Source organism: Theobroma umbraticum, unplaced genomic scaffold (assembly GCF_002168275.2).
Source record: "Theobroma umbraticum cultivar Fairchild unplaced genomic scaffold, ASM216827v3 scaffold_30.0, whole genome shotgun sequence".
In the NCBI taxonomy this organism is placed as follows: Eukaryota; Viridiplantae; Streptophyta; class Magnoliopsida; order Malvales; family Malvaceae; genus Theobroma; species Theobroma umbraticum.
Genome location: NW_018397254.1, coordinates 6547481 through 6612675, shown reverse-complemented (window position 1 = coordinate 6612675; position 65195 = coordinate 6547481). Strand labels below are relative to the sequence as shown.

The window sequence follows — 65195 nt, the reverse complement described above, 5'->3', positions numbered from 1 at the left end:
TTTATCATTAAAATTTTTTTATTTGACATATAATCAAAATAAATAATAATTAATTAATTTTAATTTTTATATTAGATGAATAAGAATTTGAACTTTACTTTTTATGTTAAATTATATATATATATATATATATTAATTAAGGAATCAAATACTTGATGTTAGGATATTTAGAAGACAAGTCTTAATTGCAAACTTTTGTAACGACTCTCATCTATGGCTTTTACTGGCACACAAGTCATGTAGACAAACTCACATACACATAACCTGGCAAGCCCTTTACACCTTATTTATTTTACCATTATTTTCCTCTTATATATTATCTTTATTATTTCAATTAATTACATTAAACATCGATACAACTATCACATCCATAATACTCACTAAAACAATATTAATTAAGTTTCTATCACACTTTGACTATCATATCAAAAAATTTCAAATATGATACAATGTTTTTTAAATAATATAACTTCAATTTTAATTTACAACATCTAAGGGTCTTTGTCTAAAATAGCTGTAAACACATTACTTCTTACAAGTTGGAAACGACTCGATGATTGGGCAGTAGAGTGACACAACAGACAGCTAGGAGCCATTTACCTACACAACTACAGAAGGTATCCTCACCAACAATGTCCCAAACTATTTATTTATTTGCACAATTGTATATGTGGATGAATTTCACAGTGATCATCGGCTTAATGAGCAAGTAAAGAGAGGAAACAAACATAAGGTTGGAGCATTTATAAATCTAGAAATAATTGATGAAAATATAATTAATTAAATTGAGAGATTTTATGCCTTACAAGTCTTAAAAATAATAAATTATAAGTAAACACATATGGAAATAGTTATAATTAGTATGTTGAAATCTTTCTACTCTAGTATCCTTTCAATAGTAAATCCAATGGTAAGTATAAAATGAGAAATCTGAAACATAAAAATGTAGAATAACCACTCACCAATGAATACATAAATTTTACTTGCCATGTAAAAACAAAATTCAAGTATTACTTGCCATGTTTAATAAAAATCAATAAGTGAGCATCAACTTCGGGTAGGTCTAGTATAGCCTTTAGGCTTACTCTTTCGTGTCAATAACATCATCACCTACTTGTAGGAACTCCCCACGCCGTCAAATATAAATCAAGACTTTAGGTCCCCTTTTCCCTGCTCGTGGGAATTCCCTATGCCACTAAATATAAGTCGAGGTTTTAAGTTCTCTTTTACCTACTTGTGAGAACTTCTCATGCCACCAAATAAAAGTTGAGGCTTTAGGTCCCCTTTTACTTACTTGTGGGAACTCTCCACACCACCGGAGGCAGAGGGGAAGGGAGGTTAGTAAGGCCCCCCAACAATACCCTTACAAAAATTTTAAAATTTTTCTAACCTATTTTGTTTTTTTTTAATTAATTTTGTCCATACAATAATTTTTTATTTGGTAAGATGTCTCACAACAATTAGTCAACAACTAATTTTAATAAGATTAAAATAAAATCTAGTGCAATAGAATTATTTTCAAAATCCTACTTCTCCAAAACCTCACAAACACCCTATTGTTCTCTTTTTTTTAACCAAATATTATAGAAACAAAAAAAATCCATTTTTTTTACACTTTTTTGCTTGCCAGTATTCTCTATGTAGAAAACTTATAGTCAGTAAGTCAATTTTTATGTCACGATAATTAGTAAATTTGGTTTATTTACTTTTTTTATTTTTAATATTTTCAACTTTAAAATTTTTCATTATTTAATAATTTAGGATTTATTATCTTAGTCATTTTTTGTTGAAAGCAACAAAGCAAGGATTTGATTAAGCACCTAAAGTTAGTTATTACTTATTTATTTAGAGACTTTCTTACTGCTTTCTTACTAATTATTTTTTTTTATTTGCTTAGATTCTTGTGAACAATTAAGTTTTTTATTCGGAATTGCTTCTTCATTAAATTGTTTATTGATGTTATATTTAGTTTTGTGCTTAATTTTAGGGAATTACTTCCCATTGAAGTATTTATTGATAGTCCTTCATATTTTTTAAGGAATTACTTTCCATTGAGAGTTTTGTTATTATATTTGTTAATTTTCGTTTGTTGTTAAGCTTATCTAGTCTAGAAATTGAGATTATTTTCATTATTAAATTATTTATGATTATTAAAAAAATTATTTATGATTATACAAAAAAAATTATTTTTGATTATAGTAGTTAATTCTTTTAAGTAAATTATTAAGATTGATTCTTTCAATAATTTTCATATAAATTTTTTCTATCTAAGTTGCTTTATATTGTCTTTGGCTCTTTACCTCCCAAAGGTGAAATCCTGGCTCTACCACTACATGCCACCAAATATAAATAAGGGCTTCAGGTCTCATCTATATTTACTCATGGGAACTCTTCGCACCATCAAATATAATTCGAGACTTTAGATTCCTTTTTTATTATAAATATCAATAATCAATAATCATTACTTTGTACACAAAGACCACATTAACCTAATGTGGTAGCAAATCTTACCTTCTGAGTGTCTCCATTTTATTAAAAAATATATATATAATTTCAATGCATTCACGAAATGTGATAAAGCAGTATATAGTATAATTATAAACCAAATGTTTATGCACAAATTTATTTTTGAGAGATGGCACTTTAACCAAACAGCAAGCATTGAGGAAAATAGCAAGTAAAATTGTCACTTTCCATGAGTCAAACAATGACTATTGACCAAAGAACCATACAAACCTTGCAAGGCAGATTTGAAGTATAAACTTGTCAAAGTTTTGTTCCATATTTTTAAAAGCATGTAATTATATACATATATCTTATAAAAAAATGGATTTAAAATCTTTATCACAATCACAAACAACTTAGGGCTTTTTACCAACTCATACTTTTCATAATTTCATTTAAATATTAAGTGTAACATATATAATATATTTTTAGAAATATAGTTTTGAAATTTAACATCCACTCACCTCAATTGGTGGGACTTCTCACCAATATTTTGTCCATGCTAAATAAAAGGTTTTAATCAGAAAGTTTCCAGCAACTTGTATTTGGCAGTAAGTGCTTAATTAAGCATCTATTATACCTAGGGGCGCAGCTATCTTAAGCCCAAAATTTTTAAAATTTTTTATATATTTCATTAATAGGCCTCTCAAAATAATTTTTTATTTAATAATTAATATAAATAAATAATTATAAAATAACTTCACATATCTCACCCAACTTTAAATTTTTTTCTTTCAATTTATATTATTATTTTTATTTTTATTTGTTTATTTTTTCATTTCTATTTTATTGGCTTTTACATTCAAAGTTTTTATAAATTTTCTTTCCCAACTTTCTACAAACTATTAACCATATTCTTTTTCTGTTTTTTTTGTTATGTTGTATGTGGTGTCTACCTTCTACTTGTCAAGTTCTTCTTTTTTATATTACGTAAATTTTATTTTTATGATTTTAATTTTTAAAAATTAATAAATTATTATATAATTTTTAAATATAAGTTGTAATGTTATATTTTTACTTAAAATTTTATTAATTTATCTTATTTTATTAATCTTGATTATGTAAGAGAAAATTAACTTGAGTATATTTTTTTATATGCTTTACATTTTATATTTAGTTGAAATGAAATTATTTTGAATATATAGTTTTTAAATAATTCTGATTATATAAACAAAATTATTAATCTTATATGTCATTTTTAACTATTTATATTTTACAAACTATAATTTTATATTTAATTTCATATTTCTATTATCAAAATGTATTTGATTGTTGATTGAATTTAACATACTAATTTTTTAAAAATTTTAACCTTTATTTTTCTATGTTTAGCTCTTCAACAAAAATTGACTAACTCTGCTACTGTTTGTACGCAATTCGCAGCACACAACGTTCATTTCTCAGTACTAGATTCAAACACTACACATTATACAGTTTGGGCAGCAAACACAATAGCAATTATATTTTGATTTGAGCTACTTTCGTACCTTCACAATTCTGCCAATTTCAAATACTAGTCCTCAATAAGTTCCAATTGCTATCTTATTTCTATGTCAGCCTCCTAACAATAAAATGGTTCTAAGAACATTAATGAATTTCATTATCTCCGTTAAATAATTTCAGTAAAAAAGTTCAAACTTAAGTCTTATTTTCAGTCACCGTTCTTACCCCTCCAACTAATCTTCACTAACCTCCCTCAGCCGAGAGTCCCTCATTTCTTTCTTAGAGTGCATGTACATGGGTTCTCCAAGAACCTCTCGGCAGCAGCTTCTTCCTACCAAGTAGATTTGCTTAAGAACTGTTTTACCTCCCGTTTAGTGGAGTTTCTCAGCCCTTTGCTTCATCCCTTGGCTGCATTACAACATTTGAAAATTTAAACTTGGAACTAAGCTTCAAGAAGGGCCGGTTTGAAGGGAACTTCAACTCACCTTAACTAGTAGTACACTTACCATTTCTTCTCCCTCTATACGGCTTCCTCCGCTTTAACTCAAATGTCCAGCTTTTAAGATAAAAATTTTGAAAATTCAAGTGTTCTTGGAACACTAGAGAGAATCTAGTTAGGGCAGAAAATTTCCTCCCTTTTAGTGCTTTATAATTCCATCACTCATCTACTCTTGGAGGACACTTGAATGCTCTGGGGTTTTTCCTTGGTGAATGACGATAGTGGCAGCTTTTGAAAGGACTAAAAATGAAAATGGAAATAAGGTTCTTGAACTTCTTGGAGATGTAGAAATGATGGAGAAACTTGAAGAAATTGGTCGAAGCTCTCGGCTGCCAAAGAATGTGTGGCCGAATGCTGAAATTTTCAAGGGGAGGCGGAATTCTCAAGGCTCAAGGCTTCCTTTTATTATGTTTAATTTGTCTAAGCTTTTCCTTGCCGCCCATGCACCACTCCACATTCTTGCATGCAACATTTCTTCCTTTGACTATGCGGTCAAAACATCATGAAAACTATTACCAGCTTTTTGTTTCCTTACTTGCCATGCGTAAGGACATGTGGCCATGATATAGAATTTTATTCCTTCTTTGCTCCAATTTTTGATACATGACCGCATGGTTTGCAAAACATAGTTTTTCATATTTCTTTATTGAATTCTTTTAATTTCAAATTCAAGTGTAAATACATTTAAATATACTTTTAATTACTTTCACAAAATTCTCCAATTTGTAAGTTCTTTACTCCCCACTTTGATCGAACTTATTAATAAAATTGTATTATTCTATTATTACCTGATGTTTCTCATTGATAAGAGCCATAATTCATTTCTAGTGGCAAAATCTATCTATTAAATGAACACCATGCGATTTTATAACTTTGATGGAGATGTAACGAGAGAACAGTGAAGTTCATATGATGATGAAATTATAGGATATAATAATCTATATATAGCATTAGGCAAATAACATATGTGTATCACAAAGTGAAGCTAATGGACTCAAAGTGCAGGTTCTCTGCCAATCCAGATGCACAAATTTTTGCAACCTCGTGGCGCATCTTCCTTGGTCCGCATGCAAGCACCCCTATGTCTGATTCTTTTAAATCGAATAGTATTTCTGCAATAGTAAGAGAAAAACTGTCAGTTCTGCAAATTTGTCACTTCCAAGCTGGTTTTACTGTCAATGTGAAAGCCGCAATAGCAGTATCAGCTTACTCTTGAGATCAGGTCTTGAACCAAAATGCACCTTGGTTGCTTGGACAAGGGATTGATGCGGAAGGCTTTCCAGCTCTCTGTCTGCACCACAAAACCATGATCCTGATGTTGTTGTTGGTGTTGGTACTTCTGTGTTCTGAATTTGGTTCATTTCCATTGCATTCTGTTTCTTGCGCCAGAAGAATACTAAACTGGAAACGAGGAAAATGCAAGCACAAACAAGGAACATGTCCCAAAGTGCTCTATAAGAGAAATGGTAGATCTTTCCCGTGTTGTGATCTATAGGATATACGTAGTAACGTGTCACGATGCCCAAAAGCAGCAGGAACATAATGAATGATGATGAGACTACGGCGCCAAGCCATAGCCAACTGTTGGGCCCTAGCGTTGCAGAAATGGGTGAGTCTAAGAGGCTTGGCTTGAACCATATTGTTTGGAGAGGTTTCTGGGTGTCAGCGTTTGGCTGATCTTTCTCCCTGGTGATATATGCTTCAATCTGAAATTGTAATTGGGAAATTTGTGCAGGAGTACCAGAGATGGGAAGCAGCAAGTCAAGCATGGCAAGGTCAGCTGAGTTCTTGAAGGCACAAATCATAACAACACGTGGAACCTTGAAATCAGGCTTCTGGCTTTGGAAAATTATCTCTCGGATTATGGATATAAAAGGAGTAATACCACTGCCTCCGCACACCAACACCAAAGACTCATGCCTGTAGAAATAAAAAATAACCAATCTAACTCAATGAACAAAATAATTCAAAGCTTAGTAGGTAATATTCTGTTGCCAACTTCCGACTGACCTTAGAAAATGATCTGAATGAGGTCCATACGGTCCTTCAGTTGATATTTCAAGATGATCCAAATTAGAGGAAGAGATTTCTTGGTACAACTTCTGAGACCAACTTCCTCCATTTTTTATGATCACGCTGAGCTTATCCTGTTCCATGTTGCAATTGGAAGCTATTGTAAAAGGATGCCACTGCAGCTTGGAAATTCTCGGCACATTCACAAATAAGACGCTGGTCGGATTATAATACAACCCTGCAACGTCAAAAAGAAAAAAAAAATCAGTAAAACTAGTATTTAAGCTGAATTTCGGGGGATAAAATCAACAGGTGAGGGGTAATTACCAGGAGCCTTGGAGAAATTCAGTTCAACGACGCCACATGGCAAGACGCGTGCTGACAATAGTCTGGCACGGTGTCCGGATTGCAAGAATCTCAAGAATCGATCAATGAGGAAAAGGAAGATTCCAGGAAGGATCATGCAGAAATGTGCATCGCCAACATGCAACACATAGAAGACCATGTATAAAAGGTAGAGATGGTGGGTGTAGAAGAACACTTCAAACATCTTTCGCCTAAAGCGAGGCAAGCTTGTCACCCACATTGGTATTGCAATTACAATTGCAATCACTCCAGCTACATTTGATACATATGTTTTGCTCCATTCAATCATCTGCACAGCCGATCTTTCACTCAATCTTCATACTACAAATGTACACTCGAGTCTCTACGTAACATTAAATGCTAATAATCATGTTTTCTCACATGCATATCTGAGTCCAGTGCCCCTGCCCTGCTGCTATGGTTCTACCTCACGGGCCTATGATTGTTTCTATGGCCCAATGCCTTTTGAAATGTCACACCCATATACAAAGCCCGATACCATATATTAAATTGGATTTCTTGCATGACTATAAAATCACTAATTACGGTTTATATATCCAAAGAAAAATATGAATTTTATGCTTTAATTTCTTTGCACTTCTTAAAAAGCAGGACGACCTTTTTCTTGGAAACAGTGACACGTGTCACAACTATGAATGTAAACAAATAAGGAAAAGGAAATGTTCTATGATAACAGGATATGCAAAATGCACCACTCATCTCCCCTTTGGAAAGGGGGGAAAAGTCGGTGAGAGCAAAAGGAATCTAAACCCCACCTCCAAATTGCTTGCCAGAGTCCAACAAGAAAGACAACACAATATTCCTCCAACAGAGATGATACACCCAATCAAATATGAAGTGATAAGCACAAGTTTTTAAAAAAGGCATAGGTTTATCAGGATTAAAGGCCAGAATGTTGAATTGAAAAAGTATTTTCTTTTTCTTCTTTTTTTTTTTTTAAAAAAAGAGATGATTTATTGAGTTCAAATTAATTAATACCTCAGCCATTTGATCAGTCATGGCCCAGTAGATAATGAAACCAATAGCATGTGCAACAAAAAGAATGTTTGAGACGTGACCAAGCCAAATATGATACTTGATGCTGGACTCTGAGGTAAGCCCTACTAGAGGCAAAAGTGACGATGCTCTTGTTACAGGGAAGAAGAGAAATGCCCAGCAAATGTTTCCGATGTATCCAAGTGTTAATGATACACTTCGGATTTTAGCTTGCCATCTGCCAAAGTACAAAGTAATAGATGAACAATAATCCTTAAAAACCGTAAAACTTGAGCTCAAGCAGCCAAACCAAGCCAGTTGATTTATATAGCGACCAAATTATTTGGGATTGCATGGGACAAAACGATCAGCAGATTGAAATCAATGGTGTATATGTTGTGATATAAACTGCATTTGTTGTGAATATTGAAAACCATAGAAAGGGATTAATTCAGAAAGAGATATGGAGGCGTGAGAAGGATGCAAGCCTACTAAAGCCATGTAAAGAGATCCATGTTTACAGATGAATTCAAGCTTAATAGAACAAACAAGTTAAAAGGGGTGTTCATACGTACATTTTCTCCCCATCTCCATCCATGTGCAGGTGACCAAAGCTGACATACAAGTAGTTGGCGAGGGACCAGATCATGAGAGCAATAAACATGGCCGAAAAAATGAGATCCAATGCAGAAACGATTCCAAGGGGAGCCATGACGAGCACCGGACGTTTCAAGAAGGCAACAGCACCCGAGCTATTAAAAATCAACATAAGAGATCAGATGAATTCTCTTCATAAATAGTAGAACAAGACAAGAGATGAAAAATGAAGTACTGAAAGACGGTCTAAAGAAAATCCAACGACCTTTTGGAGTTAGACGCTCTCGATTTCTTCTGAAAGTGGAGATAAGCGCAACCAAAAGCAGCTATGAACATCATAGGGAAGGAAAATACCAAAAGATTTGTCCCTGTAAATATGTCATGATGATGAAGTCATGAGAAGAAGGAAAGGGTGCAACGCATGCATGCAAAAATCAAAAAGAAGAAGAATCAAACAGCAGCAGCAGCAACAAACTACAACCTTGTGCTGCAAAATAAGTTGAATTGAGCTTGCTATCTAGCTTGGGTTTCCATGTATTTTTATAAAGTTTTGTTGGCAACATAACCCAAATCATCAACCACCCAAGAAAAACCACAAGGAATATCATCCGCATCATTGCGTGGCTGCTCATCTTCTCGCCTTTAGTTTAAAGTCAGGAAATGAACCCAGGCTGCTTTAACCGTATGTGTGGTAATAAAGAGTGAACTTTGATGTTCTATATATATATATGCACTGGCCCTACCTTATCTTTTCCGAGAAGGATTTAAAGAAAACCTGATATATAGCTCTCTGCGTACTCATAATTAGAGCACCCAAAATAACAGCATGAAACATGCTCACATACACATGCTAGTATTGAGGATGTACATTTTGCACATTGTTACTTCTTTGATATAATAACTTTGATTTGGGATTTCCACAAAGTCAACACTTTCTCCTGCGATTATGACTCTTATAATAAGGAAGAGGCAGTACATAAATATCAAATTAAGCAAAATATGTTATGTTGCCTCTAACTAAAATTCTTTTAGGCCTGAAAGTGATGTTTATATTCATTAAGGTATAAAATGATAACCCAGAGAATTTAAGCTCTGATTTACCAGCAACCAAGCAGATATTTCGATCTTAGAAGAAATATATAAATTAATTATAGGGATCTGTGCTTTCAACGCAAGTACAGTTGACTTTAATTTTTGGGTATGCTAGTACTGATTGTACGAAGAACTACAAAGGACTTTACATTTATAGGAAGGGAACATGCTTCATCTCTTTCAATTTGTTAGCTGTTACGCATGCCAAAGCTAAAATCAAGCAGCTTCTCAATGTATAAAAAATTCTACAAGTTATTGCTATATATTTATCGTATTAGTTTTGACTTCCCCAATTGATTGGAGGCAAAGTCGTCTCAACAAATATTTTGATAACAAGAATGTGGTTTCATCCATGGATAGGCCTTGTCTGCCTTCATCAGGTAGGCCAATAATACAATAATAACTAATGATTTATACGGTAGTGCGTAATAGTAGATGCATAAAAAATCAAGACGCTTTTCAACTCATCAACAATATGAATGCAAGACAGATAGATCTCATCAAACAGGAGTTTCAAATCTTTAACAGAATGGAATTTACCAGTATGTTGGATCAGTACTATTTACAAGTTCCTAAGGACCATTGTTCCAAAACCAATGCCAAGAAAAGTTGCAATGGCGATCCCAAAAATGCCCGCAAGGATTCCTGGGACAACCAAAGAGCCCCATCCTTTGGCTGTGGCCATTCCACATGCAGTCGTAGGGCCCCCAATGTTGGCATTTGAAGCCAGAAGTAATAGCTTTAAATCGAAACGAAGTAGCTTTCCAAGTCCAAGGATCATGACAAGATGGACAGACACTTGAACAAGAGCAAACAAGAAAATACTGGGTGCTGTGTTCATAACATTCCATATGCTCCCATTAGCACCAACCACAGCAAAAAATACCTGCCAAGAAGAATACATGTAAAAACCATTCAGATGGTTTTCACTTTCTTTTTTTATAAAAAATAAATCCCCCAGGGAATTGTTATGCATAAAGTCACGCTACAATTGCATAAAGTTGAAGCAAATCAACTAGAAAATATAATTCAGACCTGCATGAGAGCCAGAGCAAGTGTATCACCAGCAGGTGCAAGATTAGCAAACTGTGTTGGGAATAGAGTTGCTAAAATGACAATAATAGCTGTTACTCCAGGAAGGATGCCCCCTTCAATCTTGAACAAGTTTGTAATATAAGATGCAGTCTTCCATATCAAAAAGGATATAGCAAGAGCTGTAGCTGTCTGAAGCACAGGGATTTTGCCCCCCGAATCATGATCCAAATTCATTTCAACATCTGCCAAAAACAGCAAAAGGTTCTCCTAAAGATGCTAAAATCAATACCATGATAAAGTCTATCCATATTTAATTTCACTCTTGTACAAAAATCAATGACAAGTTTGCAATTAATTACTTTAAAGGACAATCGATAAACAGGAAAGAGAACTAATCTAAATTTTGTTTTCTAGTGCAAATGTAGCTATCCAAAGCTGTTGTGCTGGAGCAGAGAAGTAAACACATAGTTAATTATTCCAAGATGGAGCCAGGAGAAATTGGTGCATGTTTCTCTCTATAGTAGAATCTCATGATAACAAGGAGCCAGGCTATGTACCATTGGTTGATTTTGAAGCCTCAGGATCTACTTTAGAGGCTAATGCAAATAATATCATAAAGTATATTGCACAAATAACATTGTCCACAGCAACTCCGGCAGCCAAAACTGATGGAGAAACACCAAGAGCCTCTGAAATTGCAATGTAGTTAACAGCTACAGTGTTCCAAAAGAAAATGCTCAGTTATGAGGCATGCTTCAAACTGTACTTTGATGAAAGAGAAGCATATTTAAGGAAGGTAATCAGCAGTCAAAGTAGACGTTAAAATAGATGAATAAGATGGCTCTTTATTACACTTTTCCTGTATTGAACAACCATAAATATATCAAAATGTACTAAGAAAATTAAATTTGTACCATACCATTGAAAACAAAAGACAGCAGCACTTCAAGGTAAGGCAGTAATAAGATATTAAAGTACAGGACAGCATTTTATACATATGCTCCTATTTGAACACATTATTTTGCACCAAACATTTTTCAAAGTTCAGGGACAGTGAAGTTTCAGGCCAAACTTTTTAGTGTCAAAGATAAGCTAATATAAGTTCAACATTCAGGGAAACCATTATTAGGATATCAACAGTTTTATATGGTTTTATCTGTAACTTTTGAGCAAAACTACTACTACTTCAACACATGCTTTAGACTTCGATAAGTGTATCAGTCTCTATGTTTATTCACATGTCCATACCAATCAATAGTTTATATCTTTATCTTCATTGCTTCTTCATAATTTCTCAGGGACAAAACTAGACCCAGATATTCTGGTCTTTATTGCTTGCAAGTCCACATGAATATATGTGGGCATAAATAAGCCATATTAATGTGATTTGTATAATTTGTCAAGTTGTCACATTTCCTTGCAATTGTATTGGGGAGCTCTAGGAATAAGAGGCACAAACATTTCCAGGCAACTTACATCCACCAATATAACTACCCATGAGAGCAGAAGCTATTTTCCAATTATCTGGACCAAGTGATCGCATAGGCACCATCAGAAAAGCCACTAGGGTTCCAACTATTGTTGAAACTGTCATCCAGAAGAATAAACAAGGGTTACCAAGAATCATTGAAAAGGTAAATGAACTATGAAATGAAAGAAAAAATCCAGTGACCATTATTATTCATTCACATAATGAACTGGGTAGAATAGAGGCTACAAATTCAAGGATCTACAATTCCCACCCATGGATGAACATTGAATGAAGCACAAGTCTCAATGTATCCTCATTAGGCCAGTATCCAAACGTTTATAGCAGGAGTAAGTTACTAGTAAAAGACTAGTACCTGTTTTTAGGCAGTGGATGTCAAAGAAGCAGAGCCTCAACTAGTAAAGGGTATTAACTACTTGATACCTACAAGTACAAGGCAATGCTCACTGTTTTAGCAGTAAACTCAATTGAATTAAGAGGAGGAAAGCATGAAATTATTATAATATAGAGTAAATCATTATCCTGTAAATATGGATATACGCTGTTTGCTCTGTTGCCTGGTTAAAGTTTTCAGAATAGAAGATTATTAAAATGTCAAAGCTGAGGAGGACTTTGAATTACCATAATCCATGTACTTTGCACTGTTAACAATCCCCTTGCTGGAATCAATCATTATTAGGGTAATGGTTTATTTTCTAATATTCATTTTTTTAAAAAAGCTTTAATATTCAATAACATTCCTGGACATCACTGAACAGGGACAAGTGGGAGGATCATCCTCGAATATCATAGTAAAATAATGGCATTATGATCAAAAGGTGTGAATAATTATACGAAATATGGGATCGTTAACAAGTCATACTAACCTGATCCAAGCAAGAAAACCAGCAACAATGTCCCAGTTGAGCGTATGACGCGACGCAAATCTGCTCTAAACAAGAGCAAAGGAACAGCCAATGGTAGCAAAAACCGCATGAAAAGAGAATAAGCTGGTGCTTCAAAAGGAATTATGCTCAGATTGCTTGCGGCCAGCCCCACCAATGTGCTCACTAATGCCGCACTCACCATACTTCCAATCTGTCTTCTCAGACCTTATAACAAATATTCCATAATTTTTTTTTTTGCATAAATTACACTTAATTTAACAAATCCATTAAGAAACTAAACTAAAAAAGAAAAAAAAAACCCGATAGTGTTAAGAGCAGAGGGATATTACCAGAGACCAAAACAACCGATAACGAACAGAGCAGTCCACGTGCCCCAGTGGTCATCAGGAGAAATAATAGGGTATGGGAATCTAAGCTGTGATTGAACCTCCACATTACCGGTCTTTGGTATTAACAATGGTGAGAGAAGCGGTTTGTTTGAGCTTGTGTTTTGACATGGGAGAGCGAGTTTTGAAACTCGTCGGGCTGTTGAAGCAGTTAGGAGTTCATGGTGGAAAGAGAGAGGTGACAGGCGGAGCGTCGGGGTTGGGGGTGACGTCAACTGGCGGAGAGATGACGATAAGGCGAAAGACGACATTAATGGTGGAGGGTTGACGCTCGTGTGCGCTACTCTCCCTGTCTTTCGGTTTTCTAATTGAGAAGGATCGACCTTTCGCAGGACGATAACGTTGCATGAGCCCACTCGGGATAGCTTCCGAAACAAGCAGTACAATGAGTTTAACACTTTGAACTTACAGCTTCGTTCAATATTTCAGCGTCAAACGACAAAGTAAAATTCCGTTTTCCCAATGCAAATTTAAAGTCATGAAGAACGGAAATGAAGAATAAACCGACTACGGACTGCCAGCCAACTATTTCAATCTTTCTTTGATTCTCATTAATTTAACTGATTTATAAAGTATCCTTCTAGGGAGTTAGAACAATTGGCGACTGAAAAATTTGCAGGTTTACATTGGTTACAGAACAGAGCCAATTCTGGCACTAGGGGATTGAAGGCTTTACATGTATTTCAGGACTGTTACTCCAAAGACAATGCCTAGAAAAGTAGCAATGGCTATGCCGAAAATGCCAGCAAGAATACCAGGAACAACCATAGAACTCCACCCTTTGGCCGTGGCCATTCCACATGCTGTTGTAGGGCCCCCAACGTTGGCATTTGATGCTATAAGCAACAGCTTTAGGTCAAAGCGAAATAGCTTCCCTAGTCCTAGAATTAATGCCAGATGGGTGGCAATCTGAACCAGAGCAAACATGAATACACTGGGTGCTGTATTGATGACATTCCATATGTTTCCACTTGCACCCACCACGGTGAAAAATACCTGCAATGGCCCAAGAAAAAATATATCATTTCCAGAATTATTCATACACCCTCAACAGATGCATATTTAGCAGATAGGGTCATAATTATGATGACAGTTAATATTTGACAAGCCATCTACAGTTAAGGAGATCACTCAAATAAAATGGGAAAGAAATTGAAACTAATGGCTGCTTCCCAATAATGATTAGTCACCTGCATCAGAATTAGAGCCATAGCCTCCCCAGCTGGTGCAAGGCGGCCAAACTGTGTAGGAAACACAGTTGCCAGAATAACAACAATTGCTGTAACTGCTGGCAGACTACCTCCTGGAACGCCAAAATATTTTGCGAGATAAGCGCCAAGTTTGCAGATGCTGAAGGATACTGCAAGAGCAGCAGCTATCTGAAGGACAGGAAGTTTGCTGCCAGATTCAGACCCCTCACCCGTTGCAACATCTGCTGAAGTCTCAACAACTTCAATTAGATTATACAATTTTTGTAACATAACCACATCATCTACAGCAGTCTATTTGATGCAGAATGTGAGGAAAAAATGAGAAAAATCAAAATGTAAAATGTAGAAAAGAAACTTTATGAAATAGACCATTAATCTGGACAACCAATCCATTCATAATGAAGATAATGAAATTAGTCAATCAAATGACACAAAGTGAGGAACTTGGTACACCTTCGGGTGACGTAGAGGTCTCAGGGGGTACTTTTGATGCCAATGCAAATAGTGTTGTAAAATATACAGCACAGATAACATTGTCGGCAGCTAGTCCAGCGGCTAAAACAGATGGAGAAACTCCAAGGGCGTTTGAAATGGCAACATAATTGACAGCTGAACAACATCAAAATAACTTCATCAGTGTTGACAGAAAAGTTTATAGAAACAATGAAACCAATGGAATAAGATTACAAACATCCATTGCGAAGGTAGGAAGTGAAAAAAATAAATTACCTCCGCCGATATGCCTACCCATTAGGGCAGCGGCAATCTTCCAACTATCTTGACCAAGTGCTCTCATCGGCACTATCAGATATGCCAATGCTGTTCCAACCGTTGTCGCCACTGTCTTGCAAGATTTGGAAACCAAATATAAAAAAAACCACTTCCTTGAAAAGAATGCAGGAAAACCAAAAGCAAAAGCTCGCATTAAAGTCATAAATGGTTACAGGCATACCCTAACCCACAATAATGACCCGAAAATTCACCTAAAAAGGGATAATGACTAATTACACTGATGGTCATTCAAATGGTCATTATGACTATGGTGTGGCGGGGAATTACCTGATCCCAGCAAGAAAGCCAGGAGAAGTTTCCCCGTTGACTTAATTACGCGTCGCAAATCTGCTCTAAACAACAACAAGGGAACAGCCAATGGCAGCAAAAACTCCAATACTATTGAGTAGGCTTTAGCTTCAGAAGAAATTATCCCCAAATTACTAGCAGCAAGTCCAATCAAAGTACTGACTAGCGCACCACTCAATGCACTCCCAATCTTTGTCTTCTCTGACCTTCAAGTTCAATTAAGTACATAATTACCAACAATATCAACAACAAATAATTGTGAAGAAAGCAAGAAAAAAAACCATTGCTTCCAGAAATCAAAGAAAATCGGGGAAGAAAGACAGAGAGATTACCAGATACCGAAGGCACCGGTGGCGAAGAGAGCAGTCCAGGTGCCCCATTGGTCGTTGGGAGAAACAAGAGGGAAGTTTAATTGAGATTTGACAGTTACGGGTCGGTTAGCATTAGGGTTTTGATGCAACCAATGAGGAGAGAGAAAAGTTTGACTTCTGTGAAGAGGTAGCGAGCTTGATGATGACGACGATGACGATAAAGAGGAGTCTTGAGGAAATGAATTGATTACGAGTGAGATGGGATGGAGATTTTGGCGAAAAAGTCGAGAATTTAAGGGTTGGAGCTCCGGCGAATGAGGCCGCGCTGGAGTTATGTGTAGAAATGGAAGTTGTGACGCCATTTTCGTTGAGTCCCCGGGGTCGGAGCCTTGACAATTATTGGGGGAGAGAGTTGGCTGCTTGTTTTGGAAGTGGAGTTGACGACGTTGAAATTAGTTGTTGAGGAATCTTTGTAAACCTCCTCTTTTGTCTTTTTGTTTTAAAACTTGCTAGCGTGGAAGGAGAGTTGGTTGCTTGTTTGGCGGTGGATTCGACGTTGCAAAAGCTAGTGAAGCAGTCACCGGACTTAGCATTCAGCTCTCAGATCTACTGTTCTTGTGGAATCTATAGAAACCGGTTTTGGCGTTTCTGTGAAAGAGAAAAAGCATTATTCCAAAGTAGAAGGAAAGATTAAGAAAATGCAAGAACACAACTGAAGTGTCAGCCAGAAACTAAGACTAGACAGGAGAAGCACGAGGAGGGTTAAAACGTGTTAAAAACTACACCGTTTCACGTTACCTAACCAAATTCAAGGCCTTTTGGTGGCGACTGAAATGAACCGAGCAGAGCAGCTCAGGTCAGGCCATTAGAGATGTAATGGGTTAGATTACCGCTATTTTCTTTAAGTACTCAATCCAAACCCATATCCAGATTCTATTAAAATTTGTATAAAATTATAAAATATTGTCCACAACCGCATCTTAATAATAAAAATTTAATCCTTTGAATTTATTAAATACAATTTAAGTTGATAAAATTGTCAAAAACTTGAGTATTTCCAACCCTCCTATGAATTCAATCTCTAATAATAATATTTTACATAAGTAATTAAATTTTACATATTTAAATTTGTATTATAATTCAACTAATATAAATTAATCTTACGTTGCAAAACATGGTCATTTCTCGCAAAGCTGAGAATGTGCACACATTGGGTAGTCAATTTTAAAGTTCCTGTGGAATCTTTCCAAATCTTTTCTTCTGAATTTTTTAGCGAAAAATGTGCAGACATTGGGTAGTCAGTAAACATGTTCATTGGTCGAGACTGGATCAAATTTGGGCTCAAACTTTGACCAAACCCTAACCAAAAATCATCTTGGATCAGTGGAATCTGCTGGATGGATGGTCAACTCCGATGTTACAACTTACCAGAAATGCTGTCAGCTCGGTTTCTGCTTCTTTGCACTACCTCTCTCTTCATCCAAGGCCTTCAATTTGTTCTTAATCGCAGCAATTTTGGCGCTGCGACTCATCTGCCCTGAGGTGCTACCAGCAGTGCCACTTTTGATTGCCTCACCTCCAGCTTTGGAAGAATTGTGTGCTGCTTCCTCCAACAATTTCTCGCTAGCTAGACGGACCACCAAGGGGCGACCACAAGCTAATCTCCCATGCATCTTCTCCTTGGCCAATTTAGCTTCCTGCATACTCACTTTAAATGTGGAAATCAGGAATTGCCTAAAAACAAAGAGAACGTGTAAGCATACAACTTACCTCTTTCGTGCTGTACTGGATAAAGGCAAAACCTCGCGGCTCTCCACGTTTTGGGCCACGAGTGTGCCACAAGAAGTCCTCAGATACAATCTTTCCATATGGAGAAAACATCTTAATAAGGGCACTTCTGGAAAAGAATAATTTAATATTAGTTTCCACAGATATTTTGAAATAAAGGCTTCAGTTTCAAATAATTATATTTATACTCACTCGGTTATTCTTAGATCAAGGTTACCAATGTATAGTCTGCTCTCACTCTTCTCATCTATGAAACTCCTAGGATCCTGCAGTCAGCCAATCAGTCAATTCAAAATCACGAATATGTCCTGATAATGCACCAATCTTTTTGCAAAATCATCCCATGCTAAGCTTCTTCAGACAAAGTGCTCCAACAAGTTCAAAACATCTTGAATCAAGACAATACGAACAAATTTTGGGCACAAAAGCACTACCAACAAGCAATCACAATATGAGACTCAAAATTTTATACATTGCAATATCATATAGAAAAAATGGAGGAAAGAATTAACTCAATTAAGCTACATGGTGGAAATCCATTTGGGAAATGCAGAATGCCGTTTTGTCCCTGGTGGAGCGCATGGTCCCTAGAGATTTAAGAAACCAGATCCTTTTTGTAGTGTGTTTCACACAATATAACAGAAATGAAAATTCATTTTTAAAACAGCCGAGGAACAAGCAAAAGTAAGATCTGAACCAGTAAAATAGTGGCAAACTATGTAGTGGTAGGATCTAGAGACCAACATTCTATAGTTCAAAAGTAGAATGGAATACAATGTAGCAGCGAGAATTTCAAAATGCATTTCAACTCCAATATATATTAATTGATTTAAAAAACTTCACATGTAAATCAAAGCTTTGTATAGTGAATTTACCATAAAATGAATAGGATATTATATGACAATTTTCGTGGCAGGTGCAAGCACGAAACACTTTCAGAAATTCAAAACATCCAGTGTTTGCATCCTCCTGCAAATTCTAAAAGGACAAAAATTCAAATTAACACGAACCATTCTTTGTAATTCCTTTTGCAGTAGATTAAAAGAAAACACCAAAAGCATCATACTATTCAGAATTTCATGTTATGTACAAACACAGACAGAAACCTATATAAAAAACTGCAACATATAAAAAGGCATTGAGTTGGACGTAGCTGTCAAAAGGCCTAAGCCCCTGCCCTTGGCAACCTAGCCTACAGGTACTTCTGTAAGCAAATTAACCAGTAGATTACAAAAAATTAAAAACCTTCAAGATTATGCTAACAGATCCCCAGATCAAGAAAAGCCAATAACTAGTTGTGTACTGTATCTCTACACACCAGAGAAAAGGAGGCTAATCGTATGAATCATCAAAAAAATCAGAAGAAACTTGATTCAAATAGCAACTAAAACCATTAAAACAAGGGGGAAAAGTCATCAGGTAGGCTTAAGAAACATTCAAAGATGAAAAAAGCAATGTAATCCAGAAAGTAATATTGTTCAACAGTACTTCTGATAATTTCAGAAGCATAAAACATTTTACCTCGCTTTGTCAACAACCTGTCTGTCGAATGATCAGGTTTCATTCCAAAACTTTCCTCCAACTATAGTTGCAGATAGAATGAATACAAAGAAGATAGAAAATTGACAGAAAAACTAGGGTCCTAACTAAACCCTTAAACAGACGAAAACAGATTTCATTTTTCTTTTAATTCGGACTGAACTTATCTACTTACCAGAAACTTCCTAATATCCAGTACATAAATAACCAAGGACAGCAAAAAACCTCTAATTTTTCTTCGTCTTTTCCAAACAGAAATTTCATTATCGGCATAAGATTAAAACTACTTGAAATTCCATTGTCTACGTAAAGTACAAAGTATACCACTCAGAAATTCCCAGGAAAGAGCCTGTATAAATATTAAAATAATAAAAATTTTCTAACCAGAAAATGAAAGAAAAACCCTAACTACCTTCATTTAGGAGGGTCGAAACAGGGAATTTCATCGGTGAAAAAATAAAATGAAAAACAATAGTGGATGATTATTTGAATAACTTACGGGATGAAACTTCTCGTTGAGACTTGAGAGAGAGAGAGAGAGAGAGCTTTCTAATACAGAGAACGTAGCAACTTCCCCAATTGGTGGCCCTTTGGGATTCCAATTTTTACAGGTTCACCAGACTAGCCTCCCAATGGCCAAGGGGAAAGGGTAAAAGATTACAGAAGGCCATTCGTATTAAAGCGACACCGTGTATATCCAAGCCAAGGAGGTCATTTGCATAAAAAACGACGTCGTAAAAAGCGACATCCAAGAAGTTTTTATTCTTTAGCGAAGAACAGCCATGCCTTTTTTATATATGAATTTTTTTTGTGTCTATTTTAGCATAATTCAGTTCGAAGGTGGCATGTTGATTGGAAATACATGATCCAATCCTAAAATGTTTAAGACTTTGGGATATTGTTAAATGAGTTTACAGTGGGATTATTTTAATTTTACCAAATTTACTATTACGGATTTGAAATTGAAAGTTTGAATAAATTAAGATGAAAATATTCTTATGAGCAACAATATATTGTTAATTTTAAAAGTTTTCTAAAGGAAACATATTTGTGTTGTTCTATTATAATCAATGAATTTATTAATTCAAATATTGGTAACTTAATAGATATAACTGGATAACTTTTGGATTATAAATATAATTTTTAAAAAATTTTAAAAAAAATAATTTTTTTAAATGAATACAATTTTTAAATAAATAATTTAAAAAAATAAAAAATAGCATTCTCTTATCTTCTATTAAAAACACAATAATTTTTTTAGAAAATATCTATCTCTCAATCAGTCTCTCTTTCCTCTCTTTCATTCTGCAAACCATCATTCTTCAGCGTAAATCGCGATCTCCCTCTCTTCTACTTATCTCTACAAAGACTATTAAAAAAAACAGAAGATTAAGTAATAAAAGAATAAAATCTAAATTTTTTTTAAATACTAAAAAAAACCTAAAATTTAAAGTTATATTCAAATAATATTTAAAATTTTTTTTCTATTCTTCACAAAAAAATATTTTAATGTCCAATATATTGTTTTTTTTCTCCTTTTTTTGAAAATTGAAGTATTATAATTCGATTGTTTACGAAATTAATAAAAATTTAATAATATTATTATTATACAAGTTTGAGAGTTATTTTGTTTCTTGATTGATTTATTTGATTTTAACATTTAAAATTATATATAAACTTGAAATAGACTCATTTCACTGTAGTTTATTAGGTGATTGAATATGATATGAATACCGTTTATGATCATTTTAATCAAAATTTGAATTTATATAATTTATTTTGTTACATAATTTATTAAATAGTTTTAATTTAATTTTAAATTTTTTTTTATGAAAATTTTAGAATAATTTTTAAATTAATCAAAATAAGTCAAACAGGCTTTAAATTCACATTAATGTGAAAAGTATTGACACTATTCAAAACCTTAAACCGCTTGATTGGTTAGGTGTTGTGAAAACAAATTGCAGACTTTCAGAGCATCACGAACCAACAGTAGAGAGTGGAGAACCGTAGTAAAAAGAGTCATATTTGTCGGCAATCAATATTAGTAAGCCTGAATACTGCGATGCGTCACATTCACGCACTACCTATGCCTTGTACACACAGTTCATATAAACACCCTTTAATTCAATGATTGAGGTTAACAACATCGGTTTAATATTCTGTCGAGGGCAAATTTCATGACATGTTTTGCACAGAGACTAGCTAGGCACGGGAGAAAGTGATACTTCCACCAACCTCCTTAAAATTTCAACGAATTTGGCCCACCACCACCATTCTTACAATTTCTACCTGCATTTTCATACAATGAAAGAGCGACGCTGGATTTTGCAAGCTGCAAGGCAGTAGTAGTTAGATTAGGACATCTGGAGGCATGAAGAGAATAAAATCAAAGGTTACTATATTGTTAAAAGCAGAGCATGATTGTTTAGGAGGATCAAAATCGCTATCTTGGAGCTCTTTAGTTGATGCCACCCGGCAACCCTGGGTACCGTAGCTTAGGTGTCCATAAACTTTTTAAGGATGTCGGTGGAAAAAGTTGCTTTGGCGCTGCATTTATCGCTGGCCTGGCAAGCACACAGCCGCTGTCCAGGTGACGACCTCGTGTCGTGTTAAAGCGATCGATGTCGACGACCTCCTTTTGTTATTTGCCAGCTGTTTTTTCTGATTTTTTTAACAATCACTTCTATTATATAAGTTTTTTTATTAATAATTTATAATTAATATTAAACATTTAACTTATTAATTAATTAATGTATAGTTTCTATTTTTAAAAATAAAATTCGAATTCTATTTTTTCAGTTCTAAAATAAAAATTTACAACTGATAAAATCCATATTTTTAGTTTTAGAAAAATGAGTATTTGAGTCAAGTAGTAGTGTTATATCAAACAGAGTTCTACAGTCTGTTATAGGTTAGAATAATATGAAGATCATACAATGTGACCTGAGAGACTCCCCTAACCAAGTATGATACTTCACTCAAGCAACCATCCAAGTACAAATGCTACGTATTCATATTTATTTTTCTTTGGAAAGATTTCCCAACAAACTTAAACATCGGATCAATGCGCTCAGCCAACCAACCGTCAGTGCAAAATTTATTCTTAAAGTTGACATGATACGTATCCGATTATTCAAACCAGGTTTATTGTCTCGGAAGAGTGAAAGAGAGAAGGCTTGTCCCTTTCTCCCGCGTCAGTTGGATAGCTCAAGTTTTGTACAATACTAGAAAGAATACAACAACGACGCCTATAAAACTTCTTCCCAAAACTGGACAGCTGTTCTCAAAAGACAATAATGCTGAACCTGCAAAGCTTAGCAGCAGGTGCCATAGTTGGTTCTAAAGCCAGTGAGTAAAAACAAAATACAGTATTAAATGTCGATGTCTGGTAAACTCATCCTCGTGAATTTGAAAAAACGACAAAGGGAAAGGGGCAACACCATCTCTTTTCTCTTCCATTTTAAAGTTGAAGGAGTCTAGATTGAATTAATGCTATAAATTTCTAGGCATGTGATGCATAAATGCAAAAACGAAACGGAAACACACGCAGCCCTACTGAAACATAACTGTGCTGCCAAATGTCAGGAAAGAGTTAAATAATCTGTAATGCAGCCATTACTGCATTGAAGAAAAGGTGAGTTAAAAAGTTAAAATGATTTTGGATATTCTCCGATACTTGAAGTAAAAACTTAATTGGTAAATTGTATGTATACCAAAATTTGAATGTGTTTGGAAAGGGAGAAGATTGATTTTGTTCATGTAAATCCACAAAGAAGAAATAAGAAAAAAAAAGGAAGTTGAACTTGATAAAATGAGAGTTTTTTCTTGTGAATGCCTCCAGCGAGTGAAATCAGCAAGAATACAGTGGACAGGCAGAAAAAGTCAATTCATTTGGCTTCTACATGTTTCTGTCCTTGGTTCTTGGCATGAGCCGAAAAGGATTTGGGTGGTGATTTGCCCATGCTCCGCTGGACCATACTTGGAAAAAAGCCATCGTTTCTCCTATTTGTTATCCAGTACCGCATGAAGAGCACTTTGCACGAATGTGAACGGTCCTAAAAATTGCTTTGAAATATTCCAGAAAATCCATCAACTTCAATAGCCAAGCCTAGCGTCTTACACTTCTCAAAACTTCAATTCAAAACTCTAGCGACCCAGTTTCTTCAAAAGCAGTCTTTCTTCTTCACCACTTTAACATTAGATATTCCAATGTCTTAGATTTTCTCTCTTTCCCTTGAAGAACCCAAAAGAAATCTTTTTAACCCACCTTCCATGGATGCCAAAAGGATTCAACTTTTCTCTCTTACTTTCCTTTCACTCCTTTATTTCTCTGCATCTTTCCTTCCCACAAACAATTTTCTCCTCAACTGTGGATCAAACGCCAACACTTCATTCTATAACCGCATCTTTCTAGCTGATTCTGTCAAACCAGGTTCACTTTTCCTCTCAGCAGAGCGATCTGTTTCACTCACTGACCGAAGCCCACCTCCTAATACACCCATTTTGTACCATACGGCCCGAGTTTTCACCACGGACTCAAGCTATAAGTTCGACATCAAGAAAAATGGGACAGGGATCCACTTGGTACGTCTCCATTTTTCCCCATTTCAAGCTCAAAATTTTAACTTAGCATCTGCCAAATTCAATGTCGTGGCTAATGGCTTCTTGTTATTGAGTGGTTTTAGTGCTAACAGTGTGCTGCTTAAAGAGTATATATTGAAAATAGATGGCAACGTTCTTGAAATTATGTTTAGTCCTGTGGGTGATTCTGGTTTTGCATTTGTTAATGGAATTGAGGTATTTTCAGTTCCTAAAGACTTTATAATTGATGATGGAGCTAGGTCGGTTATTGCTAACGGAATTGAAGAGTACAAGAACTTAACATCACGAGTTTTAGAGACCGTTCATAGGATTAATGTTGGCGGTTCAAAATTGACACCTTTTAATGATACTTTGTGGAGAACTTGGATCCCTGATGATGGCTTTCTTGTGTTTAAACCTGCTGCAAAACGAGCAGTCACCACTCATTTACCAAATTATCAGAGTGGTGGTGCAACCCGTGAAATTGCACCAGACAATATTTATATGTCAGCACAGCAGATGAACAGGGATAATTCAACATTGAATGGTAGATTCAATATCACTTGGGATTTTCCAGTAGGTTCACAAGGTGCTCCACACTTAGTTAGGTTGCATTTTTGTGATATTGTCAGTCCTGCACTTAATCAGCTATACTTTGATGTATATATCAACGATTACTCTGCTTATCGGGATCTGGATTTGTCGATGCTTACATATCATGCACTTTCATCTCCAGTCTACATAGATTTTGTTGCGGATTCGGATGATTCAGGGGTTATACGTATAAGTGTTGGACCTTCAGATTTGAGCAATCCTTCGAAAATTAATGCTATTCTAAACGGGGCGGAGATCATGCGGTTGGTAAATCTTAAAGGTTCACATGCTGGGTCTAACAAGAAAAACGTTTGGCTTTTGGTGGGTTCTATTGTTGGAGGCGTTGTTATCTTTTGTTTGGTTGCAGTTGCAATTGCGCTTGCATTTAAATGCAAGAAGAAGAAACCAAAACCACCAAGACGTGCAGAAAGTGCTGGCTGGACACCGCTACGTGTATATGGGGGCAGTTCATATAGTAGAATGTCTGAAGGGACTGTTACTACATCTCCAGGCCCTAATGGATATCACAGCTTGAGAATCCCTTTTGTTGACATACAAACGGCAACTAACAATTTTGACAAGAGTTTGATTATTGGAATGGGTGGATTTGGTATGGTTTACAAAGGGGTCCTTAGAGAGAATACTAAGGTTGCTGTAAAGAGAGGTGTCTCCGGGTCAAGGCAGGGCCTCCCAGAATTCCAGACTGAGATAACTGTTTTGTCAAAGATTCGTCACCGCCATCTTGTTTCACTTGTTGGATATTGTGAAGAACAGTCAGAAATGATACTGGTCTATGAGTACATGGAAAAAGGGCAATTGAAGAATCATTTATATGGTTCAAAACATCTTCCTTTGTCATGGAAGCAAAGGCTTGAAATATGCATTGGCTCAGCAAGAGGTCTTCACTACCTCCATACTGGTTCAGCACAAGGTATCATTCATCGTGACATTAAATCTACCAATATATTGCTTGATGAAAATTATGTGGCCAAGGTTGCTGACTTTGGTCTCTCGAGATCTGGCCCATGTCTCAATGAAACCCATGTAAGTACTGGGGTGAAGGGTAGCTTTGGGTATCTTGATCCTGAGTATTTCCGGAGACAGCAGCTTACTGATAAATCAGATGTTTATTCATTTGGGGTTGTGCTTTTTGAGGTACTTTGTGCTAGGCCTGCTGTTGATCCATTGCTTGCTAGGGAGCAGGTGAACTTGGCAGAATGGGCTATGCAGTGGCAGAAAAAAGGCATGCTTGGGAAAATAATTGATCCGCACCTTGTGGGACAAATAAAGCCTAGCTGTTTGAAGAAATATGGAGAAACAGCTGAGAAATGTTTGGCTGAGTATGGTGTTGATAGGCCAACTATGGGTGATGTCTTATGGAATTTGGAGTATGCACTTCAGCTTCAAGAATCAGGGCCAGAAGAACCACGTGAAGGCAGCAACATGAATGTGGTGGATTGTCCAACAACTAGTATTACTCCATCTAGCAATGCTAGGACAGAGAAAGATGACGGTATTGGTGGTTCAGACTTAACAACAAGCCAAGTGTTCTCGCAATTGATGACAAATGAAGGCAGATAGTTTAAACTGTCAATCCTGCATAGACACAGTCAAGGTCACTTCTCATTCTCAAAAACTTCTACTAGAATCTATACATTTTGGAAGTTTTAATTGAAGTTTAACCTTCTTTCTTTCCTTCAATATTTTCTCGTATTGTATCAAAGCTGCATCTTGGCTGTACGTTTATTATCATTCTTATGTAGTAAAAGTAATGGGTTTAAAATAGTCGTTCTTTTCAGTTCCTTTCAAATTGTAAATTCCTTTCAAAAGTAATGGGTTTAAAATATTCAGGATATAGACAAGTGTTGTGATCCTAAAGAAAATGTAAATTTCTCTCCTCTCCTTGCTTTTGTTGGTTGAGTTGTTAAGTTGAAGCATAATTATGTTGATGTTGGAAATGGATGCTTGCACGGAAATCACAGCAGTAGTCAGTACTGGTTAAGTGTGTAATTGTTTGAACTTTTTCGTGCTGGAATTTGAATTGAAACCAGCATTAGGTTACTAAAAGTGAAAAAATAAACTGAGAAAAATAAGTTTTGAAAGCCTGTCTAGTATTTATATGTAGATACATTCAGATCATTTGGTGACAAACTAAGGCAACACCTCAACATAATGTTTTCTTGCCCATGTGACTTGCATGTGCCCGATTTCATGATAAATCCAAGTCCTGCAAGAAATTCATAATACTTGCTTAGGATAAATGTTGCCCCCTCTTGTGATACCGATCAACTGTTTAGGATAGAGCGTGAACGTGAATTTTGTATCTTTCTCTTATCTGCTGGGGGCCTGGGGCCTATTACTGAAGTTGTCAGCAAAAGTTTAGCTATGTAGAGACTTCCTCTGGCTGATCTCAACTGTGAAGTCAAGACTTATTCCACTAGGGAACTGGCTTTAGTTACATCATTGTCACCTAGGGACACCTTTGACATCATGTACCGAAACAAAGCACATGCCAATGGAAATTACGTTTTCGTTTTCTTTATGTTTTCCGTTTCCTTTTATAAGAAAAAAAAAATAGGGGTTTCAATTCAACTTCAACGTTTTGAGTTCTGAACTATTGATTTCTAATTTGAGCTCTAAGCCTCTTTTATCGGTCAAGTTATGCCTTATTTATCATCATGCTGTTATTTTATTTCAAGCTTGAAATGGTCTGTGCATGCTGCTACTATAATAAAGTTATGTAATGTTCTTACGGTTCTTTGATTTTTGCCATATTAAGTAAGATGAATGGAAATTTCAAAACGAATTGGGTGACAGACAAGTTTAAGGTTCTTAGAGCAGAGGGTTTGTTTGGTTTAATTGAATGTACGTGTGCGTGCACGCTTGTTTATGTATGAAGAGACCCTAAGATCACTGTTCTTAGAGAGCAAGCTCACTGTGAAAGGGTTTGATATGACTGGCAACAATCTCAATCTGTAGCATTCTTGATCTACTAGGACTTTTTAATGTTCTTTAATTTTCAGAGTACCAATCAACTGCACAGGGCCCATGGGCCCTAGTCCAACTGTTCCTACATTCTCTGTAGCAAATCCACTCTGGATGGAGCAGCAAGGTAGGCCAGCCTTGACCCTTGCTAGTGCTAGTCCCCACCATTTTTTTCTTTTTTTGGTTAAAGTAGTCGCCGCTTGCACTAGGCGCAACTTCATGCCTTAATAATTCTCAATATAATTAACTTTTATCTACTTTTCCACTTTTGGTTTAAAAAATTATTCTGTAGCTTTGGCCCACTTCCAGGTTCCAATTTACAAATGCACATGCAATCCTCCTTTTCCCTTCTTAGTATTAGTATTTTTTTTTTTCAATTTACCGAAAAACCCGCACTACCATTCTCTTTGCAAGAAAATCAACAAAAAGAAAGGTTAATAAGCGTTTTGACTTATAATGAATTGTTTTTAATTTTATGATAATAATAAAATCAAATGTAAAATTTTTTATTAATGTTTATAGGCACCCCAATCCATCAACAAAATATAATGAAATTTAATTACAAAAAATAATATACTTGTAGGTTTGGATATGGTAGCAGAAAAAAGATAAACGAAGTTGGATAAGAATCTTTTTCATTATTAAAGAATAAAGAAGATATTCATTATTTCATTTTAAGATAAGTTAATATATATTGAAAACTAAAATTTTAATATTTTAAATTAAATAAAAACTAAATAAAAAGTACGTGGATCATGAGTAAAATTTATGAAAAAAAATAATAGATAACTCTTCTTTTTTTGAATAGGATATAGTATACTTTCCGAGGCGGGTTATTTCTTCAAAGTTCAAATGCGGGGAGGTTCAGGACAGAAAAGGGCATAAAGGTGATTTCAGAAAAGATGTCGGTGTCTGGGAGTTAATAATTGCGTAACGTGACGACGTGGGGCATCTTATCTAATTCGGGGTTTCTAATCAGCAATCACTCACAAACTCAGTGCCCGACAGTTGTATTAAAATGGGGGAGACGTAGCAAGCCGCCTGCCCGTTTAGTAATTTTCATCATCTCCCAAGGGCCATTTCAAAATTCCCGTCATTTTCCTCTATAACTATCCTCTTATCGCATAATAACCGAAATAGCCGTACACTTAGACAGTTTTCGGTCCAAATTTTAAAAACTTTGGAAATCATTTAAAAAGAAAAAAAAAAAAGAAATCTGTATCTCTCTCTAATCTAAACCTTTTGGGAATTAGAATTAGAATTAGAAAGAGATTCCGGGATTTGAGCATTTCGAGGCAAAAAGATTACTCCTCACTGTTACGTAAAAAATATTGTACATTAAATTCCAAAAGAGAGCGAGAAGGCGAAGTGCGATGGAGTGAGCATGTATTGAATCGGAATTCAATCGCCAGATATTGAAGCTGAAAGAGTGAGAAAAGAGAGTAGGGGTTAGGGTTTTCTGGTGTGTAAAAAGATTCGAATCCAGAAGAAGAGAGAGAGTAGGGTTTTGGCGGTGAAGATGACGGAGGTCGTATTACATATATACGATGTGACGAACAGTGGATCGGATAAAACGAACAGCACGATCGTTCAAATCAACAAGATCTTCAAGGACGGAATCGGCCTCGGCGGCATCTTTCACAGCGCCGTTCAGGTCCCTTCTTTCTCACTATCTTTTCTTAATTTTGCATTTCTATTGCATTCTTTCGCGTTGTGTTAAATGAGATCTAGGGTTCCTGGTTGGGAAATTCTGACTTTGTTTTTGAGTTTCTAGCGTTTAACCTTGTTCAATTAAATAATGCAAATGTTTCGATGATGATTGTAAATACGATCTGTCGTTCTGGTTGGTGCATTCAAGTATAATGTAGGTAAAGATTTATGTCAGAAAGGACGGCTTTAAATCTTTTAAATAACTCTTTATTTTGATTAAAATTAGTTTCAAGGTAGCTGGGAAAGGAAAAGACATTGCTACAAAGGAATAATTGATAGTTACTCTGCGGAGTAATGGCTTATATCATCACTGTTTCTTTTGTGGCCTGAGAATCCTATTATTATTATCTGACATTGAAATATTGTTAGTGTATTTATTATTATAGTAAATTCGCCTAAAGAAATGCTGAGATTAGGGAGTATCCTCGTGTGTGGCCAAAGTTCTATAGAGCAGATGATTATGGTAGCCTTTACAAAGTTTTAACTGAAAGGTTCTGCAGCTGTTTTACCATAGAGGATGTTGCAACTAGATGTTAGGTCTTGGTGAATTACTTGTATCTATTTCTAGTATTATTTTTGAAAGAATTTATAGAATATTTGCCACTGTATTACTTTATCTTGGAGAATCTTGCAACTGAACCATGTTAGTGGGAAAAGACAAAGAGAACAGTTTCTCTTCTGATTTCTTGTAGTTATTGGTACTGCAATGGTTGTCTTCATTTTTGACCAATTTAGGTTCAGTTTTTTCAGTAATCTTGTTGTTCATCATTGTTTTCTATAGTCTAATTTTGTTAATATCAGTAACACATTGGATCAAGATACCTTTGTGTATATGTAAAATATTCCTTTTGTGGATATCAGTTCTTCAAAGGAACATTTTGAAATGGTATTTATGCTGTTTGGTTTTTGGCATCGAATGGGTATTCATTTTGGTTGTCAACTTCTCATGATTCTTTCATTGTTGTAAATTGTTATTAATGCCATTCTTTTTGTCAAGCATTGTTGAGCGGTGTGCATTTGATGGTAAGATGATAATAACTTTATTTGCTCTATTGACAGGTATATGGAGATGAAGAATGGTCTTTTGGCTTCTGTGAGCAAGGTTCTGGGGTTTTTAGTTGTCCTTCTGGCAAAAATCCAATGTATACATATCGTGAGTCCATGGTCCTTGGAAGAACTAACTTTTCAATATTTAAGGTAAACCAGATCTTGCGGGAACTTAGTAGAGAATGGCCTGGAAGTTCCTATGACTTGTTATCCAAAAATTGCAACCACTTCTGTGATGAGTTCTGTGAAAGGCTTGGTGTCCAAAAGCTTCCAGGTAAACTTAATTTGAGATTTGTTGTATTCTTGTAAATGGGTTGAGCGGCTGTAGTGTCCCTATTGATTACTGCTTCTATCCATATAACTTTGTAGCCCACCGCCTGATGGCCAAGTTCCTTAATAAGCTTAGTTGAAATTTGGAGGAAATTTATCTTTTTTTGCACAATGTTCCTTTTTGAAAACCACTATTCTGCTGTTGGATTCAATTGTTCAATGAAAATTAAGGATATTTAAACAAAATTATGTGCCTGACCTCATGAAACTTAGGTCTGGCGTTGCTTGATGTCAAGTGGTGGAGAATGTTGTGTTTCATGTCAACTATTAGCTTATGAGTGCAAAATATGAGCTGAATGCTTTGCTGCTCCTGTTCTATCATCTATGTGCTTTAGTGATAAACCTGAATATCTGACAGGAAACTATTTTAGGGTCTGGCTTGGGTACCTACCTTTTTCTTAGTTAGGGTGTGAAGGCTAGGGGCAATCATATTACTTTCATTTAACTTTGTATGGAGGATGATGGCTGGCTCTGGCTGTATTTGAGGAGATTAAATGTGGTCACTGGTCATTAAGAATGAATATGGCATGTCTTTTGTCAGTGTCATTGCAACTTACGGTAGCTTGCTTGTTCTCACAATTTTTTGTAACAGGTTGGGTTAATCGTTTTGCCAATGCTGGTGATGCTGCTATAGAAATAGCAGAAAACACTGCTGTACGGGTGAGATTCCTTCCTTTAGTTTGTGATTGTAAATCTCTACCTTTCTAGGACTAAACGAGCGATGCCTGCAAACGTATACTCATCTGACCCTTACAAGATTTTGTGTGCTTTTGTTGTAGATGTATGCACTATTCAGCTTTATGCCTTACATCACTTGGTCTTCTTTCAATATGTCACTTGACTTGAGTATGAGCATTGTTTGATGTGTTCAGTTGTTATTAGGACTGGTTGTCTGTTTTAAAGGCTTCTTGTTTTCATAACGTGTTGAAAGGTGTTTGCCTTGAAACTTTGTGAACATTGAAAAAGGTGGTTATTAGCATCTTCTGATTGTGAACTACATTATTATCCTGACATTGCAAGGATAGAAGATACTTACAAACAAATTTGTGGTAATGCTCTTTTCTGCCTTTTTCTCACCATCCCTGCTGTTTAGTCTTTTGTGAATTTAAACTGCTGTCTACATTTTTATCCTGAAATGCTAACTACGTTGTTATTGAGATTGTGAATTCTCAAGCATAGATAAATTGCAGTAAAGTTCTTTCCCACTTCTTCCCTCCTCTGTACATTTTAGTTTTTGGTGCATGTTGTGTTCAAGTTTGCAGTAAAAATTGCCCTGAAACTCAAACTAATTATTAGGCAGAGATATGAAATGTCCTAAAGGTTAATGCTTAGAAGTTTAGACCGCTGCTATGGTTAGTGCTTCAATTTGTTGTAATGTTAATTATTGCAGTTGAGACAAGCCAAGACTGAGATAGTATCAGCCAGCAAAGTGGCATATCGATTCCTTGTGGGTGTTACCTCTGGTTCTAGTGGTAGTAGCGATTCCCCTGGCAATTCAAACAGAGGAACTCCCAGATTCCAAGCGGCTTGGTTTAAAAACCTCATCACTACTGGTGCCAAACCATCGAGCAGTTCTGAAATTGAGACTCAGGATGGCAATGTTCTTCAACAGCACCGGCAACAAAATTCTACACGGACAGTGCGACAAAATTCTCAAGATTCAGAAAGACCACTACGGCAGAGTTTTCAAGATTCGGAACAACCATTGCAACAGAATTCACAAGATTCAGAACAACCACTGCGACAGAATTCATGGCATGAAATCTGACGGAAATGTTTCGTGTAAGCATCTTCTTATGTGTACTAGTTGAAACTCTGCAAAGCCAATCGAGTAGCTATTCATTGTGTATGAATGTAAACTGTTCATTTGTTGCCCCATTTGAAATTTTCAAAATTATGCCACGTGGACTGAAGTGCATGGAAAAGGCTCAATCGAATGGTCTTTCTGAAAACTCTCATCTCGTGCGTGGGGCTGGGGCAGTGTTCATTTGTTCCCACTAGAGATAGCCAATGTGTAGTAGGTAACTTTGAAACCTTTCTATGCTACAAGCTTTTTTATAAAGTGATTCTGATTCCAAATTACTTGTGTGCAACAAATTGTTGGAGGAAACCCAACTACTATCAAAAGGGCAATCCGGGCAGCGCAAGCACACCGACACTTAGCAATAACCAAGAGTCAAATTTGTTTGAAGAGGAGTAGAAGGGTTTTCAGCTTGTTAAACGTGATGGTGGGTTAACGCACATCCTGCAAGTTGTAATAACAGTGCAGTAACGCAACCATCTAATGTGGGATAAGCAGCGAGCAGCAACTCAATACGACCACAGCATAACCAGAGGTGGGGAGTAGAAATATTTAGGAGAGACTGAAAATTGAACTATTAGTATTCCTACTATATAAACATGGGTTACCGGGTTTATCTACAGAGCTCTAGTTACAGCTAGCAATTTATGTAATTAAATAATTTTATTTAGGCTCGTCTGATTGATATTTTGATTATTTGCTCTTGGCTTTTTGGGTTTTTTTTTTACAAAAAAACAAAAAACAAAAGCATCAACCAAAGGCAAACCTTATTTATTGAAATCCTATCCTTGTTAACCTTAAATTTTGGAGAGTTCAGATAACGAATAATCCCCTTGTACAAAGAAGAAGAAAAGTTGGATGAAATTCTCTCCAGTTATATTTAAAGAAGGGATCGATACTCTGTCAATTGCACTATGGGTTCAGGAGTGGACAGTGGTGTTCTAGTGACAGAATGCATTCAGGGGATGGTAGGAAAGGCCCTGAATTTCTGATATATAGCAGCACGGAAAGAAATTGTTCTAGCAGATGCCAGTCTTGTAGCATTCAAGCATCGTTGTCTTATACTTTTAGTCTAATTTCTTCAAGGCCAGTCTTGTAGCAACGTCGCCTTCGGTCTCATTGATACTACCTTCCCACCCACCCCTACTACAGGGGCGTAGAACAATAAAAGAAAAATGAATGGTGATACTTGAAAGTAATGGAAATGGTATTGAGAACATTCAAAATTACAAATTTAATAAAAGAACGACAGGCAAGATTAACCTGAATAAACAACAACAAATCATTATATTCATAAATAAATCAACAACACACTAAATCAATTGTCCAATACATAAGACTCTTAACTTCTGTGTTAATGCATTGAGATGGTGAGAGCAAGGCCAGTCATGCCTCAAAAGTTTAGTCAAAATCATTCATGTTGGGGAAAACGAAGAAGGTCAACAAAAGAACACCATGAAGAAACAGACCATTTGATAAAATGGTAAACATGAGAGCAGGATAGTGCAACAATGTTCAATACTGAAGAAGCAATAAGAACAGATGACTGACAGAGTCAAGACAAATATATACAGAGCCATTATTCATAGCTATGAGCAAAGACTCCAAGCAACATGGCAACATAACAACAAAACACTTGTCTAGCCTCTCAACATCCCATTCAGGACAATCGTGTCTACCTCTGCATCCTCTGTGATCTGAAGCGCTGAAACAGCCTGCGCTGCAATAAGACCAGCTGAAAGTCCTGCACTACCCCAGCCTCCATCCTCAAGATATGGTGCATGTAGATCCCTTCCATAAGCTCCATATGAGAAGGACCAATCATTGTTTCCCAACTCAGCCCACTCGCATCCAGCTCTATATGATTTAGAGACCCACCCTTCACAGTTTGTGTGAGCCTCATGCGGTAGGCAAGCACTCCCTCTACCCATAAATAGATCAAAATTGCCAGCATAATCCCAACGGTTGAATCCCTCTTCCTTGTTTAGCATAATCTTACACGAATCATCAGAGTCTTCACCAAGTAGGACATGCAAAGCAACAGCTTCAGCAATTGCAGCACCTTCCTCATCAAGCCTCTGCTGTTCTTCCTTCTTTTTCTGTTTCTTTTTTTCTAGTTCAGAGCGGATGGCTGCAGAAGTAGCAAGGGCTTTCTCCAAGCGCCTCTTTTTCTTCTCAGCCTGTTTAATACGATCCAACTCATCTTTCACCTGCTTCTTTTTCACTTTTCTCACTACCGGTTGCACTTTATTGCATGCCTTGTTATCCATGAAAATTAAAAAGCTTTAAACACAGACTTCTGTTTGCTCAGGATTTTTTTTCTTTAATAAGGTTCCTCTAAATTGTATACATTTCCCTATAAAGCTGTCTTTTTTCCTCTTTCACCTTTTTCTTTCAAAAAAACTTTTGATACTACCTATTTCTAAATAATTCTCTTATTGAGAACTAATATAATCCTATAACACCAAGACTACACCCACTCAGGTCTGTAGGAATATCTCATCTTACGTACAATGCAATCCCAAACAGAAACAACAGGAGAACACAGCAGAGCAGAATGGTATGTATTCACAGGCCCATCCCTTGGCAGCATCCTTCCTAATTTCCCACAACCCTTGCATTTACCCATCTTGTGCACACTGCGAGAACCAATAAGCTTACCCCTGTTGACAAATCAATAACTCTAGTCCAGTTCAAACAACTCACATGGCCTTCCCCACTGCAGCGAAAGAGGAACAACATTTAGGTCATCAAAACATGAAAGCAAACTTCATTGCAAATTACACCGACACACATGCACAGGCAAAGCAGCAGATAATATGGACAAAAATACTAAGACAATCATAAATTGCACTCTTTGACAGTTCAACAATAATTAGGAGCTCAAGTGCTCCACCACAAAACTTCCATGGAAAGAACTAATACATTGAACTCAAAAATAACACACTCAATAAAATTATCCAGCACCATTAATTAAACAGAGAGACATTGAAATGAACTACTACATGTGGGTCATGGACTCATGCTGACTTAAGTGTAAAATCACAGGAACTACAGGATAACCAACACATAAATGTCCAGGTAACGGAGACACAATTATTACTATAAGCATATAACTATTACGGAAACAGTTAAATTCCACATGCAGTTAACATGTGAAGCCTCAATGTGTAAATATAAAGTAAATTAGAGTAGACAATTATCCATGACGAAATTAAAACAGAGAAGCAAGAGCACCATCAATAGATACATAGTACAACCAAGAGATATGAAGTCAATTCCAAAAACGACATAGTTTAAAAGTTCTTTTCCAGATTGACAACATTGATTAAGAGCAGTAAGACAAATAATCCCCAACATATAAGATTGCTTAATTCTACAAGAAGTGAATGTGTAAAAACAAAAACCCACTTGCCAAAACATCAGATATTTGAACCCCAACTCGATCTAACCCAACGCCAAAAAAGGGCTGAAGAGGATAAGACAGCTTTATTTGGTTAATAAAGTTTATTATGTTTACCATGTTATATCCAATCTCAATTTCATATTCCTCTCTTTTTCCTCAACCTTCTCGCGAGCCAAACAGACGCGCCAACTGGATCTGTCCTATTAGTAGTAATGAAACCCTAAATTTAACTGAAATTAGCACAGTACCATTATTGAAATTACATGATCCACTCGACCGAGATGCACAACAACCATACTCTATCAAAATAAATCACTGCAAAACCACAATTAGCATCAGATCCAAATATCCATTAATCAAAACTACGCAAATCTTGACCCCAAAAGACAGAAAATTCAAACAATAGTTAAAACAAAAATCCACCATCCAAAACCAAGAGGCAAGATTTAGATGAATCTAACCTTGTCAAGAATGTTAGGAGGGAAACATAAGTCTCCACCACTCCTTTTAGTATTGACAAAAATGGAAGGGAAAAGAGAAAGAGTATTAACTTAAGGTAGGTGTTTGGATCTACAGAGACTGAGAGAGAGAGTGAAAATGAGCGAAAAAGAGGGATAAAATAACTGATCGGACATAAGGGAGTGGCGAAGAAGGGAATGGTAATGGCTGTCTTGCGCCAATTGAATTGTGACACGTGACAGATGAATTCTGAGGGTAAATCTAGAATATCTGACTTTTCCCTTCGGCTGTTTAGTTATCAGGGTTGGGAAACTGTGGAGTCTGCGCTGTCACGGCTGCTGTCCTGCCACTTGGCAAGTATATGTTGATGGATAGGCCTCGATCGTTGGGGGCCCACTAGGCCCAGATGATAGCAATCGTCCGATGAGATTTGTCACATTTCCACGGTTGGGATTGTAGATCTGAACGGAATTGTGACGCGAAAAGGGGGAAGTGTCGTAATGAACAACTCTAAGGGTAAAATCGTAAGAGAGACAATAAGATTAAAAATAATATTCCCTGGCAAAGTCCACTGAAGCCTGAAGCCGGCGTCAGCTTGTTGGGGTTTAAAGCCCATAAAATTCAAGACTGAACCCAAAAGGCCCAAATACCAGCCGTAACTCTGGTGCTTTCTCACTTTCCCTGCAAGTCTGCTCCTATCAAATGAGTTTCTTCTTCCTTCTCCTAAAACCCTAGCAATGGCCTCTCTGCAACTCTGCTCCGCGAACCCTAGACTGGCGTTGCTAAATCCTTCATTTAAACCCTTTTTAAATCCAAGAACCCTAAAACCCCCAAAACCCTACCAAAAACGAAAGCCCACCGCCATTTCTTCAGTCCTTCAATGGAATAGAAAGCCTGAGCTGGCAGGCGAGACCCCGCGCGTGGTGGTTATAACATCCGGGAAAGGCGGGGTCGGCAAGACCACAACCACTGCCAACGTTGGACTTTCCTTGGCCCGCCTCGGATTCTCCGTAGTAGCCATCGACGCAGACGTTGGCCTCCGGAACCTAGACCTCCTCTTAGGTCTCGAGAACCGCGTGAACTACACGGTCGTCGAGGTCCTCAACGGGGATTGCCGACTGGATCAGGCATTGGTTCGAGACAAGCGCTGGTCAAACTTCGAATTGCTTTGCATTTCTAAACCCAGATCGAAACTCCCCATCGGATTCGGTGGGAAAGCGTTGGTTTGGCTGGTCGACGCGCTGAAAGCGCGCGAAGAAGGTTCTCCGGATTTTATATTAATAGATTGCCCGGCGGGGATTGATGCAGGTTTTATAACGGCCATAACGCCAGCAAACGAGGCGGTTTTGGTGACGACGCCGGATATAACTAGCTTAAGAGACGCGGACAGAGTGACGGGGCTTTTAGAATGTGATGGTATAAGGGACATAAAAATGATAGTAAACAGAGTGAGGACGGATATGATAAAGGGCGAAGATATGATGTCGGTTTTGGATGTGCAAGAGATGTTGGGGTTGGCATTGTTAGGAGTGATTCCCGAGGACTCCGAGGTTATCAGAAGCACCAATAGAGGGTATCCGCTTGTTCTGAATAAGCCACCTACGCTTGCTGGATTGGCGTTCGAGCAGGCCGCTTGGAGGCTTGTTGAGCAGGACAGTATGAAGGCTGTTATGGTTGAGGAGGAGCCCAAAAAGCGTGGATTTTTCTCATTTTTTGGAGGGTAGCCACAAGGGGCAGTTTGTTTCGGGTGGGGTTGATCTTGGTGAGGTCTGAGGAGCTATGTACAGTGAGTAAAGGTTGGTTGCCTTTTGATTCTTGCTAGTGATTTTGAAGTTTCTTTTGTTAGATAGCGAGGCTTGTAATTGTAGGGTTCTGATATCTAGGGAAGGTGTCTGTTTGTTGCATTTGGATGAGCTTCACTCAATTGTATTCTTGGGGCCTGCTTGAAAATTTTGTTGGTGTGAATATGTTGTTGTTTCAAGATTTTAATCTTCTGTATTTATTGAATTGAAACATTTAATTGCTCAATCAATCTATTGAATCTGATGAATCAAAATCATTAACTTTTAAGATTACAATGTTTCTCGAATTTGGTGAATTCATGGCTGTTGGTTTATCTTATCCAGTATCATAGCTTGCGCTTATCTGTTGCGGTGAGATATGGGTGATTCGAATACAAGTCGACCAATGACAGGCAGTGTACAATATGATTACAGTGTAATGCCCGGGAGGATAACTCAAAGAAAATAAATGAATTTTCTTTCAGAATACTGATACAGCCCTTGCATTTGCCCTCAAAACTCATATCTTCTCTAAACTTCTGGTATTGCAGACTTTTTAAAGTGTGTTGCACGATAAGCAGTTACAACATTGGAGCTTTTGCCTGCCTCATGACATTTTCATGGTCTCCAAAGCTTCACCCTAAGAAGCGGAATCGGTTTTTTTTTTCTTTTGGATTTGGGCTACTAGAGAACTTTACAACAAAACTTTTTACCTATCATCATCAAGAGCATCAGATATAATATGCAATAGGCAGTGACTTCGTCACTGACTTATTCCTTACTAGCAAATCCAGCAATCCTCCAGATTTTACATTATGCAGTTAAATCTGTCAGTGTGGTAACTGTGCTTTCCATCCAGATCTCAAGAATCAAATGATGCCATCAAAGGATGGCTGCTAGTGCTTAGATTTTGCTTTGCATAATCTCTCTTGCAATTCATGCAGTAATTTAGGGCCCACTGCGTTGACATCACCTGTTCATAGAAAAACTTCTCAATTAAAATAAAATCTCCCATTTAAAACTGTTCAAATGGAAATCATAATGACATTCAGTGTCTTAGGGATTCATTACCTGCTCCAAGGGTTAAAATGACAATTTCACGCAGAGGATCCTTGGATATCTCAAGTGCTAGTTTATCAACCACATCCTCCTTCAAGCCACCATGTAACATTAGAGTTAGACCTTTTAGAAACAAATTTAGACAAGGAAACAAATTGTTCTCTGATCAGTTAAGAATCTAGAAGTGCCGCATTTCTGACAGAGTAGCTCTCAATTTTAATAGTTAGAACCAGTTTGTCAACATTAAGATAGCATTAGCTAACATCTTTGTCTGTCATTCTTTTACAATACATATATACTACTTTTCATGTTTAGAAATTTGGGGAACAGATCCATACTGACAAATTTGTGGAGCAGTTCTACGAAAAGAGAAAAAAAAAAGAATAGACCAAACATCCACCATATCCTACTATATGTATGATGATAAATTTCATGAATATCAGAAACTGAAAGGCTAAAGTTTTTTTACTACCAGAGCTGGGATGTATTCAGTTGGGGGGCCAATGATGGAAGCAGCTAAATCCTTTCCAGAAACATTCCAAGCACCTGATTCTCTGACAGAATAAACCTGACATAACAAATCATTATGTTAGTAGTCCCTTGTGACAGAAAATTGCAACTACAGTGGATGAGGTACTTGTACCGCTGTTACCACAATGTAATCTGCATAACTTAATGCAACAGCAAAATCATCCTTAAACACTGCTAGACGACTGCAAAAGTCACCAAAAGTCAGTCTGGCATGATGTATAAAAATTAGTAAATTCACAAACACATATTGCACAAGTGAATGCCTGTAAGTATGAGGCTGGAATACCACCAGCAGTCTCTTGCATGGGAATCTCTGACGTGCTGCTTGAAGAACCATGTAAACTTCTGTTGGATGGTGGGCATAATCATCATATATATGGCATCCATGTATTTCTCCGATCAACTCAAATCGTCTAGAAAGGCCTATGAAATTGGGCAAATGTAACTTCAAAGAGTTGATTAGTTCACGTGTTTGTCTTTGGTCCTGTAAGAGTGCCATCACCGTGGCAATTACCTGCACAATGGGTGATAGTAAACTATACTGAGACTAGCAATGCTGCATGGGATACCTAAAACAGGCAGTGAAGGAATCTTATTTACACAGAATCTAACTTGGCTAATTTCAGCTAGAGATGAAAAACTCAAGATACTGGCTGAAAAAGTCCAGAAATTAACATAAGCTTATATAATCCTATTGAGAATGTGACGAAAATGGTCACTACACGGAGAAAAGAAATTTGAAATCAGCAGGTGTTTTCACTCACTGCTACTGAATTGAGGACATTATGAACTCCTGGAATTTGTAGACTAATCTCTGCTAATGGCTGTTCTCTATGGCACTGCAAGTAATCAAAATTTTCTGTAGCATGAGCAACAATTTAAAAAGTAGAATACAGGTGAGTTTCATATAACATTTATGAAGTACAAATGCATAATCACACACGGATGAAGGGTCACTGCCAATTTACATTAGCAAGCTAGAAATAATACCTATCTATGTAACAATAAGAATCTACCTCTAACTTTCAGTGTATTCTTGAACAATCTAGGTCAGTGGCAAACTACAAAATACCAAATTAATTGGCCAACTCTTGTACCAGCTAAATTAACTGTATTCAGTTTCCTTAAGTCCTTCTTAGAAGTTAAAGCAAACAGTTCAAGTTCTCAAAGAAAAAATTGTTTTTCATTTGCACCAAGTTCTCAAAATAAATTTTAATATAAACAAATAGTATAAACTACTATTAAATATGCAATTAACTTTTCTTAAAGGACTTCTGAAGAAAATGAGTTACAACATCTCCATAAGCAAACAGATAACATTTGATATAAATCTAGCTTTCTATGATTAGGTTGTCAAAGCACTCAAATATCGAAAACAAAGAAATGCTGACACTTACAAGTACATAATCACTGCCACCCTGTGAGTTGGGACAAATTGATGAAGCATGCCATTCATTAGTACTTGAAATTCCGTAGGTTGTTACATTGTAACCATCTATATCTGAACTTGGAATTGACATCATACCAATCGAATGCTCAGGTTTAGTTCCTTCTCTTGTGTAATCTAGCAAGGAATATGCTCCTAAACTGTTGTTTCCCTTCCAAAGGAATTTCTTCAATTAGTATAACCAGAACATCTGACTTCTGATTGCTGATTGTGGTATATGTGCATCTGGAAATTCTTTTAGCAGATGTTCACTATCTCTAATTGATAAGAAAAAAGTACTACAGATAAACAACAGAAAACACAAAACAATATGCTGCAAGAGACTTGGAAGAACATTCTAAGTGGTCATAATTCAGTATATATGACAATGGTTGAGCAAAGCATACCTATCCCCACATATAACGAGATGTCCACCCATTCTAATTTTTTTAAGGAACCTCCTGTAAAGAGTTTTAACGGCTTCCTAATTGACAAGAAAGGATGATCTTTAGTTCAAACTAGGTACAGCTACCAATAGTTTCACAGCAAAATCGTTATTGCACATGCATTATTAGACAATGAGTAACAAACCTCATCTTGAAAGATATCCACATGCTCCCACTCCACATTTGTTATGACAGCTATGTAAGGTGCTAACCCCAAGAAGCAGCCATCATATTCATCAGCCTACTCGTATGTCAAAGATGGAATGTTAAAATGAGAGTATTAACATGCACAGACACATATCTAAGAGAATGGAAAACCAACCAACATCCTTATGCCTTATTATAGGGTAGAAAAAGACAAGGACAACAAAAATGAAATATCAATCATTCTGATTGATTTGAAGAAATATCTCAATAAACATTACTCCACAAGAAAGATATTCAAGTCCCAAATTGCTACCTCAGATTTTCAAGGCATATACAATGAAATCAACTACTATTTATGTTCAAGGTCCATAAAGCACTCCTTGATTATTTTATTGGAAGAGAAATCGTCCTTATATGTACAGGAAATGTTCATCCTACTCATCCTACAAGGATTAATATATCACAAAAACTAGAACCAAAAAGAAAGAATACCTCAAGCACAAAATGCTGACCATCACCCCATATTATATTTCCTCCAGGAAACTGCAAAAAAAACAGTTTGCATCCAATTGAGAAATGATATAGATGGGACGTAAAGAGGGAAGAGAGGTTTATGGTGTAAGGAAAATAAAATTAGCTAATCCAATCCAACTTTTGTCCCAAGTTGCACTGTAAAACGTTACCTGTGGCACATGTGCTCCAACTACAGCTGTGAGATCATCTCCCATAGACTTCAAAACATAAGCTAGTAAACCAGCTGTTGTGCTCTTCCCTGAAATATGTTACAGGAACTATATATTTCTAGAAAAATGAAGAATATGAATGACAGAAAGATAACTTAACTACATATATGAACACAAATTGGTCAAAGTTTTGATTACATATCTAATGAAATGTCAAGGGTGAAACTTAAGCAACAAAGAAAACTTAATGTTAGACGGTATAAAGAAGCAGCATAGCATTACAAAAGCAGAGCTAATGCACTTCACCAATTTGAAATGCTCCCGACTTTCATAAATTACAGCCAACAAGACAAGATCATATACCATGGCTTCCACTGACTGCGATTAATTTGTGATGCTCAGTGAGCTTCGCCAACCAATAATCTCGTTTGTAACTGTGACAAAAAGAACACAATAAACACCAATTACACTAAACAAGTCATTACAATGAACATAAGGGCCCAACTACCACTTTATCAACGTAACAAATAGCTGTAAATTAGATGTATTTCCCAGGATTTCAAGAGGATAAAAGTAAGCTAATTTAAGCTTAATACTCACACAGGTACTCCAATGGACTTGGCATGTAAGATTTCTACATTATCTTGTGGGATGGCACTAGAAACAACAACCGCATTGGGGAATCTTGAACCATTTTTGCTTTGAATATTTGAGACCGAATGACCAACATGCAAGCGTACTCCAGCTTGTTGCAGGCCATCCATGAAGCTGGTCCATGTTATATCTGACCCACTAACCTCAAAACCCTAAAGATCAATGCAAACAAATCAAACCTTTCCTCGCATATAGCCGTACTATTTCTGTTACTACCAGAACTCTGCAAAAGCTTACGTGTTTGACAGCGAGCAAAGCCAGAGCCGACAACCCACTACCTCCAACACCTACGAAGTGAATCCACTCTTTCTGCTTTTCATACTTGAGATTTAACTTGCATTCTTGTTCCCTTTTCCTCGCACGCGTTGCTAGAAGTGAGATACGACGTTTCTCTTCCCAGGCTAAGATGCATTTCTGAAATAAAATGTTTTGACGCCGTAAAGGGCTCTTGCTTTTAAGTAAATGGAAGTGGGTTTTGACTTTGTAGTGAAAATTCGCCCGAAAACAACACGAATCGGCCACCGACATCGCCGGAGTTTCAATCGTGTGCAGTACTGTATTGGTTTTCCCCGGGAAACACTTCAAGGAACTGATTTGATTATTTTTCCCTTGGGCACCAAAATCTGGGGCTAATGGGCTAAAGTTGAGCCCATGTTCTATTTGAAAATCATGATTCTGACAGCGGACAGAAGTAACTTAAATTTTGGGCTCCTAATGGCCCAGGGTAACCGTAAACTAATCGGGCCAAAACTAGCCCATGATTGAGAGGGAAAATTCAAGGAAGTGACAAAACGGCCCAGGCCAAAATATTTGGTGAGCTCTTGCAATCTAAAACATTTGATGTCGTGACACCCTAGTCATTAACCAAATATTCATCCAAAGTGAAAATTTTTTTCACAAACTAGCAAGAAGTGACATTTACCCAAACATTACTAGCTGATTTAATATTTAAAGTTGAATTACTTTACCTTTTTTTTCAGAACAAAATTCAGCAAAAAATACTTTAATAAGAACAGATCAATGATTCGACGTTTCAAGTTCAAAATCCAACCTGCAAAAGGGGTAAAAAAGAAATTGATGTTTATCCAACTTTAGAAGGCATAGTGGACTTCCCACAGGCCGAAGGCAACAAGGGGAAAAAATTGCAGGTTAAAATGGGAGACCAATTGATAGAAATGGGTCCAAAGCCCCACTTTGGTGGGGTGAGATGTTGGGTAGGGGCGGTGGGGAGAGTCCACTATCAATAGTCCGCGTTCATCCAATTGACCACAGAGACAGAACTAAAAGTGCCAAACAAATTAAACAACAAATAAAACGAACCAACCAATCACATAGAGCCACCTCCATCAACAAATAAATAAATAAATAAATAAATCACAGGGCTGGATATTATTTTCCAATAGAGAGCCTATCCATCTCTTATAACCGACTGGAGTGGCCATCTCTTGCGTCAAATCAACGTAGTTATGTATGCAGTAGCAACCAATACTATTTCTGAGTCTAATAACATTTGGGAAGGAAATGGAAAGTCTGACGCGAGCTTGCATGAACGCGTTTTTGCCACGACAAGGAAAAGATGGGTTTTCTCGTTCAATGGATAACCTCGATCGTTGACAGTACGTAGACCAATAAAGTCCGTTATTTGGCAGTTTTAGGTTATGGTCAGATGTCAGATGCAGACATAATTGCACCAACCCATGTAGTTTGACGTTGTTCCCAGTATTTTATATTTGAAGGCGGCCAAACTCAGAAGATTGCTTTTTGTTGATCTATTAAATTAATGAATTAAAACGACGTGGGGTGTTTTGCTAGCTTGTTTAATTTTGACGGGTAATGGATCTGGAGGGGATGGTTATTGGTCTTCGATGCAAAACCCAACACACTGATTAATTATTAACCGTAATCAATCACATTGGTAGTCCTAATCCTTTTTGGCCTGCTTTATTAAAAGTGAGTGCAAAGGCCACTAAGCTTACGTTTCTCTGCATTAGAATACTTTTTGAGGGTCCTGAAGTCGGAGAAATGATGCAGAGTTTACACGTAGCCCATGAACTGAAAATGATGGGAGGAAGTTTTCAGAAGGGAAAATCATGATGCACTGGCAGTCACCCCCACCCAAAACTTTGCATATGCTATCCTGCAGGTTGCGGACTCTAATTTTGGACTATTAGGTCTACGCCTCTAGCTAGGCTCATCGACCAGTCTTTCTGGTTTGGCTGTCCCAAAGTTCCATTTCGACTTCCTCTCCATCTGCATGAGATTTTAGCTTTGAACTAAAGAATTTCCAGTGGCCTAAAGTGAGTGTTGGTCACGTATGTGTGTATGTGCACGTCCCATCCCCTTTTTATCCTGAATTAGTATCTGCTTTCGTCTTTGTTCTTCTGATACAACAATTGTCTGTTTCTGTCAACAAAGTGGAATAAAAGGGGCAAAGGGTAGGGGCCATACATTATTGATTCCATTTTCTGGTAACAGTCTTAAGCACCAAGCTGACAACGTCCACGAGGATTCAAATTCGTGGATGGCTGTCTCAGGAATAGCTAAGTTTTGGCTCCGTTAAAAATGGCTATCCGTATAGAAGCTATTAACATAATGCAACCACAGAAAGTCAATTCCATCAATGGGTACACTTCTATAATTATGGAGAGCAGAATTTGGTAAATTCCACGAAATGACAAAATACTTCTTCTTCCTTTTTTTTTTTCCAAATTAAATGGTAGTTTCCTACCAAAGCACACAGTAGAATTGTTGGAACAAAATGAACTGATTCTAATTTCAATGACAAAGAGCTTTTAAGGGAAAGAACTAGTCAGAGTTTCATCCTTAAATAATTGGCCAATGTTTCGTGTATGTAAAACAAGGCTCATATCCTTAAATCCCCACAGACTAATTGATTCGTATATGTTTGCTTTCTTACACCTCTGGTGTTTTGTTTAGGGTTACAGATTTATTTCTTAAAGCAACATGGCGTCCCTTTGTTCATTGTCGGGGACATGTACAGTCCTATGCTTCAACGAACCAACAATACCAAACTATTTTTGGGGTCGACTCAAATAAAGAGAATTTGAACTCCTAAAGTAGGATTTGATCATTTATAGAAGTTCATTTGGAATGATTCTTTCATTTTAATCAGTTTCTTGCCCGTCCTTGCTCTGTAACACGCTTGCTAGTCTCAATGCCTTTCACATGAATTGTGTTTCTGAAATAATGGTTCATGCATCAACTAATTAATCTTTTGTACCTTGATTGAAAGTGACTTTCATAGCCTTACCAACCTACAAAACAATAATGTCCATAGAATGGTCGGCAGAGTGGCCCCTGTGTAAAATTCAGAGTGTATCTTGTTCATTATATTGGCAATGTTATTTTCAATCATTAAATGATCATGCCCATTTTATTATTAAAGCAGGAAAATTTAAGAGGAACTAAGAGTAAATTTTTAAATAGGAAATAAAATCGTCTATGTAAGTTACTTTTATTTATATATCCTCCATAATTAATTTAGCAGAATAAAAGAATGTGATAAGATCCATTAAAAAAAATTATGATAAGAAGTCTTGTGTAAGTATAATTTTAAATATATGTAAACAATTATATTTGATGAATATTGTTTGTCACAATTATTAATATATGTAGATCGTAATTAGTGTCATTTCACCGTAACTAATGTTCTCAATGGAATAGACAAATCTTGTTGTGTTAACAGAGTACATAATTTTGTACAGAAAGGATAGTGACTAGAATTATTAACGATATATCAAATGTAGCTCATTTCTAAAAGGTGAATGGCATCTAGATATAATCAGCTAGGTAAGGTTGCCACATTTATGATTTTGAGCAAGAGCTAGCTTCGGTTATAGGTCCTTGGGTAATTCGAAATTGGCGAGAATAACTTTGACACATTGTTGATAGCTTGGGCCTACCCTTGCCAGTTTGGTCGAGGACATAAAGTTCATCTTGATGATTCAGAGATCGGCAGGTTCAGGATATGCCTAAACCTATCTTGGAAAAAGGAAAATCTCCTGATGATAAGATTTCAAATGAAAAGTTGTTTTGGTCTATTTGCTTACTCGTGTAAACCAATGCTGTGGGCTCGGCTTAACCAAAAAGTAATTTGCCAGCGACTTTAGAGTGTTCGAGCAAAGACGAGGTGCCTACCCATACAGGACAAGGGGACAGCACATGGGCAGAAAACAGTGAAAAGTTGAGTTTACACATTCCAATTGGTAGAAATTAAGATTCATGTATCAGTTTGTATTACGTTAGAAGATATATAAAAGTTCATGAGAATCTTGATCATCACAAAAAAAAGAGATTGTATGCTTTTCCTTTTCCATCTCCTATTAGAAAAAGATGAGATGAGAAAGTAATACTTTAAAACCATGGAAGTCGTAATGAATAAACAAATAACCGTTCTGGAAAGAACATGCTAATGCTATGTTTTTTTTTTTGGGCGTGGGTTTTGGGGGTGTTACGTATCCCTTTGAAAAGATTCTCTTGTAAGTTTTAACTAAGAGGGTTTGGCTGCTTTGGTGGCTACAGGGCCAAGGGAAAGCAAAGTAGGTGTGAGAGTTGGCTCATTCTTGAATTCATTATTATCGTCGTCAATGAACCCAACAGATCATGGACTTATCTTTCACCCCAAAAAAACAAAACTAAAAGTAATTACCATTAACAATTTCTTGTATTTCTCTTTTGTAAGTATGAGATTTTTACACGTCACTAGACACATATTCTCACGCGAAGCTTGAGTTACAAATTACAATGCTGATTTGAGGGGTTCATTTTCAGTGGGAAAACCATAATCCATACACTGTATATTTCTTTCATTCTGAACTCTTAAACAGTATTGGTAAATTGAGATTGAGGGCTTTCCGTTCCCAAGTCATTGTCTCTAATTCTCCTCCTTTGAACCATGTTTTTCTTTAAAGAGAAAAAACAATCCATGTCTTTCGCCTGATAGGAAAACAACAGTGATTAACTCAAAATCATTTTCCACTTATAATAATGACAGTATTGTATCTATACACTGGCAATTGCTCAAAAATGGGTCCCTTTAAACAGTAGAATTATCACGAACCCATGCCTGATTTGATTCTCCTATTGATCTCTTTCTCCAATTCTTCTAGACCTCCCACTTCCTCAACCTCCTGCTCCATAAAACAAAGAAAAATCTAAGGAAACCAAACAAATGAAAAATAAAGACAATATGAAAGAGTAGATAAGGATGTTTAAGACAAGCACCTATTGATCTCTTTCTCCAATTCTTCTAGACCTCCCACTTCCTCAACCTCCTGCTCCATAAAACAAAGAAAAATCTAAGGAAACCAAACAAATGAAAAATAAAGACAATATGAAAGAGTAGATAAGGATGTTTAAGACAAGCACCTTAGGCCCTAGAAACAGACCATATGGGACACCATTGAATTTGTCTGAATGATGGAGCTGAAACATAAACATCATATCCGAAGAAGATCATGGCCGTTAGATTTGGTTATAAGAAAAGCCCGTATAAATATTGATAAAAAAAAAAAATTTAAGCTTGTCTTCTTATGTAAGATGTTTGGTGTGGTGCATATTAACCTGGTGGGCTGCAGCAACCTTCCTGAAATAGGGCACGTTAGCAATGGGGCCCACGGGGAATCTCTTATGGACGAGACCATCGTGGACGAACATGTAGGCCATTCCGAACACCGTAATTCCAAGCCCCTGTGACCAAGTCATATAAAAAATATTAGAATAAAGGAGGGGTCATTTTAGAACATGCAGAAAAAGTTTCCAATCCCAAGTTATTAAGTAGGATTAAACCGTTAATTAAGGAAGACTGCCAAGATTCATAAAGATTATGAGAGAGAAAAAGAACAATTAAAGAATTACTAACCAAAAGCAGATAGGAGAAGACTTACAGCACCAAAGCATAGACCAGGAACGAGGCCTCTGTTGAAGAAACCATAAGAAAGGAGAGCAATAGCTGGGACCGCGTTGATAATGGCGAACACATCGTTTAGCTCGAACGGACCTTCTCTAGGTCGATGGTGAGACTGCGAAATCAGAATTCATTAATTCGGTTTTAGCAATCTTATTCGAGAGATTTCAATCTCAGCTGCTTAGCTTATTTTAAAAGGAAACGGAAAGAAGGGAAATGAAAGAAGAGGAAATACCTCGTGCATATGCCACAAAGAAGCGTGCCAAAGCGCTCTGTGAGCCCATCTAGCCCAAAACTCCATGCCTACCTGAAAATCGAAACGACCCAGTTTCCGATTCAACACTCAAATCATACTCCAAATGCCGATTATATTAGAGTATTAGTCCGTAGTAAAAATCTTGATGAAGGAGATATATAGAACTTACCGCAGCACCAACCGATAAAGCAAATGTACCAAACATTTCGGAAAGAGGTACCTCCCCACCCTTAAAATAGAAAACAACCGAATTCCAGAGTTTGACCATACTGTTAGAAGGAAAAAAAAAAACAAAGAGAACGGGAAATAAAAAGAGACAAAGAGAGGAAACTAACCTCCATTTGCCAATAAAACCTATAATAAACAGCCATAACAGCCATGGACGTGATCCCAAAACTAGACATTACAGCAGCAACTAGGTAAGTAAATCTCTCTGATCTCTTCCTAGCTAACTTGTCCGCCACACGTGCTTGTATTAAGATCTGAGAACCTCTAACATCCTCGGATCCTTCTTCTACAAGATTTACGATCTGGGGAGCACTTTGTTTCTGTTCCTCCAGCACAAAACAAACAGCAAAGCTTGTCTTCCTTCGAACTCCATATACTGTTTTCTGGAGGCGACGTAAAGGATGAAAAAGCGGAGTTGGCTTCGGCTCGAGGTGTGAGGATAGATATGGACGGAAAGGTTTAGGGGTTAAGGCGGAGAGGCCTGCCGCCATGGAAACTACTGCGAGAAGCTAAACTTGATTACGGGCTAAAATTCTAAAACCTTAAACACAAGCTCCCACAGAGGATACAAAGACAGAGGAAGAGGCAGAAGCAGACGAAAAGAAATGGGGCGGTGCGAGGCAGAGGAGAAATGTCTGGGTTTTAGAGAGTGAGAGAGGTTAAATGCACGGAGACCACAACTTTCCTGGCGTGGCAAAGTTTATGGAATTTAAACACAATCTCTATTAGTTAATGCATATGGTACACATGGTAATAGAAAAACCCTTGTTTCATCTTTAATTTACCAAGTTGCCACCACCGGCCATTTCCAAATATAACACGTGGAAAATTCATATTATGTGTTATTGGAAATTATCTCTAGCTTTTCCCTTTTGCTTATTTTTCTTTTTTCTATTGAGCGTTTTGCTTTTCTTCTCAGTTCTTGGGATCTAAAAGGGCTGATTATTTGTGGTAGTATACCAGTATATGCTAAAATGGTTTGATTTTCCTTTGGTCTTACGCATCATGTGAAAAGAAATCACGTATGGAGACCCATTGAATGCTATACTCCTAAATGGGAGATGACAGATTATCTTTCTCCCATTCCCATTTATACAATATACTTATTTACTGTCATCATGATTAAGAGCATGATAATAAGTTTTTTTTTTTTCAAAAGCTTGTCAACTTCTTTGAAGTAGTTGTAGTCTTAATTGACTTCAGAGACACATTCAATTAGGTTTACAAAAGCAATTAACATCAATATCACAATAAATCACAATAAATTACAATTCATGTCATCTTCCCCCCAACATTAGATATATTTTATTTGTTCTCAATTACTTTTAAATTTAAAGTTGGCAATTAAAAAAATTAAAATAGATTCATATTAGCTTTTTTCAAATTTTTTATCACTGACGGATTTAGATTTTTTTATAATTATTTTAATAAGCTTTAATTAAAATTGAATCGTTGATTTTTAAACCACATTCCAAATATGATTTTGAACAAGATAAACAAAGTCTTTGAAATCAAATCAAACTCTTATTAGCGAATATTGATACTAATTACTTGGTTTAAATTAGAGTCTGATTTTGTTATACTACTTTAGTTTTAACCAACAAACTAAGCTACCATATAAAAACATGGGAGCTGGGAAGACCCTTCGGAAAAGGACGTTGGCAATTCGGTAATTCGGGTGAAAAGCAAGTGTAAAGTAATGGGAAAGTGGAGGTCGACGAGTGAACATGAGTCAGGAGTACAGGAGGACAAATGGCAGGCAGGCAGAGGAAAATATGAGGCTGACGTCCGCGGTAGGATTTGCCAAATTTGCAGGGCAGCGGACAGCCAATCAAATTGTAGTTTCGAAAATAATTGACCGCAGGAAAGGATATTAAGGTCTCCCTCCTTTCCAACAAACAAGGCCTTGCCCTTTCTATCGTGCCACGTAATCTCCAGTATAATCGCTACCAACCTATCAGCACCTTTTGGGATGTTGTTATTGCCACATGGGATTGCCTCATTGGGTATTCTCGGGACACGCGTTCTCCTTTTCGCCGTGGAGTTCGCCACCTGGCGAACAGCTCGTGCAACCAGAGATTTCGTTTGGATCAGAGTACAGTTCTAGGTTTTTCTTCGAGTAAAGTGCTTTAAGCCTTTAACAACCGATGGCCGGAGCCAACAAGCATATGGTTTTGGCATTATCTTTGACAATGAGGTGTTTCAAGTTGTTACTGTTTTTGTTTTTATCTTGTTCTTTTTATAAAAAAAAAATTAATCTTGTAAGGAAAAGAAAGTGCGCTAAATGTAATATATGATTAATATTTAATTGTTGAAATAGCCCAATGCTAAATGTTTAGATAGTTTATTTTGGTCAAAAGTGGATATATGTACATTTTCTGAAGTCTTAACTTATTTTTTAAATCTCAATTATATATCTTTGATTAAACTTCATACTTCACACTTAATTGGAGGTAGGTAGGCCAGCGCATATCTAAATTACACCCTTAGAAAGAAAGGGAGAATTGATTTAATAAAACAACTCTTATTTCTAAGAATAAAATTTCAGTGCCTTCTTTTCCTGTTGAACTTTCTCATAAATGCCCAATGAAGAAAACAAATATTTTCCCCAGCACCGTATTATTGCATGATATGGTCATGGAATGAACTGATTAAAAGGAAGTCCGATTCACAGCGTGTACTTCGTAAAATGTCCCAGCTACCTTGAACCCACAAATTCTGAAAAATGACATTTTGATTTTTTCTAGAAACAATGGACAGGCGATGTTCGAATGCACCCAGACTGAATGAATAGACATTAACCTAGAATCGAAGCAGGCAAGATCTGCAGCAGCAGAACAGCCCAAAATAATGAAATTCCAACTCAAAATTGTCGCATGATCACAAGCTTAAATAAATAATACTAGTGTATCTTAAAATATCATGCATTCACTAAATCGGCCCAACGCCTGCATAGCCTTGAACCAATATTTGTCAACAGTGTCTCAAACATCCAGTTCCACGGTCCCGGGACCATGTTGGATGCAAGAAGGATGGATTTGCCTATCAAGCCAGTGTTTCACAAAGCTTGGCCCAAAATGGGCAAAGAGGTTGGGCCAGAGTTTAATATTGTTTTCAGGAAATTTAGTACGAAGAAATTGAAGAAAGAAAAAGGGAATATATGTTAAGATAACATGTGAGCTCACTGTCAACTAATATAACACTACTTCCTATTGATGATTGTTGGTGGCAATCAGCGAAGTCATAAAGTTCTTTCAACGAAAGCATAGGCATGGGAAATACGAAATAGTGTCACATATAAAGAAACTTACATCTCCCAAAAAGAACATAATTAGATGTGTTATACAAGGACAGACCTCTCCTGGGGTTATGTCTTCGCTGTTACTTGGATATACCAAGTCATTATATCGGATTCTTGATACTTAATAAAATCTTTATCTTTGATTGAGAAAAAAAAATATAAAGTTTGTTTATCTGTTTATTTATTTTTCGTGTGGGATCAAGGTTACTCTACTAACTAAGTTGTATTGGCATACAAACATGAATATAATTATCATTAAGAATTAATTGCTTAATATCAATTAAGAGGTGAGAAAACCCATGAAAATCCAAAGAATTCAGTCCCTCCTTTTGAATATCTACTAATGAAGTTGATGATTGACATATTTGTTTACTAATACATAATTTAAATAAATCGAGCATTTATCAATAACAAGAACACATAATTCATCAAATGACGATGGGGTTTAATCAATTAATCTCTAGGGACATTCAACGTATCAACTTCAACTTGCAGATCTAACGCTGCCAAATTAATATGGATCATTCATATCTTTCTTCTTTAACCATGGATGGGAAAGAGTTGTCACGATTCACAAAGCCGAGTTCTTAGCGTTATGTTTTATCACAGCATTATCAGGGATTTGGCGTCTTTTGCTTTTAGATCTGTTAGATTCTTTTGGCATCATGCGCAGAGAGCTCAACCATCATTCATTGCCGAAAGTTTTAAAGGTCTACGTATATAATTATCATAGCACGACAGAACTGGTTTCATCGTTTTCATTGAAGCTCATCATCATTTTTGGTCTGCAAAATCATGGCTTAACCACCACCTTAACTAATTATGTACAAAAAAATTGAACCACCACCTTGATTGTCAAAACTATACTGTTGCTCGTTGTTCGTTGTTGTTGCAAAAAATGAATTAATCATCCCTTTTCTTGAATAACATCAATTCATCTTTTCAAAAATTACTATATATATATATAAATATAACATTAATTCCCACATTGCAAAGGATTGGATTCATTAACATTTAACTTGAGCGGGCACTATGATATTGTATTGCAGCTGAATCAACGTTGTTTCTCATTGATTTGTAAGGAATATTTCTCAACCTAGCGTACAAAGTTCATGGGTTTAGAACTAGGAAAAGGTACCAACCTACCTAGGCCAACTTTTTTTCTTACCAGGGAAGAAACCTAAGACGGATTTGAGGTTGCTAAATGATCATGTCTTGTCTAAGAAAGAAGCTTAAAGAACAAAAGCAGAAATGTCCTGTCTTGGTGGGGGATGTCTCTGGCTTGCAAGAATCTTTCATTTTTATGCCTCCTATAATAATTAGCTGAATTGTGCGGGTATATATATGTATATTTATTATGGCTCACAAACCATGCTCTTCCATAGCTTCTAGAATTGGGAAATTGATTGAAAATATAAATGCAAATTGAAGTGTGTTATCATTAGATTAATTGGTGCTTGATCCTTGTTAATTATTATTATCAAATAAGGTTATATCCATGTATAGATTGACAGAAAAAGCCCTCTATGGCGGTAAACGATAAATTTTCAACAACCATACATATGCATCTTATTATAAACATTTCTTGATAAATGTTGGTGGTGGAAGTCCATATACAATTCACCTAAAGTTAGACATAAAACATCAAATCATGTTATGAATAATAATTTGTAACTGCTTTAGTTATAACATTAATGGCTTGTTGAGCCCACATGATATCGATGTTTAAACCAAACTATATTTTTCCAAAATATTGAGAGGTCGTAGTCACTTTGAGAAAATTCATAATTTTGTATAGATTGGATCTTGTTTCTGTTTAAGCACATTCTTACAGCCAGTTAGACTCATCTTCTGTTAGAATCTCCATGCTCGGGCCGCAGCTAGTTGCCAAATAGCACGAGATTTTTCCTAGTGCGCAACCTTGTCTATATTTCCTCACAAGGAAAACCATGCATTAAGCAAGTCGCAAAAAATTTTTAATCAAGAACTGGATGGTGGAAGCTTTGATGCATGCAACAGTTGTTAAGAACGTGAGACCTTCTAAGTAACACACAGTAATCAAGTTATGGAATTTACTTGGATACATTTAAATCTTTTTTTTTTTTTGGTGGTAGATTACTACATTGAAGGGCTCCGAAGTATCAAGATGACAAATTCTAACCTTAAACTTTAGTTATATTATATTTAAAGAGTAACATTGTTAGGTTAAAGTCTTAATTGTTTAGACATTTGAAAACCTTGCCAACTGCCAGTCAAACCTAGGTAAATAGAGTTCTTTTTCCTCTTTTTTTTAATTATATGAATAAAAAGCAATGTATCTTTAGATGCCATTGAATTTATTCTCTTTTGAAATGTCTTTAGAGAAATAAATTATTGTACTGATATTCTTGTAAAATTTGAATCGAATTAGAAGTGAAATGTCTGTAAGTTGGTGTTAGTTGGGTGATAGCGTTTGATATGAGTGGATGACAGGAACTATAAAGTAGGGTGTATTTTTATCTCATTAATTTATTCAAACTCAAATCAATCCTCAAAATAATTATTATCCCATAATTGAAGGAGGTTTTCATTGTTAATTATAGGTATATATCCTTTCAAATATCACTGGTGCAATTCAAAGAAAATGCATTTGCCAAAAAAGGAAATAACTTAAGATAATTATTCTGAAATAAGAAAGGATTAAAAAAAGTGTCAACATTTTAAATTTTTAATCCTCTCAAAAATCTGATTTATTAACCAACTTGAACCGCTTAACCAGATCATGAATGATATAAAACCTACAAAACGTCCATATGGTGCTCTCGACTACAACTAATTAGATTGAAAAACAGATGTCTAATTAAATGAAAATCGCTTGATCAGTTCAAGGGTTGAGATACATATCCGGATAATTCTTCTTCTTTGCATATATAAATTTTCTTTTTTTTTTTAAATATTACAATAAATTTAGATTTTAATTATACTTTCTCAGTCAATATACTTTTTATGTAGTTAAAAATTAAAAGCTGTAATTATTTAAACTTTTAATTATATTTTTTAATAGTAATATTAAAAGTGTAATCTTTATTAGTGTATACAATCTTTATAACTACATTTTATTTATAATGTTGTTAAAATTTTATATAGTGCAGTAAAATTTATAAAAATATTGTAAAATAATATAAAAAATATATTATTATAGTAAAATATTTAAATCAAATTTATTATAGTAAAAAATCTCAAATGAATCTATTGGAAATATGAATCAATTCAAGTAAACCATACTTATTAGAACATCAATACGCAAGGGCGGAGGGTAGTGTCATCATGGGTGTCATGTTTTAAAATTATTTATTTATTATATATATTTTTAATGACTTCTCAAAATAATTTTTTTATTTAATAATTATTTTTATTCCATCAACCTTTTGATGAAATTAGAGTTATTATAGTTAGCCTATTGCTAGTTATCATATAAATTTTAATCCAATGTGCTAAGCTTATCAAATTAAAAAAAAATAAGAGTAAGTCTACTAATCTAAACCTACTAAATCTTAATGTAAATCTAAACCTATCATAACATATTATATCTAAAAATTCAACCCAATAGTTTATCATAATATATTATATATAAACAATTCAATCTAATAATCTAATATATTAATTAATAATTCAAGAAGCAAATAGAAAATAAAGAGGGCTTCTTCAAAAAAACTATCCATTTCATACAGAACACACAAAAAAAAATCATTTAAATTTAAAAAATTATTCTTTTTCACTCTTGTGTGCAGATAATGAGAAAGATTCTTTTCATAGTTCTATTAGGTCATATATATATATATATAATATGTTTTTTTATATATCTAATATTTTGTAAATTTATTTAATCTTTTAAATGAATAAAAATTAAATTATATATAAAATTCTTTTTAACTGTTAAATATCTTTTTTCTATTTGATATTCTTTAAAAATGCTTTAACGTCGCCCCTGTTGCCCCTGTCAATACGAACACAACTTGGCTACAAATATATATACTAGCTTATATCCTTTGAACTGATGACATAGGTTAATTAAGAGAGAAACTAAAACTAGCTAGAGCAAACATGAGAAGAGGTGAAAGCTACGGTGGCGGTCCGAGTTCACTTGGATACTTGTTTGGTTCTGATCAGCAGGCAAGCAAAACTCTAGCACCCTCAACTCCCATCAAAGCCCCTTGGGATGATGATAACACCACTAAGAAACCACCAAATAATTCCTCCAAGAAGTCAAGTGTCACCAACAATTATCACAGAGCTCAAGGGCAAAACTCAGGCAACTTCATTACTGTGAGTGATCTAGCTTGGACGATTTCAACATGTGAACTTTTTCATTTCTTCAACAAATTTTTCCTCTTTCTTCAATTTACTTTCTTTTCAGGACCGCCCGACGACGAAGGTTCAGTCAGCGCCGGGAGGGGACTCATCTCTTGGATACTTGTTTGGAGACAAGTAACGGTTCCTGCAGCCGAATTATTGTTCCACTCTATGTATAGACGAGGATTCAGTTTGGTTGTGATTTGGGTTTCTTACAAATAAGGGCACAGCAGCAGGTGCTTTAAAGTTTGTACTCGTTCAGTAAAATTGTGAACTTCGGTGTGTGTTTGTGGATAGGGTTGTCGATCACTAGACATCAGATATATTACATGCTGTATCCTTTTGTAAGTTCTGAATAAATCATATTATATTAGTGATAGCGATTGGTTTGGGTGAAGTAAAGTCAGCTGTAAGAATCTTTGTTGCTGTACTTCTCAATTAGTTATCTTATTACAGTATTAAATTAAGCTTCTTTTCAAGTTTTTTCTTTTTTTTTAAGCTTTGATGATGGATTGTATCTCTTTTCTGTCTCCTTTTGACAGGGGATTTCTCTGTTCTAGTATTCCTCATCCCAACAATTCCTTTGACCTCATCATTTTTGTATACTCAGATGCATCTATTATTTAAAAAATTCAAGCCAGTCAGTGCACTGTGTTTTTGTGTTGATCTAACATAAAAGAATTGATGTTTTTTTATCTTGATAAGGGAATACCATAACTTTCAATTGTGAGGAGAGTTTTGATCCCACTTAGACTTAACTTCATGAGAGTTATCACAAAATGTTGACTTGGTTTAATTAAAGTTTCAAAATTTCAATTCATAATAAATTGATAAAAATTATTTTAAATATTTCAATTGAATAAATCAAATTTTCCTTAATAAATCTGATTCCAGTTGGAATTTTGTAACTGTGGTTAAATAATGTGAAGATTTCGTAATAATTCCCATACATTCTCATAAAGATGACATTTAAAAAATATATTTTTACATAATTCTCAATTGTTATGACTGGTCAGAAATGAAATGATTTAAAAGATAAGCAGCTCCATCATTTGCAGCTTTTCTTATATCATCAAAGTTTGCCTCTCTTATTGGTCGTATCCCTCAGTGGGTTCTATGATATTTAAATGTTAACAAGTCTGCAATAGGGAAGCTGGATCTTGCAACATTTGGTTGTGTTCTGCAGCATCATACAGGAGTCATCAAAGGAATATTTCGTAAGTCGATTGTAGTGGACGACTCAAACTTTTCTACGCTTATGACAATTATGGAAAGTTCTATTTTTATCACTTCCACGTCGCTTATCATTTTCTCATTATTTAAAATAATTCTAGTAATGTTATTTTTTAAACTAATAATCACTCTAATGTTTTGATGAATGAAACGTATTTCAAATCATATTGAGAGTTTTGAACTATCAATTCATCATTCTAGTATATATTTAAAGAAGAAAATTTTATTATGGACGAGTTAGTTAAAGAAGGATCCTACCTATTACGAATAATTTTTTCCATTATGTAATTCTCTTTATATAGGACACTATTTTTTCTTTGGTGTTGCTGTTGTTTTATCTATCTTTGTTTCTTCTTAACTTTGACTCACCGAAACTATAATAAAAATTCTTGTCTTTCAAAAAAAAAAAAACAACAATAACAAACACATCCATACTGCCACAGACTTACATCAATTTCTTGTTTATCCCCTGAAATTCTAGCAATTCCAGAACATAAAGTAGCTAGTCGTTCATCACTCTCTTCCTTTTCAATTCACAGGCATGGGCCTTGCCTACCACTTATTTCTCTCCCAAGTAGTAGCTAATTAGAACAAGGCTTCCGCAGTTCGTTCATTGAGCCCATATACATGCTCTAGTATACTTGATCTTGAACATGAAATCCCAAGCAATTTCTGTATAAAAACGAGAGATCATTTTATCTCACAAACAAAAGGAAAGTATACAAGTGGAAAGCTCGATCGGCACGACTTTGCTAAGAAAGTATACAAGCAATTCCAGAGACATGCATGCTTGGTTAAGGTTTGTCAATAGCGATCAATAAGATAGAAGGAAACGGCTGCCTTATTTCGTTAGGAGATAAGCAATCCGCTGCATTTATCTTCTACAAGATGGAATAAAGCTAAGATCTTAACGCTGGTAAAGGCACCCTAGCTATGATCTCCTTTTCCACCTAACTTTAGGACTATCTTTTTCTAACTTACACGGCTGTGCAATGCATGGGAGTGGGCTGAGTTTGCGTTGTGGAGAAGTTATATATACCCAGGCGGATGATTCTGTTATAAGAATAAATAAATTTATGCACTAATAAAACTGAAAATAAATTTTTACAATTAATTAAAACTGATTTATTCGAAAATCTGTAGTGTTGTAAATTAGCAAGCAGGAATTATACGAAGTGGCTGGTTTTATCTTTTCTAGGTCTACCACAAACATCACTCTTTCCCCTTGTGATTAATGCTATTTTTGGCAGACCAAATTAGTCTAAGAATTTTGTTCTTTAAACATAGAAGCAGACGAAGATAATTTTATTATTAGAACAAATCTAAGATTTAGCGGGCACCATTAGAACCGGACCAGGCTTTCCTTGGTCAATCCGCAGGACACTTGATGCATGCCACCTCAATGTTTTGGATCCAACGGCTAAAGAAATGTACAAATCAAGTTTAAAAGTTGGAACTCTTATCCATACAAGCATGATACAACCGTCGATCAAAAATATCCAAAAAGGAGATGCACGTACACAGTTTTTGCATTCTAGTTTCCTTGCACGTCGTCTTTTATGGCCATGACATATTTCAGTTACCGTTACATATTTGGCATCCTCATAATTTTTGCTCTATTTAGTTAATTCTCACTGCCATGCCAAATAATCAATGATTTTGTCATAATTGTTTACCTTAATTGTACATTACAACCTCTTCTTTATAAATTCTGTTTCGCAAAGAAGACATGTATACCTTCAATTTTCAGCAATGGAGTTAAGGAAATCCCAAGTAATGTATCTCTATGCCGTTTGCTCTTCTTCTCTTTCAGTTATTTTCTGGGTCAAATCACATAATTATAAGTTTATATGATTCATGTTTCTTATTTGCAACATGTTTCGATTGTTTTTTTTTTTTGGAGAGAAAATATTGATGTTTTCCTTGTTTTTCGAATCGTTTTGTTCTGATTGATCGATTGAAAATAGAGGAATAGCTTACAAGGACACAAACTTGTCTCTTTTTCTTTAGGTGATTGAGACATTAATCTCAGCCATAATTCTATTGGGCTTACTGAGTTCGAGTGTAGCAGCACACTGTGCGGTCCGATATGCGGAGAGCATCGAGTTCCCCGCTCTAAATTGTCGTAAGCACAGTGCGGTTTTGACAGATTTTGGTGGGGTCGGTGATGGCAAAACATCCAACACGCAGGCGTTTAAAGCTGCAATTGCGAATCTCAGCCAGCTTGCGGCGGATGGTGGTGCACAGCTTATCGTGCCGCCAGGTAAATGGCTAACAGGGAGCTTCAATCTCACCAGCCATTTCACCCTCTTTGTCCATAAGGATGCTGTTATTCTTGGGGTTCAGGTACAATTTTTAGCCATCAAATTCTCGTTTACCCGTCAGAACTTGCCGGTATGTTGCAGCATTAGTTAGACTTTTAAGAGCTGATATTCTCACCCCCTAAGTTATCTAGCTCTTTATTTATTTCTGCCATTTGTCTTCAATTTTACTTTGAGTTTTGACATATGAAAGGATTTTTCAACTCACCTCGACAAAATTTTTTCTTTCAGGTTGAAGATACCATCTACATTTTTGAATTTTTTTCTGCTCTTGAAACTTTATGATGGTCTTTTCTTTTTTTGGTGAAAAATAAAATTCTACGATTTTTTTTTAAAAATTCTATGATGTTATACATACGATATGCCATCAATTTTACTTTCATTTAGGTCATAAAATTACCGGCCTCCTCTTTTAGTCAAAGATCTTCAGGTCGTTGCTACCTAACATTACAAAAGTGTGGAGTTGGAGAACAGACATTAGACTAACTCAAATGCCTGAGGACCAGAACACCCTCGTTCTGCTAAGACTTTCATGATCTTTATAGTTTTTCCTGAAGACAAATTTCAAGAATATTAAAGGAGATGCATAATCTAGTTTTTATCTTGTTTAAAAGTAAAGTGATTACCATTTATCTTGTTTGATTTTACTTCGAATAATCTTTCAATATAATAAACAGGACGAATCAGAGTGGCCTCTTCTTCCTGTTCTGCCTTCTTATGGGAGGGGGCGAGATGCCCCTGATGGAAGGTTCAGCAGTCTTATTTTCGGCACCAACCTCACAGATGTTGTCATTACAGGTACCTAAAAATTAAGACCTATCAACTTATAGCAATTAAATTTTAGCATCGAGCCTTGAGCAAATCTGACCCAATTAATAGGGAAATTTTTCGGCTTGTAACAAAAGGTAACAATGGCACCATCGATGGCCAAGGGGCATATTGGTGGAAGAAGTTCAAGGAGGATAAACTGAATGAAACCAGACCCTACCTGATTGAAATCATGTATTCCAATCAGCTCCAGATATCGAATCTGACATTGATCAACTCCCCATCATGGAACGTCCATCCCATATACAGCAGGTATATTTTGTCTATATAAACACTTAATTGCCATTGAAACCACATTATCACAATTGATTTTTCTGATATTTGTTTTGGTTTTGATCGAATTTGAAATTGCAGTGATGTGATCATCCAACACTTAACCATTCTTGCACCAGTTGATTCTCCTAATACAGATGGAATAAACCCAGGTTTGTTTGCACTCACAGGTTCTTTGTTCTTAATAAAGGAATGAAATTTTACAACTTTGTAAAAGTTGATATGAGCCACAATGCTATTTCTTATCTTTCTAGATTCATGCATAAACACCAGAATCGAAGATAGTTTTGTAGTCTCAGGAGATGACTGCATAGCTGTTAAAAGTGGCTGGGACCAATACGGAATCAAATTCAACATGTCAACCAAGCACCTAGTAATTAGAAGGTTCACCTGCATTTCTCCTGACAGTGCCACCATTGCTCTTGGAAGTGAGATGTCTGGAGGAATCGAAGATGTAAGAGCTGAAGACATTACAGCAATTAATACCCAATCTGGAGTGAGGATTAAAACAGCCGTGGGAAGAGGAGCTTATGTTAAAGACATTTATGTTAGAAGAATGACATTGAATACAATGAAGTATGTGTTCTGGATGACAGGCTCTTATAGCTCACATCCAGACCCCGGCTTTGACCCAAATGCATTTCCTGTAATCAAAGGAATCAATTACAGAGACGTTGTGGCCCATAATGTCACCTATTCGGCAAGACTGGAAGGAATCGAAAAGGATCCTTTCACTGCTATTTGCATTTCAAATGTCAATATCAAACTCACTAATAAGCCAAAGGAGTTGCAATGGAATTGCACTAATGTTCAGGGAGTTACCAACCGTGTGACTCCTGAACCATGTAATTTGTTGCCTGTGAAGGAAATAGATTGTCCCTTCCCAGACGATAGGCTGCCCATTGAAGATGTCATGTTGAAGACTTGTTTTGTGAGCGGCAAGTTCTGAGAATTGTTATAATTTACTTCACTCTTAATGCTTATAATCTCATGCCCTTTATATCCTTACCATCTTTTCTACTATAGTATCGAACTTGATATGGAGATTGTAAGAATGCTCTAACCAATAAGACAAAAGTATGAGGAAGTTCATATTTGGTGATTGGCAAAAAAGTTGATTACATTTCTTTAAGCTCAAACGAGTTAAGTTGAATTTTCTCACATCATCACATCTCGAAAAATCTTTGGAAAATGTACAACCATACAAACGTTGTACTAAAGTTTGCATTCTACTTCAAAAGGGAAGGAAGATCTCTCCGGAAGATCAAATGTTGTATGGATGAGCTTTTATCGGATAGAAGGAAAATCTGAAAAGAGCCTTTGCGTCGGATTGTCAATGGTGAATCATTTTTATGCATGTTATATCGATATCCTTTTCTCGTAATGATTGTAGCCTCTTTTGCCTGCGTACATGTCAGAGGCAACCACGTCCTGTTCAGACGTCTGGCTATCTTGCGTGTGATTTCGAGGGGAAGCCTCTCTTCTGGGGCGACGTTCCTGCATTATGACATACGAGGGAAACTGAATAGATAGGCAGCCAGAAGGACAAGACAGCAATAGGTGCAGAATGTGACATCTCAACTTCTGGAAGATAAAAGTTTGTTCTTACATCATTGAGCAACAGATCACGCGGCTCAAGCATATGAACCACTTGTCCCATTCGAGGCCTATGATCTAAATCTGGATCAACACATCGTAGGGCGACCAATGAAACCCGTTTCAGTTCCTTTATAGAAGGAATTTCTGGCATCCTAGGATCCAGTACATGTGCAATTTTCTTGTTTGCGACCATGGACTTTAACCAGTCAATTAAGTAAACCTGCAATTAGGAAATTCCATTTTTCAAAATTAGGGACAGAAGCTTCATATAATGCTCACAAAATGCTAAGAGTAGAGATTGGTACTTGGGGTTGGTTATGATCCACAGGGGTCCTTCCGGTTACGATCTCCATGATAAGTATTCCGAAGCTATAAATATCGTTCTTCTTATCCCATAGTCTGATAGAGTCATGCTCTTGAGCGGCATACCTAGAGATTCAGGCAAATTAAAACATGGCCGTCCACATAAAAATTGCTCAATTATATCACATTTCACAAGTTCATTTCAGAATGTATAGTCTCAAAGAATATGAGTAAGACAAGTTTGAATTCAAATAAGCTGACCCTAGCTTGATCATTGAATGAGTGGTTACATGGCTGTGCTCTGGACCCAGCAGCCTAGAAAGTGAGATATCGGAGATCTTAGGATTCCATTGATGATCCAATAATATGTTGCTAGCCTTAACGTTTTGGTGCACAATCTGTGGTTCAATATCCTCATGGAGGTATGCCAATCTGCAAAAACATAATCTCATCAAGTATATGAATATAATTTGATCCTCTGCCTCATCAGGCTCATAATCATTAGTATTAAAACAGAGTAGCTAACCTAGTTTCAGATAGTAGAACTCACCCTTTTGCTATTCCATGGATAATTTTCATACGTATTGTCCAGGTAAGGGGCCTGGTTTGTCCTAGGGACCCATGGAGCCACTGGTGCAGATTACTATTATTAACATATTCATATACAAGCATCCTAATGAAACAGAAAACCAAAACAAGGGGTCTGAGGCATCACCATTACCAAATTGGGTGAGATAACAACTTCAAATTCGTTGAATCACATGATAGAAAAATACCTGTAACCTTCTTCCACGCAGTATCCTAGCAGCTTGACAAGATTTTTGTGTCGAACATTACCGATTGCCTCTGCCTCTGTTAAGAAGTGCTCGGTTTGGCAACTGATGGTCACATGATCAGTACGCTTAATTGATATACACCATTAAAAAATAGCAATGATTAGAATCGATCAAGAACTAGCTACCTGTTACTTAGTAGCCTCTTCACTGCCACTCGCGTATGATCTAACAAAACGCCGCGGTAGACAACACCATAATCTCCATGTCCGATTAAATTCTCATACGCGAAACCATTTGTGACAATCTCAGCCTCCCTCAAACTGAAGTGGTTACCCGTCCAGGTTTCTGATACCGGAGGCGAGCACTTGGCAAAGTGCTCCGAATCAGGCAGACTCTCTTGCGTTGTCATGCTAGCACGAGTAGACAACTGGTCAGATAGCATTACCTCAAGCTCTGGCTTTGTCATGTTCGTCTCGATCTTCGAAACTTTAAGCGGAAGGAGCCTCCTATTGAGTGAGGAAGTGCTGTAAGGACTGTGATAATTGTGCTTGGGAGCAATGGGGTTTGGTAGGCAGAAGGGGGCCTGCTTGTAGGATCTTCGACGACGATAATGGATAACACAAAGAGAGATGATAAAGAAAACCAGAAGAATGAATAATATCAGGAATGCAACTATCACCATCCATAATCGCAGACCAAGAAACGAGGTATGCTTCAAGAGCTTTTCCTTGAGATATGAAACCTCTGATGACATGCTGTCTAATGAGAAAGAAAGAGATGTGGGATCACTGTATTGTTAGCTCGGGATTTTAGTTGCGGGAGGAGAGAGAAGAGGTTGATCTTAGCTAGAGTCTAGGGTGTAGTTTAAAAATCCTGATATGCCACCTTTTTTGAAAATCTTGATATGTCAACTAACTAGCGGGAGCTGTGGGATTATCT

At 36.2% G+C, this 65195-nt stretch overlaps 13 protein-coding genes across 33 annotated transcripts; 5 read left to right on the top strand and 8 right to left on the bottom strand.

Moving 5' to 3' along the window:
- Positions 1 to 5419: 5419 nt before the first annotated feature.
- LOC110424882 (ferric reduction oxidase 4-like) lies at positions 5420 to 9051 on the bottom strand. 2 transcript variants are annotated; one of them, XM_021439580.1, is made up of 8 exons: positions 8901 to 9051; positions 8685 to 8787; positions 8398 to 8574; positions 7826 to 8060; positions 6788 to 7115; positions 6458 to 6698; positions 5658 to 6367; positions 5420 to 5559 (listed from the first exon to the last, which is right to left on the bottom strand). In XM_021439580.1, exons 1-8 carry the CDS (start codon positions 9049 to 9051, stop codon positions 5420 to 5422), a joined length of 2085 nt encoding a protein of 694 aa, XP_021295255.1. The 2 variants fall into 2 exon arrangements, with proteins under 2 accessions (XP_021295255.1, XP_089638462.1); XM_089782336.1 differs by having other exon boundaries at positions 8682 to 8787; positions 8901 to 9048.
- Positions 9052 to 10073: 1022 nt separating this feature from the next.
- Positions 10074 to 13647, bottom strand: LOC110422233 (keratin-associated protein (DUF819)). Its single transcript, XM_021436066.1, is given in 7 exon segments — positions 10074 to 10397; positions 10547 to 10788; positions 11104 to 11259; positions 12023 to 12133; positions 12902 to 13113; positions 13115 to 13126; positions 13252 to 13647. Coding segments are annotated over 7 exon segments (1365 nt in total). The 5' UTR covers positions 13560 to 13647.
- A 163-nt stretch (positions 13648 to 13810) lies between these two features.
- LOC110417730 (keratin-associated protein, putative (DUF819)) lies at positions 13811 to 16274 on the bottom strand. Of its 2 annotated transcripts, none has more exons than XM_021430224.2 (6): positions 15932 to 16274; positions 15579 to 15805; positions 15249 to 15359; positions 14973 to 15128; positions 14499 to 14743; positions 13811 to 14304 (listed from the first exon to the last, which is right to left on the bottom strand). In XM_021430224.2, exons 1-6 carry the CDS (start codon positions 16270 to 16272, stop codon positions 13981 to 13983), a joined length of 1404 nt encoding a protein of 467 aa, XP_021285899.1. In that variant the 5' UTR covers positions 16273 to 16274; the 3' UTR covers positions 13811 to 13980. The 2 variants fall into 2 exon arrangements, with proteins under 2 accessions (XP_021285899.1, XP_021285915.1); XM_021430240.2 differs by having other exon boundaries at positions 13812 to 14304; positions 14499 to 14740.
- Positions 16275 to 16419: 145 nt separating this feature from the next.
- On the bottom strand, positions 16420 to 19923 carry LOC110417743 (RNA-binding protein-like RNA recognition motif protein). 5 transcript variants are annotated; one of them, XM_089785805.1, is made up of 6 exons: positions 19737 to 19923; positions 18574 to 18676; positions 17891 to 17964; positions 17681 to 17807; positions 17339 to 17607; positions 16420 to 16558 (listed from the first exon to the last, which is right to left on the bottom strand). In XM_089785805.1, the coding sequence occupies exons 2-5, from the start codon at positions 18574 to 18576 to the stop codon at positions 17350 to 17352; spliced, it is 462 nt and encodes a 153-aa protein (XP_089641931.1). In that variant the 5' UTR covers positions 18577 to 18676; positions 19737 to 19923; the 3' UTR covers positions 16420 to 16558; positions 17339 to 17349. The 5 variants fall into 5 exon arrangements, with proteins under 5 accessions (XP_089641931.1, XP_021285930.1, XP_089641933.1 ...); XM_021430255.1 differs by lacking the exon at positions 16420 to 16558 and having other exon boundaries at positions 16895 to 17607; positions 19737 to 19919; XM_089785807.1 differs by lacking the exon at positions 16420 to 16558 and having other exon boundaries at positions 16895 to 17607; positions 18574 to 18667; positions 19737 to 19919.
- Positions 19924 to 23068: 3145 nt separating this feature from the next.
- On the top strand, positions 23069 to 26213 carry LOC110417478 (Protein kinase superfamily protein). Its single transcript, XM_021429837.2, has one exon. It carries the CDS (start codon positions 23513 to 23515, stop codon positions 25994 to 25996), a length of 2484 nt encoding a protein of 827 aa, XP_021285512.1. The 5' UTR covers positions 23069 to 23512; the 3' UTR covers positions 25997 to 26213.
- Positions 26214 to 28421: 2208 nt separating this feature from the next.
- On the top strand, positions 28422 to 32992 carry LOC110421109 (uncharacterized). Of its 2 annotated transcripts, XM_021434598.2 has the most exons (5): positions 28422 to 29054; positions 30170 to 30431; positions 31080 to 31147; positions 31878 to 32269; positions 32402 to 32992. In XM_021434598.2, the coding sequence occupies exons 1-4, from the start codon at positions 28920 to 28922 to the stop codon at positions 32253 to 32255; spliced, it is 843 nt and encodes a 280-aa protein (XP_021290273.1). In that variant the 5' UTR covers positions 28422 to 28919; the 3' UTR covers positions 32256 to 32269; positions 32402 to 32992. The 2 variants fall into 2 exon arrangements, with proteins under 2 accessions (XP_021290273.1, XP_021290261.1); XM_021434586.2 differs by having other exon boundaries at positions 28425 to 29054; positions 31878 to 32992.
- A 752-nt stretch (positions 32993 to 33744) lies between these two features.
- Positions 33745 to 34756, bottom strand: LOC110421041 (uncharacterized). Its single transcript, XM_021434526.2, has one exon. The coding sequence runs from the start codon at positions 34556 to 34558 to the stop codon at positions 33929 to 33931; it is 630 nt and encodes a 209-aa protein (XP_021290201.1). The 5' UTR covers positions 34559 to 34756; the 3' UTR covers positions 33745 to 33928.
- A 1403-nt stretch (positions 34757 to 36159) lies between these two features.
- Positions 36160 to 38615, top strand: MIND (septum site-determining protein (MIND)). Of its 3 annotated transcripts, XR_002445603.2 has the most exons (3): positions 36160 to 37949; positions 38280 to 38370; positions 38486 to 38615. XR_002445603.2 is itself a non-coding variant. In XM_021434339.2 (1 exon), the coding sequence occupies exon 1, from the start codon at positions 36891 to 36893 to the stop codon at positions 37875 to 37877; it is 987 nt and encodes a 328-aa protein (XP_021290014.1). In that variant the 5' UTR covers positions 36160 to 36890; the 3' UTR covers positions 37878 to 38118. The 3 variants fall into 3 exon arrangements, 1 of the variants encoding a protein (XP_021290014.1); XR_002445604.2 differs by lacking the exon at positions 38280 to 38370; XM_021434339.2 differs by lacking the exons at positions 38280 to 38370; positions 38486 to 38615 and having other exon boundaries at positions 36160 to 38118.
- LOC110420546 (uncharacterized) lies at positions 38441 to 43685 on the bottom strand. Of its 6 annotated transcripts, none has more exons than XM_021434188.2 (14): positions 43118 to 43684; positions 42827 to 43032; positions 42590 to 42660; positions 42227 to 42315; positions 42036 to 42086; positions 41542 to 41637; positions 41358 to 41434; positions 40922 to 41111; positions 40289 to 40363; positions 39788 to 40038; positions 39646 to 39706; positions 39466 to 39561; positions 39006 to 39084; positions 38441 to 38907 (listed from the first exon to the last, which is right to left on the bottom strand). In XM_021434188.2, the coding sequence occupies exons 1-14, from the start codon at positions 43406 to 43408 to the stop codon at positions 38831 to 38833; spliced, it is 1710 nt and encodes a 569-aa protein (XP_021289863.1). In that variant the 5' UTR covers positions 43409 to 43684; the 3' UTR covers positions 38441 to 38830. The 6 variants fall into 6 exon arrangements, 5 of the variants coding, with proteins under 5 accessions (XP_021289863.1, XP_021289806.1, XP_021289691.1 ...); XM_021434131.2 differs by having other exon boundaries at positions 39637 to 39706; positions 43118 to 43683; XM_021434016.2 differs by having other exon boundaries at positions 39646 to 40038; positions 43118 to 43685.
- A 3851-nt stretch (positions 43686 to 47536) lies between these two features.
- Positions 47537 to 49995, bottom strand: LOC110410518 (beta-carotene hydroxylase 2, chloroplastic-like). Of its 7 annotated transcripts, none has more exons than XM_021420296.1 (9): positions 49398 to 49988; positions 49232 to 49291; positions 49042 to 49113; positions 48787 to 48921; positions 48464 to 48589; positions 48269 to 48325; positions 48125 to 48174; positions 47961 to 48030; positions 47537 to 47836 (listed from the first exon to the last, which is right to left on the bottom strand). In XM_021420296.1, exons 1-8 carry the CDS (start codon positions 49779 to 49781, stop codon positions 48006 to 48008), a joined length of 909 nt encoding a protein of 302 aa, XP_021275971.1. In that variant the 5' UTR covers positions 49782 to 49988; the 3' UTR covers positions 47537 to 47836; positions 47961 to 48005. The 7 variants fall into 7 exon arrangements, 6 of the variants coding, with proteins under 6 accessions (XP_021275971.1, XP_021275960.1, XP_021275927.1 ...); XM_021420285.1 differs by having other exon boundaries at positions 47967 to 48030; XM_021420252.2 differs by lacking the exon at positions 48125 to 48174 and having other exon boundaries at positions 49398 to 49991.
- Positions 49996 to 56603: 6608 nt separating this feature from the next.
- On the top strand, positions 56604 to 57442 carry LOC110422668 (protein SPIRAL1-like 5). The gene is made up of 2 exons (XM_021436675.2): positions 56604 to 56896; positions 56988 to 57442. The coding sequence occupies exons 1-2, from the start codon at positions 56675 to 56677 to the stop codon at positions 57060 to 57062; spliced, it is 297 nt and encodes a 98-aa protein (XP_021292350.1). The 5' UTR covers positions 56604 to 56674; the 3' UTR covers positions 57063 to 57442.
- A 2342-nt stretch (positions 57443 to 59784) lies between these two features.
- LOC110417416 (putative polygalacturonase) lies at positions 59785 to 62659 on the top strand. The gene is made up of 6 exons (XM_021429775.2): positions 59785 to 59929; positions 60167 to 60502; positions 61155 to 61275; positions 61383 to 61557; positions 61660 to 61730; positions 61833 to 62659. The coding sequence occupies exons 1-6, from the start codon at positions 59909 to 59911 to the stop codon at positions 62525 to 62527; spliced, it is 1419 nt and encodes a 472-aa protein (XP_021285450.1). The 5' UTR covers positions 59785 to 59908; the 3' UTR covers positions 62528 to 62659.
- Positions 62660 to 62829: 170 nt separating this feature from the next.
- Positions 62830 to 65084, bottom strand: LOC110419894 (putative serine/threonine-protein kinase At1g01540). The gene is made up of 7 exons (XM_021433024.1): positions 64442 to 65084; positions 64257 to 64358; positions 64031 to 64153; positions 63742 to 63912; positions 63483 to 63606; positions 63188 to 63397; positions 62830 to 63075 (listed from the first exon to the last, which is right to left on the bottom strand). The coding sequence occupies exons 1-7, from the start codon at positions 65008 to 65010 to the stop codon at positions 62938 to 62940; spliced, it is 1437 nt and encodes a 478-aa protein (XP_021288699.1). The 5' UTR covers positions 65011 to 65084; the 3' UTR covers positions 62830 to 62937.
- Between the last annotated feature and the right edge of the window lie 111 nt (positions 65085 to 65195).

Excerpts from the sequence above, each read along its gene's own strand:
- LOC110424882 (XM_021439580.1), bottom strand. The coding sequence starts at position 9,051 with ATGAGCAGCCACGCAATGATGCGGATGATATTCCTTGTGGTTTTTCTT. Across the intron at positions 8,788-8,900 it reads AACTTATTTTGCAGCACAAG|GGACAAATCTTTTGGTATTT; the intron begins GTTGTAGTTTGT and ends ACATATTTACAG. Across the intron at positions 6,699-6,787 it reads GAATTTCTCCAAGGCTCCTG|GGTTGTATTATAATCCGACC; the intron begins GTAATTACCCCT and ends TTGACGTTGCAG.
- LOC110417730 (XM_021430224.2), bottom strand. The coding sequence starts at position 16,272 with ATGGCGTCACAACTTCCATTTCTACACATAACTCCAGCGCGGCCTCAT. Across the intron at positions 14,744-14,972 it reads GACCTCTACGTCACCCGAAG|CAGATGTTGCAACGGGTGAG; the intron begins GTGTACCAAGTT and ends TTGAGACTTCAG. Across the intron at positions 14,305-14,498 it reads TGGCTCTAATTCTGATGCAG|GTATTTTTCACCGTGGTGGG; the intron begins GTGACTAATCAT and ends GGGCCATTGCAG.
- LOC110417743 (XM_089785805.1), bottom strand. Across the intron at positions 17,808-17,890 it reads CTTGATCTAAGAATAACCGA|AAGTGCCCTTATTAAGATGT; the intron begins GTGAGTATAAAT and ends ATTCTTTTCCAG. Across the intron at positions 17,608-17,680 it reads TCCAGTACAGCACGAAAGAG|GAAGCTAAATTGGCCAAGGA; the intron begins GTAAGTTGTATG and ends GTGAGTATGCAG.
- LOC110417478 (XM_021429837.2), top strand. The coding sequence starts at position 23,513 with ATGGATGCCAAAAGGATTCAACTTTTCTCTCTTACTTTCCTTTCACTC.
- LOC110421109 (XM_021434598.2), top strand. The coding sequence starts at position 28,920 with ATGACGGAGGTCGTATTACATATATACGATGTGACGAACAGTGGATCG. Across the intron at positions 30,432-31,079 it reads TGGTGTCCAAAAGCTTCCAG|GTTGGGTTAATCGTTTTGCC; the intron begins GTAAACTTAATT and ends TTTTTGTAACAG. Across the intron at positions 31,148-31,877 it reads CAGAAAACACTGCTGTACGG|TTGAGACAAGCCAAGACTGA; the intron begins GTGAGATTCCTT and ends TAATTATTGCAG.
- LOC110421041 (XM_021434526.2), bottom strand. The coding sequence starts at position 34,558 with ATGGATAACAAGGCATGCAATAAAGTGCAACCGGTAGTGAGAAAAGTG.
- MIND (XM_021434339.2), top strand. The coding sequence starts at position 36,891 with ATGGCCTCTCTGCAACTCTGCTCCGCGAACCCTAGACTGGCGTTGCTA.
- LOC110420546 (XM_021433938.2), bottom strand. The coding sequence starts at position 43,408 with ATGTCGGTGGCCGATTCGTGTTGTTTTCGGGCGAATTTTCACTACAAA. Across the intron at positions 42,316-42,589 it reads CGCAGTCAGTGGAAGCCATG|GGAAGAGCACAACAGCTGGT; the intron begins GTATATGATCTT and ends AACATATTTCAG. Across the intron at positions 41,638-42,035 it reads GTCAGCATTTTGTGCTTGAG|GCTGATGAATATGATGGCTG; the intron begins GTATTCTTTCTT and ends ACATACGAGTAG.
- LOC110410518 (XM_021420252.2), bottom strand. The coding sequence starts at position 49,781 with ATGGCGGCAGGCCTCTCCGCCTTAACCCCTAAACCTTTCCGTCCATAT. Across the intron at positions 49,114-49,231 it reads CTTTATCGGTTGGTGCTGCG|GTAGGCATGGAGTTTTGGGC; the intron begins GTAAGTTCTATA and ends TTCGATTTTCAG. Across the intron at positions 48,326-48,463 it reads AGGTTGCTGCAGCCCACCAG|CTCCATCATTCAGACAAATT; the intron begins GTTAATATGCAC and ends TTTATGTTTCAG.
- LOC110422668 (XM_021436675.2), top strand. The coding sequence starts at position 56,675 with ATGAGAAGAGGTGAAAGCTACGGTGGCGGTCCGAGTTCACTTGGATAC. Across the intron at positions 56,897-56,987 it reads ACTCAGGCAACTTCATTACT|GACCGCCCGACGACGAAGGT; the intron begins GTGAGTGATCTA and ends CTTTCTTTTCAG.
- LOC110417416 (XM_021429775.2), top strand. The coding sequence starts at position 59,909 with ATGGAGTTAAGGAAATCCCAA. Across the intron at positions 59,930-60,166 it reads TGGAGTTAAGGAAATCCCAA|GTGATTGAGACATTAATCTC; the intron begins GTAATGTATCTC and ends CTTTTTCTTTAG. Across the intron at positions 60,503-61,154 it reads CTGTTATTCTTGGGGTTCAG|GACGAATCAGAGTGGCCTCT; the intron begins GTACAATTTTTA and ends TATAATAAACAG.
- LOC110419894 (XM_021433024.1), bottom strand. The coding sequence starts at position 65,010 with ATGTCATCAGAGGTTTCATATCTCAAGGAAAAGCTCTTGAAGCATACC. Across the intron at positions 64,359-64,441 it reads AAGAGGCTACTAAGTAACAG|TTGCCAAACCGAGCACTTCT; the intron begins GTAGCTAGTTCT and ends TGTGACCATCAG. Across the intron at positions 64,154-64,256 it reads TGCGTGGAAGAAGGTTACAG|GATGCTTGTATATGAATATG; the intron begins GTATTTTTCTAT and ends CTGTTTCATTAG.